This window comes from Phacochoerus africanus, chromosome 9 (genome assembly GCF_016906955.1).
Source record: "Phacochoerus africanus isolate WHEZ1 chromosome 9, ROS_Pafr_v1, whole genome shotgun sequence".
Classification (NCBI taxonomy): Eukaryota; Metazoa; Chordata; class Mammalia; order Artiodactyla; family Suidae; genus Phacochoerus; species Phacochoerus africanus.
In genome coordinates, this window is record NC_062552.1 from 82,227,101 (window position 1) to 82,299,189 (window position 72,089).

Genomic DNA, 72,089 nt, shown 5'->3' on the forward strand with positions numbered 1-72,089 from the left:
ATATTTAACACACTTTTATACCAAAGAAAAAATAAGAAACCTTCCGTCAAATCACCTAAATTTGTAAAACGTTCTCACAACAGGAACTGGATAAAAACTGGTCTGTTGGTTGCAGTCTGCCCTTAGTTACTCAGTGTTCCCCATTATCTCTGCAACATGTATCTAGCATCCCAGGCCTTGGCCACTCTCCCTCAGCCCAAGCTCTCTTTCCATGACCACTAAGTTAACCTCTTCTCTAGAGATAATAAACTGCATGTAGTTCCTGAGTACACTAGGTATTGTTAGCTTCTCTGCCTTTGTTTATGCTATTCCTCCTTTTAGCATGTGTTCCCGTAACTTGACCTTCAAATCTCAGATTCAACACTGCCTCTGAAAAGCTTTTGCTAACTCTGCAGGCACATTTGGACATGCCTTTTCCTAAGTCCCCATATTACCATATACAAACTTACATCCTGGCAATTAAGACACTGCATTGTCATCACCTGTATTTTTATTAGATACAATCTCCTTAAGGGTAGAGACTGAGTCTTAATATTTCTGTTTAGAGCAGAGTTCCTGATACATAAAAGGACCAAAATACATTTTCTGGATTATCTTTACTGAGAGAGATTAGGGTATCACCTGTTTGACAAAGGCAGAAAATTCTACTTATGATAATGTTATCCTCTCCAAAGACTAATGCTGAACTACTTCCATCAGAGGCCAGCCCTATCCTTCTACAATTAAAGGTACACTTGAAAGAATTATCATAGCTCCTCAATGTATAATGAAAGTGACAAAAGGTAGACTTCTACTGGAATGTGGTCAAAAGAACAAGAATCATGATGCAGAAAAAAGAAGAATAAATATAACATGCATTTAAATATTCCAGTTTGGTTTAAATCCTCATATAGGAATAATTTGCTGGAATACCAGTGTTCCCTGGTGATTCCATAAATGCTGTGTTTGTTGAGGTTAAACCATAAAGTTTGATGGCAAGAGTGGATTATGTCAAAGCTGGAGCTAGAGCTGAAAAAAAGTTTTAGGCATGGTGATGAAAAGGGCATACATTTTAAGTCTTTATTAAGGATCCCAAACTGCTGGGCTAATACGCATGAATGGAGTAGCCTGGTACAAGACAAAACAGAAAGACTTGCTCTGTAGCATTTTTCTGATCTGAAAACTTAGCAAAATAGCTTAGAATTCTGGCCCAATGCTAGATGACTTACACTTTTGGGTTTTTTTTTTGTTTGTTTGTTTGTTTGTTTTTGTTTTTAAGAAAATCCATCAGGCTGTATTTTCCTGTGAAATTTTCCACTAATGTATTATAATTATTTTGATTTCTTTATAAATCTTTGAGGGAAAATAGAACATGCTGGGTCTGTGGGCAGTTGTAGATGGTGGCCTATTGGCTTGCAAACTCTGCTTTAAGAATGATGAGAGAACTAGGTTAGAGAGGTTAATTAACTTGTCCCAAACTGCAAACCTACTAAGTGGTCTAGAGCTGAATTGAGATCAAGCAATCTGGATTTAACAATGATACAAGCCCTACGTCAGGAGTTCTCAGTCGTGTGTATGCGCGTGTGTCCACCTGTGTTCAAAATTATACTGAAATGTCATTATCAAAATGTGTTATGAGGACACAGTTTGGAATTTAATTGGTTCCTCAGGAATGAGCTCTACCACCAGAAATACCCAAGCAGAACTAGATATATTTATCTTACAGCTTCAGGGATACTTTAGCCAGATGAAATGTCTGACTTGATGCTAAATTTTATAGTTCCAATTTTAACACTTTCCTGAATAGTATATTTCCACATAAACAATTCCCTTATGTATTCATAAAGCTGGAAAAGTCTTCCTATAGCTGAAACATTTCATGGTGTGCTATATATAAAGTAAATAGATAATTGTCATCATTCATTTCCCAGTTAGTATTTTTAATAAACCCAAGTATATAAGAATATAAACCATTTCACTACTATTTTTTGAATGGATAAAAGTTCAAGAGAGAGTGTAATAATATTTTATTGCTTCTTAATCATGAACACTCTATTTAAAAACAGTAATGCAACAGCACACTGACCTATTGAACAGTGTATATTCTTTTGCCCTTTCATGCAACCTTGGAATATATTTCAACTTAAAATAAGTAGGAAACCCCCACAATATAATACTTCTTTTGAAAAATACAGACATAAAAGGACAGTTTTAACTACAGAAATGCACCAAAGATTAATAATTGGCACAAATCCAATATTTTACCACTAGTTAATATTAGGTAAATTAATGCATCCTAATATAGTGTTAAAACCATACCCTTAAATTCAAGTAAGCACATCTATTTCCATTCCAGCAACCCTGAAATTGTATACATATATAACACAACAGCAACCATAACAATGTTATTAGTTAGTATTCATTGAAGCCTTCTTTTGCCAAACACTTCTAGTCATGATATGTGTTTTGGTTTAATTTTCACAACATCCCTAGTGGTTGAATACCATGGCCACAATTTATGGTGAAGAAACAGAGTCTTAGAAACATCAAAAATACTTGCTCAATGTTGCACAAGAACGTGGTGGGACTGGAATTCAACCTAGGTAGACATAGCCCATCCAATTGCTAAACGCATGTCCCTCAAAGACAGAGAAACAGATCTGGTACTTTAATGCATCTCCAGCACCCAGCAAGGGCCTTGAACAGAGTAGGTGCTCAATAAATACATATTGAATTGCAGATTAAAATTTTAGATGTGAAGTTAATATTTTAAATATGTTAATTTTATCTAAAGAATGGGTATGAGGCAAAAAGTACATTTCTACTTTTTTTCATTTGCCTGACTTTGAAGCAAGAAGGAAGAGTTCATGATTTGGTTCAAAATGAACAGTATTTCAAATTTAAAATGTGGCTTTATACTGAGCCCCAAAACTACAATCCTTCATAAACTTGTACACATTATTTAACCTCAGATATTAAATATCTGGCTTTGTTTGTGTCAAAGCATGTTGAAACCTTAAAAGTCCAAGATAAATGTAAAAAACTACTAATGCCATCTTTGTGTAGGTGAGGCAGGGGCTTGCCAAGAAAGAGATGGCATTAATAATGCTCTTCTCAGGGTACTCACAAACTGTTTTAAGACACAGTAACAGATTGTTTCCTGAACTCTTTTCATATACCTCAATCAATTCAAGGAGATACAGCCTATCAGGATATTGTTATTCAGAGGAATCTCAAAGTATCTGGCTGTCTAGTCTAAGCTGGCTTTTCCAGGTCCTCCCCCTTTTAGCAGTGGAAAACTAGAAAGTATTTTATTTGTTTTTCTGCCATGCTTCTTAACAAGCCACAGTCTTAGAAACATCCTAAAACTATCAAGTCTGTGTTTGGCAAATAGTGGTTAGACCTATGCAATTTTTATTCAAATACATACTACTTAAAAATAAGGCGGACTTTAAGTAAAAGTCTACATGGATGGGAAGGGAAAAGGAAATGACATTTTTAGAATCCATTCTGTCTGCTTTCCACAAACAGTCAGAACAAGCAATTAATATACTTTTTAACAATTAATTTACTTTTATCATCCTTATATTATAGATTAAAAAGGGATAGAGAGGTAAAATGAATCTTCCAGGATAACACAACTAGGAAAAGACAGATCCAAGATTTAATTCTAAGTTCCATGTATATTTAGAACAATGATCTTTGCCCCTTACAGTATCCAGACTTGAACTAGTTTTGTGAATTCTCTAAACTTTAGGTTCTTCAGCCATTAGGCAAAATGCTTGACCAGATGATTTTCAAAGACTGTCTTGTAATAAAAAATATATTTACCATAATCAGTAATAAACCAAATTAGGGAGAATTGTATAATACATTTTTTGAATTATTATCCTTTCTTTCCACAAACTACATTATTTTGTATACTCATATACCCCACACTAAGACTAATATTTTGGAATAATTTATTTGGATGATATAATTAGCTATTATATCATGAATATAATAGCTAATAATTTTCTAAAGGTTTAGTCTTGATATTAATGAATTCCTCAAATCTATGATATTCCACCAGATTTTGAAAGCCAATGAGATTTGAGTAAGTCTATTTTCTGTGTTTAAACTTTACAAGTTGCCACTTGATTATTTCCTATCAATTACTCAAGTATAATAGTATCCACATATCTATTTTAAAAAACTGTATTGTTAAATCTCAGTCCTCTGAACTGTTCTCTTTCATTCAGTGTTGACTCAGAACCCAAACAATTGGACCTGCTGAATCAAGATTATTCAACAATATTCAAAAGAACCTCTTTACAATATCAGTTTTCCATGAAAATATTCTAATTATATGAAAAAACCTGTCATGCCCAACATAATTAATATAACTTAATTAAGTTCTACACTTCTAATTTAAGTTTTAATTTAAGAAGAGCACAAGGTTATGCATTTGAGTGAGAAGGTTCTGTGTTAGAAGACTAAAGAACAATCTTTATCTCAGGCTTCTCTAAGTAGTCTTAACCTGATACATGTTTACAGAATTTGGGAGTCTCTGAAGCCTGAATTTATATTCACAATTCTGATTATCCGTACATTTTTCAATAAAAATAGCCTATTAATTTCAACAGATTTTCAAATGGATCCATAATTGCAAAAAGCTTGCAAACACTCCACTAACTTCTAGGCAAAACATTTCACATCTCTCAGCCCTATCTTCTTATTTTCATGAATTTAAACTAAATGACTTAAAAGATTCCAACTTTACTTTTCTGTTGTTCTGAGAGCAAAACTGTTGCTATTAAATATCAGACCAAGAGATCTATGTTCATTGCACAGAATACATTGGGGTGGTTTTTCCAATATTTAAATATTGGTTACTTAGTTTCTTCTTCACAGCTGTCTTCACTTCCTGGTTTCTCAGAGTATAGATAAGTGGATTCAGAAAAGGGGTGAGAATGGTATAGAAAATAGTGTTTTGTCCATCAGGAAGTTTGTGAAAGGCCACACATAGATAAAGATGCAGGGCCCAAAGAACATTGACACAACTATGAAATGTGCAGTGCAGGTCGACAAAGCCTTAGATGATCCTGAAGAGGAGTGGTCCTTTATAGTGACAAGAACAGTAATGTAGGACGTGAGCAAAAGCAGAAAACTGATAAGAGCAATCACGCCACTGGTTGAAATCATGAAGATTCCAAGAATATATGTATACACGCCAACTGGATGACCAAAGGAAGGTCACAGAAGAAACTGTCTACAACATTGGGCCCACAGAACAGTAAATACAGAGTAAAAGCTAACTGGGTCATTGTATGCAGAAAGCCCACTGTCCAGGAAGCTACCACAAGCCCCACACACATGCTTTGGCTCATAACTGATGAATAATGGAGTGGTTTGCATATGGCAATGTACCTGTCAAAAGACATGGAGATGAGCAGCACAATCTCAGTCCCAGTGAAGAGGTGCAAAAAGAAGATCTGAGAAATGCAGCCCTCAAAGGAGATCGTCTTGTGCTGATCATCTTTGGAGTGGTGAAGGAGGACAGGCACATGTCAATGAGAGACAGGTTGCTGAGCAGGAAGTACATGGGGGAGTGAAGGTGTGGGCTGAACAGAACTGTAAGCAAAATCAGGCAGTTGCCCAACATGGACATCAGGTAGAAAAGGGAAAACATCACAAAAAAGAAAATCTGGAGCTCAGGAGAATCAGTAAGTCCAAGTAATACAAATTCAGACACCCTGGAATGGTTGGCCCCCTCCATTGATCTGCAGGCTCTGCTCTATAATGACAAAATGGAACAAAATGACAAAGCTAGAAAATATGATACTTCTGCAATTATATATGAGGCAGTTATGATATCAGTTAATAATTCACCAGAACATTGACTACCTAAAATCCAACAGATACCTATCTCAGCCAAGATTTTTCTTTTTGGAACCACTTAACAATTGCTCTCAGATATCACTACTCATGGACAACTTTTTGATTTTGTTCAGCATCAAGTACATACTGGGTTATACTCATCACATATCCATATAATAATATTGTTTTCTGAATATCGACTAAGGAGTTAATATTACTCATAGTCACAGAGGATGTTTATACTAAGTGAAAGTGCTCTACTTCATAAATCAGGTAAATAAAAATTTAAATGAGGTTTAAACTCTCAAAGCTTTCTGTTAAACCAAAAAAAAAAAAAATGCAGTTATGTTGACTCTACTGTTGTTGAACCTGGATTTAAAAGAGAGTTTAACATAATGATTTCAGAAGACCCATTTAGTATGTTATGAGGGTGATAAGTGAGTTTTTCCTTAAGTGACCTCCTGTTTTCTCAGCTACAAAAAATCCAGTTACTTTCACACTTCATTTGCATATTTTCAAATTGTTTCATCAGTATTGATAAGGGCTATTTTAACTATTAATATATAAATGGTAAATTAATTTCTTAATATAATAAAATTACTGAAGACCAAAAGGCATATCTGTAACATATGAGTTATTTTCAACTTTATGAAATAAAGTTGAATAACATATGAGAGTTATTTCATGATCTCACAGAAATATTTTTTTTAAAGAGGGAGAAAATTGCTTCTTAGTTTCTCCTCATGTTCCAAACAAAATTTTTGAGATTAGAAGAAAGATTCTAGGACAAAACCAAGGCAATATACAAGATGCATGTCATTTGGGACCTTTTCTAGTACCAGCCTGTAAGATGCTAGAAACAAAACAAATCAAATAAAGAAACTCACATTGATGATGGTATGTCAAAATGATGCCAGAGTCAATTGAAAGAGAAAAAAAAAAGGCTTACTTTAAGAACTCAGACTCACTTTTCAAAATTGAGTTTTCAACTTACAGCAGATTTTAAGTTCTGCAAATACCTTCTATAATGATTTTAATTTAAATGACCTGTTTTCCCTTGTGGAGAAAAATCTGGCTTCATCCTCATTTACATGCACTATTCAAATTGTTCTTTCAATCTTTATTATCATTTTTAAGACTTGTCAGAGAACAATATCCCAGAAATGTTAAAACTGAACTGTGGCACAGTGGTTAAGAGGGTTTCATTCTTGACCTGCTGTGTGACCTTGATCGCACTTCAGTAGCCTCTCTCAGATTTGGCCTCTTTACCTGAAAGAATTAAATTAGATGGTCTATTTAAAGCATATTTCCTGGAAACATTCAAGAATTCTCTAGGTTTCATGGAGTTCCCATCATGGCACAGCAGAAACAAATCCAACTAGGAACCATGAGGTTGCAGATTCAATCCCTAGCCTCATTCAATGCGTTAAGGATCTGGCATTGCCATGAGCTGTGGTGTAGGTCACAGATGCGGCTCGGATCTGGCGTTGCTGTGGCTCTGGCGTAGGCCGGTGGCTGTAGCTCTGATTAGACTCCTAGCCTGGGAACCTCCATATGCCATGGGTGCAGCCCTGAAAAGACAAAAGACAAAAAAAAAGAATCCTCTCGGTTTCAGAATCCAAATTTCAGAATATTGTTCATAATACTTGTTTTATTTAATTAATAATATTTACAATAAAACTATTCTAATCTAGTTTCAAGTCAGCAATTTAGAAAAAGATGAAAGCTCATGTTCCCAAAATCATTTCATCCTTTTTGAAGTTAAATTACTTCTTTTCTTATAAAAATAGTATGAGTATCTTAATATATTAAAGGTGCTAAAAATTCTCAACCTTGGATACTTGAATATTTCTTTTATTTTCCTGACTTTATAATGTAAGTAGTAATAACACAAACTATTATTATACCTAATTTAAATTTACATGCATATTATTAATATGCTATGTATTTATTGTAAGTGAATAAATAGTTGTCAAGTTTTATCTTCAGAGAAGCATTTCTAATACTTATTTAATTAAATCATCCATCATTATGTCTTCAAATTACATATTTTTTCTTTACTACTTCTCTTATTTTTTAATCTGTACAGTTATTAAATGAAAATCATTCACCTAAAAACACAGACTACAACTGCTTCTCAAGATCCTTAATATTATTTCCAGCTTTTAACCAGCCAGCTAAGGATGAGAAATCAAAAACACCATATCCTTCAAGATTCACAAACCTATTGAAATCACCATAGTCCTTGGTAAACATCAGAAGCCTAGAGTATGGATATATGTGTTCTCTGTTCTTGCTATAAAAGCCACTAGAAAGCAGGAACATTGGGAAGATCAAGAATTAGACACTACAGTCTGCTTGCAGTGGAAGTTATTAAAATGTTGAGCCCACTTTTCCCAAAGTTGCAGCAAAAGCTGTGGAGTGTGCTTTGCTATTTAAAGTGAGGATGACCCAGAATCGCCAAAGCAATCCTGAGAAACAAAAACCAAGCAAGAAGCATAACTCTCCCAGACTTCAAGAAATACTACAAAGCCAGAGTCATCAAAACAGTGTGGTACTGGTATCAAAACAGACAGACAGACCAATGGAACAGAACAGGGAACCCGGAAATCAACCCTGACACCTATGGTCAATTAATCTTTGACAAGGGAGGCAAGAACATCAAATGGGAAAAAGAAAGTCTATTCTCCAAGCATTGCTGGGAAACCTGGACAGCTGCATGCAAATCAATGAAACTAGAACACACCCTCACACCATGCACCAAAATAAACTCCAAATGGCTGAAAGACTTAAATGTACGACAGGACACCATCCAACTCCTAGAAGAAAACATAGGCAAAACACTCTCTGACATCAACATCATGAATATTTTCTCAGGTCAGTCTCCCAAAGCAATAGAAATTAGAGCAAAAATAAACCCATGGGACCTCATCAAACCAAAAAGCTTTTGCACAGCAAAGGAAACCCAAACGAAAACAGAAAGACAACTTACAGAATGGGAGAAAATACTTTCAAATGGTGCAACCGACAAGGGCTTAATCTCTAGAATATATAAACAACTTATACAACCCAGCAGCAAAAAAGCCAATCAATCAATGGAAAAATGGGCAAAAGACCTGAATAGGCTGTTCTCCAAAGAAGATATACAGATGGCCAACAAACACATGAAAAAATGCTCAACATCGCTGGTTATAAGAGAAATGCCAATCAAAACTACCATGAGATACCACCTCACACCAGTCAGAATGGCCATCATTAATAAATCCACAAATAAGTGCTGGAGGGGGTGTGGAGAAAAGGGAACCCTCCTGCACTGTTGGTGGGAATGTCAGCTGGTACAGCCACTCTGGAGAACAGTTTGGAGATACCTTAGAAACCTATACATAGAACTTCCATATGACCCCACAATCCCACTCTTGGGCATCTATCCGGACAAAACTCTACTTAAAAGAGACACATGCACCCGCATGTTCACTGCAGCACTATTCACAATAGCCAGAACATGGAAACAACCCAAATGTCCATCAACAGAGGATTGGATTCAGAAGATGTGGTATATATACACAATGGAATACTACTCAGCCATGAAAAAGAAGAAACTAATGCCATTTGCAGCAACATGGATGGAGCTAGAGAATCTCATCCTGAGTGAAATGAGCCAGAAAGACAAAGACAAATACCATATGATATCACTTATAACGGGACTCTAATATCCAGCACAAATGAACATCTCCTCAGAAAAGAAAATCATGGACTTGGAGAAGAGACTTGTGGCTGCCTGATGGGAGGGGGAGGGAGTGGGAGGGATCGGGAGCTTGGGCTCATCAGACACAACTTAGAATAGATTTACAAGGAGATCCTGCTGAATAGCATTGAGAACTTTGTCTAGATACTCATGTTGCAACAGAAGAAATGCTGGGGGGAAAAATGTAATTGTAATGTATACATGTAAGGATAACCTGACCCCCTTGCTGTACAGTGGGAAAATAAAAAATATTATTAAAGTGAGGATGTGCATTCATGATGAACAATATTCATTAGAGAAAAAGCACCACTGGGGCTGCCCTTGTGGAGACCTTTGAGCAGTTGTTTAAGGAGTGTTTAAAAAGCAAAACATTGTTCCTTTGATTAAGGAAACATCCCCACTTTTATGCCCAGTGTTCAATGTCCCAAAGTTGGAAAAGTTATTCCTTTGGGCTAAAGCAATTTGTCACCTGAAAACCCTTGATTACTTGAAGAATCATGTAAAGAAAGAATCTCTGCAGTAAAGTTTCAGACAGGACATTAAAAATTACTACAGGCTAGTAGTATGCTGATAGCTGCTGCCAGGTAGGTGAACTTTGGGGAAGGAGAAGTTGAAAAGCTTAAAGTAGCTGAAAGAAGTAAAGACAGGTACACGACAAATAGCCTAGAACAAGGGTCTAAGCATTAAATTATACAAATAAAAGCACAGCATTCAGCACAATGCCTGGCAAAGAGAAAATGCTGAATAAAATATAGTAAAAGGAATAGCTGAGGTGATTATAATTATTAATGTAATTTTTTGAAATACTCAGGACACAGTTCAGGAAGATACTAGGTGTGAAATCTCAATGCTAACCCATAAGTGAGAGTCTTGAAGACTTGAGGGTCAATTATCCGTCTGTGACTTGCCCTCCAAACACAGCTTTCTCCTCAAATACCTCAGTGATGTGAACTCTTTACAGCTACCACAGTTATCCTACTTTCCTCATAAGACCAGCAATAAAGCCCACAGAAATCTTCCTTAACTGGCCACATTCCTTGCAGGCTTTGAAATAAGTAAAACAGCAACTTTGTTTTTAAGATATTTTTGTTTTATTTCTCTTCTGAAAAGAGAAAGGAAATAACTAAAACAAAAAAGACCAACCAACACCACAACAGTTGCAAAGATTCAGTAAATCTGAAATAGTTGCCCTTGTTTAAAATTAAAGATAAGTGTATATGATTATTACTAGAATTATCCTGGAAAAGGCAAGAGGATGAACAGAAAAGTAATAACAATAAAAGATAATTCAGAAAGAGCATGGAGTTCAGAGGCACATGTTCAGTGTCTTGAAATCTGCTGTTTTGTGGATTTTGTCAGTTTTTTTGGAGGGTATTCTATTATGCTACTTCATCTTGCTTAGGAGCACAAACACTAGTTTTATTTTTCAGAAGTGCTTAAAATGTTTAAGCATAAATGGCAGAGATCATTTCTTTTATGTATCAGTAGGTGATATAAGGCAAATGGATAAAATGGACATGCCTATTTTTAAAAGAAATTCAAATGAAAATGGAACACATGAAAAAATTCATTTAATCACTTTGTAGTGTACACAAATATCAAATTACTACATTATACATTGCAACTAATATAGTCTCATATACTAATTTTCCCTCAATTTTTAAAAATAAAAAATGCCTGTTAGGAAAAAATGTATTTGATCAACAGATATTACTTACAATAATTAAAATCAAAACCTATAATAAGTATAGTCATTTGATCATTTCCAGTGGCAAATCTTTGAAAGAAAGAAAATACTACTCTTAGAAATAGCAAAGACAGATAATCCCATATATTTGTTAGTGGAAAATGAAATCAACATAATTTTACTATATATCAAAGTTTATACCTTGTGACCTATCAATTGTAGTTTTAAAAATTTATTCCCAGAAACTACTAAAATACGAGTGAAAAGTAGTATTTAAAACATTTTTAATATAAACTTAGCTTATAGTAGCAAAATTGTAAATATACAAATGCAGGGGATTATTTAAATCAATAGTAAATGATAAATGAATAATTCATTTGAGTATTATGATCTATATTTACTTATTTAAAGCATGCCTTTAATAGTAAAAGGATAAATTACAAACCATATGTAATATGACTCAGTTTTTATAAAAATAATAATACATGTATACATGTAAAACTGACAAAATTTTAATATTAGATATGTCTGAATGGTGGAATTGGATGTAATTTTCACATTATTCTTTAATTTGCTTATTTAATATTTACAAGCACCTTCTTTGTGCCAGGAAGTAGTCAAAAGAAACAATTTCTGCTTTCATGGATGTTATATACTATGGTGGAAAAAGGCAGAAAAAATAAGCATGTGCAACATGTGTCCTGTTAAAAGGGGATAAGTGCTTTGGACAAAAACAGTGCAGGGAAGCAGGGAGGTACAATATTCAATAAGGGTGGTCAGGGAAGGTTTCACATGAAAGGTGACATCTGAGGACAGGTCAAATTTGAGGAAATTATAAATGAATCATGCCAATATCTTGGGAAAGCATATTCTAGACAGAGGAAACAGCAAGTCAGATTTTCTGGGGCAGGGACGGGGGCGGGTCAGAGGGCCAACCTGTCCTATCCAAGGATCAGGAGGCCTGTAGGCTGAATAGAATGGATGAGATGGAATGTAGTAAGATAAGAGGTCAGAGAGTAGAAAGGGGTAGGAGTTGGAGCATATCCACAGGGTCATATGGACCTTTATAGATCACAAGAAAAGACTTTGTCTCTTTAAGTAAGAGGGAAGTCATTGAGAGTTTGGAAAAACAGATATGATGTGACTGTATTTTAACAAGATCATTCTGGATCCCCAGCTGAGAAAGAACTAAAATGAGACAAGAACAGAAGACCAGTAAAGAGGCTGCAGCACTAACAGAGGCAAAAGATGATGGTGGTTGGGGCCAAGGTGATAGAATCTAAGGGAGAAATGATCTAATTTGGCAATTTCAGGATGGTATAGCTAATCTAGACTTGTTAACAGATTGGATGTGGAATACGAGATAAAATATTTTAAAAATAGTACAAATCCAAGTTTTTGGACCAGAGACTAGAAAAATGGAAGTACAGTTAACTGAAATCAGGTTGTGGGGTGAGGAGAGGGGTGTGGTGGAAGTCAGGAGTCAGGGAGTTCCCTTCATAGTTCAGTGGTTAATGAACCCAACTAGGATCCATGAGGATGGATCCATGAAGGTTTGATCTCTGGCCTGGCCCAGTGGGTTAAGGGTCTGGCATTGCCGTGAGTGGTGGTGTAGGTTGTAGATATGGCTTGGATCCCGTGTTGCTGTGGCTGTGGTGTAGGCCAGCAGCTGCAGCTCCAATTCAATCCTTAGCCTGGGAACCTCCATATGCCATGGGTGCAGTCCTAAAAAGCAAAAAATAAAAATAAATAAAAATTAAAAATTAAAAAATCAGGTGTCAGTTTGGGATGTTATGCATGCAGAGATACATTAAAGTCCACCTACAGCAGGGGCATAGGCTTCTGTGGAGAGGAGAGAAAGTTATGCAGAGAGCTTGTCCATATTTAGATATAGGACTTAAAGCCAGGAAAGCTGGGCTGCTAAAGAGAAACTCTCAAAGAAGGATGAAGGAACAGCTGGTTAGACAGAGAGGGGAAGATGATGGTGGAGAGTCCTGGGAAGGCATTGTGTCCAGTGTCATTCAGAAGTCACATATGATGAGACTGAATAAGGATCATTGATGTCATTGGTGGTCACGAGAAGAACTATTTTATCAGCATGATTGGGTGAATTGAAAGGAAAGACACTAAAAGCAGAGGGTATAAACATGCCAGCCTGAAAAGATTAAGACTAAGCACTGTGTGATACCAACTACATGACAGTCTATAAAAGGTAAACTAAAGAATTAGCTAAAAATCATTGGTTGTTGGGGCTTGAGGAGAGAAGAGAGGAAGAGCTGAATAGGTGGAACACAGTAATTTTAGGGCAGAAAAAAACTCTGCCTGATACTGTAATGATGGATAGGTAACATGCCTTCATCAAAATCCATAGAACTGTATGGAAAATGGGAATTCTAATGTAAATTTTGGATGTTATTTTAATATAAGGTATCAATATTTGTTCATCAATCATTACAAATACACCACACTTAAGCAAGATATTAATAAGGAAAAAAAATATATATGTAGTGGTGGGCAGAAAGTATATAGAAATTCTGTATTTTCTGCTCAACTTTTCTATAAATTTAAAATTGCTCTTTAAAAGTCTATTCATGTTTAGGAGTTCCTATCATGGCGCAGCAGAAACTAATATGACTAGTAACCCTAAGCTTGCAAGTTCAATCCCTGGCCTCGCTCAGAGGGTTAAGGATCCGACGTTGCTGTGAGCTGTGGTGTAGGTCACAGACACGGCTCAGATCTGGCATTGCTGTGGCAGTGGCGTAGGCTGGCAGCTGAACCTCCGATTTGACTCCTAGCCTGGGAACCTCCATATGCCATGGGTGGGGCCCTAAAAAGACAAAAAACAAATGAACAAAAAAGTCTTTTAATGTTTAAAGTCTAGATTACTTATTAAGCTTTGCTGTAAAGGGAAGCTGTGGAAGGAGAAAGTTGACAAAAAAAGGTTTTTATTTAATATAAAAGAAAAGTGGTTATATGCTAAGGGGAAAAAAATCCAATATGGAGGAAAAAGTTAACAGTGCAGAGGAGAGAAAGGAGAATTACCAGGGTGATGGCCCTTAGTAGGAAAGAGGGGGTGTATTCTCATGCACAGATGGAAGAATGAGCTTTTGTAGGAGCAGCATCAGGTAACCCAGTCTCAGGAAAGAGGCAGGTGTGTGGGAAGACAGAGGGGTAGAAGCTTGAGGAATTAATTTCTTCTCCTTTCTCAGTGAAATAGGAAGCTACAAGATAAGCTGAGAGAGAAGATGGGGAGGAGGTATTTGAGAAAAGAGAAAACTCTTTATGTAACCTGAATATTTTTACCATGCACATGGTTTATATTCATAGCCATTTTAATTTTGATTATTTGAAAATAAAATATAAAAAATTTAATCCAAGATTTCCCATCGTGGTGCAGCGGAAATGAATCTGACTAGCAATCATGAGGTTCCTGTTCAACCCCTGGACTCTCTTCAGTGGGTTAAGGATCCAGCATTGCCGTGAGCTGTGGTGTTAGGTTGCAGACACAGCTTGGATCCTGTGTTTCTGTGGCTGTGGTATAGGCCGGCGCTACAGCTCCAATTAAACCCCTAGCCTAGGAATATCCATATCTTGCGGGTGCAGCCCTGAAAAGATAAAAAAGACAAAAAAAAAAGGCATTTAATCCCCAGCATTTTGGGTTCCAGATTTGTTTTGAATATTGCCCATTCAGTATATTCAGAAGAAACTTAAATTTGGTTAAGTCAATTAGGCAGAGAGGCAGTAGCAATAGAGGCTTCTCTTTGTCTAGGGGAGACCTGATAGGTGCACAGTAGCTCTGGATCATCATCTTGTCCCTAGTCTGTGGCTAACATGATGGCATTTTTCAGACAAAACTGCAAAGATTGTAGCAAAAGCAGCCACCTCAACAGCTTCTGTGCCCTGTGTTATTCTGGGAGACATCTCTGGATGCCTAGCTTTAGTCTGTTCTTCTGGACTTTGTAACTGTTTCCTAAGCATGTAGTTCTCTATGTTAAATCATATTTTTTTACATAGCTAGATTGCAATGGATTCCTGACTGGTCCACCAAAGAATCACCATTAGTACACTCAGTGTGAAATTAATACACTCAGTTGGGGATGAGATCAGCAAACAGCTAGGAATCAAAAAAGTCCACTAAGACTAATAATGAAGTTATAGAGAAAAAAAGTGAAATGTTTCCATGGCCTTTCCACATGAAAATGACAACTTTTATTTGCCTTCCTCTAAATAATTATGGAAGAAAATTTTACAGTTTAATTCCTTTTAAAACATAAGCATGGAATTTCCTGTTTAATGATTATTTTTCAACTCTGATGTCATCATAGAATCTTGAGTTTACAGCCCTAAGTCATTTATGAAACCATATGAGAGAATTTATTATTTTGCTTAAACCCTTAGGATAGCCTTTTATTATACTTATATAAAAAAGCAAACTCATTCACTTCATAGACCCATATATAGTTGGAAACTATAAGGATGTCCAACACAAACTCTAATCTTTTACCCATTCATTTATTATATCCCAGTCAATTTGGACCTTTGCTGTGATCCTCAAATACACCAAGTTCATTCTTGTCTTCACATTTTTTACTACCTGTCCCACCTGCCTGCAAAGTTCTGCCCATTGATGTTTGCATGGTTGGCATATCCCATTTATCTAGATATCAGCCCAAACTTCACTTCTGTATAAAGGCCCTGCTTCAAGACTAAATATAAACTTATTACCCCACTTCTCACTTGCTGTTTAATATTTTGCTTTTCTTTCTAGTGTGTTCAGGATATCTCTTCTTGAATCCATGCTGTTTATTTTCTACATGATTGGCTGTCTATTGCTACTAGATTTTTAACTTCAAAGAGCAGTGATTTTACTTCTCCCACTAATAGCTTTTTCCCAATGCCTAGAACAGTCCTGACAAATGGGAGGTGATCTATAAATGTCATGTTTGGAAAATAAATAAATTGATTTCAGCTGAAATTCTCCCATCTTGATTTTCTTACTCATATTTCCCACTTTTGATCAGGCTAATTGTTGATTAACAACTTTTTCAGTGAGGTTTTTACTTCCTGGTTGCGAAGGGTATAAATCACAGGGTTCAACAGAGGAAAGATCACTGTGTGGAAGAGAGAAACCACCTTGTCCGCTGGAAAGGCTCTGAAGGGGCGGGTGTAGATGAAGATAGCAGGCCCAAACATGAGAAATATAACAATGATATGGGTGGTGCATGTGGACATGGCTTTGGTCTTCCCCTCAGAGGAGGAACCACGGACACGACAGAGGATGACAGCATAAGAGGCCAGAAGCCCCAGAAAACATATGAGGGTGAGCAGGCCACTGTTGAAGACCATCAGGAGCTCCACCACAAAGGTGTCAGTGCAGGCCAGCTTGATGACCTGTGGCACATCACAGAAGAAGTTGTCTAGTCGGTTTGGACCACAGAAGGGCAAGTGGAGGATGAGGGCCACCTGGATGATGGAGTGGACAAAGCCTCCAAGCCACTGAGCCAAGGACAAGGCATAGCAGGCTCTAGGGTTCATGACAGTAGAGTAGTGTAAAGGATGACAGATGGCAATGTAGCGGTCCAAGGCCATCACCACCAGGAGTAACATCTCCCCTCCTCCAAGGAAGTGCAAGAAAAAGAGCTGAGTGATGCAGCCTCTGTAGGAGATCACCTTCTTCTCAGAGAGGAAGTCCACCAGCATCCTGGGAGCCACGATGAAGGAGTAGGATGCATCCAGGAAGGCCAAGTTGCCCAGAAAGAAGTAGAGTGGAGCCGTGAGGCCCGGGTCTGACCTGATGGTGAGGATGATGAGGAAGTTTCCAGGGAGGATGATGAGATAGAAAATGAAAACTAGCACAAAGACCAGGAGCTGGATATTTCGAGACTGGGTCAGACCAACAAAGATAAATTCAGTCACCACAGTACTGTTCTCACTCTCCATCTCCCCAGCCTGTAGTACATCAAGAAGCAGAGTTTATTGTTATTACTCTGTCTTACATCTAGACCCTAGTGGTTCTCTAGCTAAAACTATTTGACATATCCATCACTTCGTCTGAAAACAACTCATCTCAGCCCTCTCTAATATCCTGGGTAAACTCCAAACATTTCTTCTTTCAATGTAAACAAGCAAACAAGCAAGCAAACACACCATTTCCAAAGCCACACTCTTATTCCCATTCAGCCATGTACTTATTCCCACACAGCACAGCTCTCCACTCAGAGTCTAGCATCCTGCACCTTCTCAGGATTCCTGCCTCCTAGAGTCACAGGAAAAGTCACCCGATTGGGAAACACATGACTCTCATTATCAAGATATTTGCATTTGGGGGTTTGTGTTGTGTTTGAGGCTTAGCAGTTTTCTTGGAATTACATGCCTTTTTCCCTCATCCACTAACTCAAAGCTTTTATTGAATATTCACTTTCTTCAGTGCCCATGGACTTCCCAGATCCTGTCTCTACCTCTCTGCCTTGCTCTCTGTTTTCTCTTATTGCCCCCCTCTGACCTGCCGTCCTTGTATCCCCTGACTCCAGCTGGTCACCAGATTCCCAACAATAACTCCACTTTTCCCATGACTTAGATGTAGCCTCCTAGCTGTGTCCCTTGTTAAGCACCACTTGCATAGATAGCCATGTCACACCTTGTCCATGCAGCTTAATTAACACTATCTGAATCTCAATTATTCATTATACTCTCCTAATCGTCTTCTTTTCCTGATACCAGTATGATGCCCACAGAAGAGCCTTTCAACAAACAACATGCCACAATACCAAATTTGCTAGAATAAATTTTTGTATTTAATTATTTCAACACATAAAACCATAGCATGGAAGAAGGGGAAGTAACGATAAATGTCCTCATCTAATCTGTTCCTTTCAGAGACAAGGAAATGAAAGCTACTGTGGTTATAATCCCAAACTTTAGAATGAGTTTTATTTATTGTTCCGATTGACAAGTAGTAGGAGAATGTAGGTGTGTACAACTCAGTTTAATCACATGAAGACACTATTTGCACAGATTTAATCAATGAATGCTCTTTTGTGTACTTTAATAACTAAAAATAATATACTAGCCTAAAATCACTCCTTTACAGACCTTAGAGTTACAAATTTAACCCTATATATTTAAAAGAACACTACTTTGGATGAGGGAGCCATCCCGACTTAAGGCTCAGTGTGTTTAGTGGTATGGGCTTATTCTAGAAAAGGTATGTGATGATTTGCTGAAGGGCAAAAAAGAAATAGGATTAAACATTTATTACATGTATATAATTGTATGTGTCACTGCCTCTTATTTTTTAATGCTACTTTTAATATGTATAATATATTAATATAATGGTATATTAATTTATAATTAAATGTGAATATACTTAGGGCACATGTTCAAAAATATTTTGTTATGGCAATGAATTTTGTAAACTTTGAAAATTACTACTCTACAGAAAAATACAATGTAATCCGTACTATTTAACTAAATAGCACTATTGTCTTAAGTTCTGTGGAACATGGGGCACAAAGAGGAGGAAACAGTTTGAGAGAAAATGCTAATGATTCAGTACTTGGAAAAGAAAGAAAGAGATAAATGTGAGGGAAATAAAAGAAATTTAAAAATGAAACAAAACAAAACAAAACAAACACCCCCAAAACAGTATGTTTATACAGTGAATCATTAGAGTTTGTATTTAAGAAACATTAAAAATATCCCTTTAGGTATCTTCAGAGCTTAATAAAATGGATGATATACAGATTTATATATTTTACTACTGTAAGGCCCAGATGGAATTTATGAAAGTCATGTTTTAACATTATGCATATATATACACACACACACATATACGAATACCACACACAGGCACCCACACATAAAAACATACAATCTCTCTCTCACACAAACACACACACACACCACATATTCCCTTAGGCAAAGTGAGACCTAACAGAATTTTAATAGAAAAAAATATTTTCTGGCTCTGCAATTAGCTTCTTTTCTCCCTTTTCTCTACTTAAGCAGCCATTTCTCTCATTATTCACTGCATCATCTGCCTATATAAATATACCCAGGAAATCCAGGAATGGAAATGAAGGGCCCCTTCTACTTACTCTTAGGTTTTGGTCTTCCCACAAGCTCACTCAGAGTTGGTTATTTCATGATGTATCCATGTTTGATGATGTCTCTAGGACATCTCAGGATTTCTGAGGTTTCTGTGATGGAGGGTTATAGGTTCGTCCTCTCTGACTACTTCCTATCATTCATCTCTGCATTCTCACTATTACCCAACAGACAGGATTCCACCCTACCTGACCTATTTGATCCATTTTCTTCCCGTGTCCTGTCCTCATCTATGTACCCTCTGGACCTGCGATTCTGAAATGGTGGTTGGCATAGATCCAGAGACTGTGTCTCAGATGAGCATTTCTCTAGGTAAAATAAAATACAATTCGGGAAAAAAATTCTACAAAATATGGCTCTCTTCAGAAAAAATACTCCATGTTAGCCAAACTAGTGGGAAAAGTGTTGTCCGAAGGGAAATCTACATGGTCACCACTCTATCTCTAACCTTCATTGCCACTTCAGATAACTAAGAGACTCATTTGAGTCTGGCAGGAAAGAGACAGTAGAGGAATAGGGAAGGCCAGGGAGCCAGGCTTCCTGATTCTGAGGGTGGAGACACAAACCTCATCAGACAACACTGTGCCTGCCTGGAGCTCACTCCAGTCAGACCACTGCTGCAGCCAGGTTTAGAGACCAATGGGCTTGCTTCTTTCCTTGTTGTTCCTCTTTTCCTTCTGTTCATTCTCAACAAGCCTTTGCTTTCCTAATTTATCTTTGTATGTTTGATTGTAGTTTCTGGGCCACTGTTGATTACTTGTCTTTCATTTCCCCCCAAGTTTTCATTCCCTTTTTTCTTGTTTTCTTAAAGCTCACTCTTTTTATCCCTTTCATTTGTTTAGACTCTTTCATCTGAAATATTTTTGCTCTCTCCATTTTTCCTTTTGTTCATTGCTACTTCATTTTATCACAACCCTGTCTTGCCATTACATATATATATATTTTTTTCTTTTTAATGTCATTGTTATTTCCTTACAACCAAGAATGAGCAACGTGTATGCTTCCCAATATCTACCATTTCAAACATCTGGTCTACAAATAAAACTGTATAATTCACTCTGTAGTGCTAAACATTTTCTCCTCAACTGAATTCTTTTTGCAATTTACCAAATGTATATCACTCATTAATTACTTCCCACTTCCTCTTATAATTTTTCTGCACATAAGTGAACCTGATGTAATGAGAACAGTTAAATTTTTTAAAAAAGAATATTTCATAATATAATGCTAGTGAAATGAATACATTTGACAAAGTTGCCATAATTTCATTGCAGAGTCTGTCAGCATATTGATTGACAATTACAATTTGCTTAAGTGCAAATTAACAAGTTGACATTTTCTGAAAAATGTGGATCAAGCTGAAACATGATCACATAGTTCATGGATACTGATGCTGATGATGTTCAACACACAAAACAAATGGATGGGTGTTCAGCAAGGAAATTATCTCATTAATAAAATGGGATGGCTAGATTAAAGTAACCCTAAATTTCCTTCAAATGCTACCTTTTTCGGCAGTGTTAGAACTCTCCTTGGTTTGAATCATTTTATCTGATTCTGATGTCTTGGCTCAGAAATTCGCTAACTCTGTGGCCCTGGGCACATTGCTTAGCTATCAGAACTCTGAGTTTTTATTCAAGAAATAGAATGATGGGTTGACTCTTTCTAACCGACAAGGGTGATCTGAAGATCACGTTGTGGTGATGATGGTAATATCAACTCCCTCCAGGAAGTTCAAACCAAAGCTAACCCTGAAAGCATTAGAGGTTAAAAGGTATGTCTAATGAATGAACACATCGCCATGACAGCCTTTGTCAGCATCTTAAAGATGAACCCTGGGTGATGGTAGCTACATACTCCTGAGTGATTAATAGACAGAAGACACCATGGAGGTGAAAAGGCCCTCATGTAAGGGTGCCAGTGCAGCCAGATGGTTCTATTTCCAGCTTTGCTCAGTTTCACAACTTTCTCTCTAATAGCCATCAAAGCCCTGTGTGAATGAATGATAGAACCATAGGCAACAGAAGAAACTCTCAAAAGTATTGCGTATGGAAATTAAGAGATCTGGGTTAAGCTTCTGCAAAATCATAAAATCTGTGAAGCTTTTCTCTAGAACCCTTAGCCTACCCTTTTTGCATCTTCTTCCCTTTCCTTTGTACTTTACAAGGAACATAAAATGTGTCAGCCACTGTATGCTCCTGGGTTCTAAACCAGATGTCAACTCTCTGAAAGCTATTGATAAGTTCACTTAATTAGGGTAATAGAATGAAAGTTTCTGTCCATCATTAAAGTAACTCTAAGCATCAGGAGCAGCTGACAATCCCTTGGGGAGAGGGTAGAAAATGCCACACTGAGGAATTCAGACCTAAGGCTCTGGCTATTCTGCTGAAACTCTGGCCTCTATGCCATTGCACTCCAAGGCAGAAGATGAAACAGTAGAGTCCTTGTAATGGGTTTTCTATTGTTCTCTCCTGCCCATTTCTTGTAAATAGGAATAGTCCCCCATCCCCAGAAACTGGAGTCTCCAGGTTTGATGTAATTCTCACAATGTAGCCCTCCTCCCCATCCTGATAGAAACATTCACTGACCATGCTTGTCATTGTTCAGAAGTATCTGTTCTCATGTAGGGAACCTCAGTTTTTGAAATCTCCTCTAATCTTTTATGATGCAATGGAGAAAGTGCTTTGGAGAATTGAGACTGCCGTGACCCTGCTGAACATTTCCAAAGGGAGTGATTAGAAAGTCAGCTGAATTGGGCAAAGAAAAATACCAGAGCTCTGTAAAAGACTAACATTTTAAAATATGTCACATAATGCCATCCTGGGTTAATCCTGAATTCTAACACCAACATCGTCCCAGTTGGTGAGAAAATAGAACCAAATTTCAAGCACATTAGCTAGGCCAACATAAATAGAAAGCTAAAAATTTTCACTTATGTTTTATAATAAAATCAAAGAGAGAAAAAGTCAATAAATTTTGACAGATTATTGCCATATATATATATATACATGTATATGTATATATACATATATATGTATATATATATGTATATATATATATACACACCAAGGAAGAAAGCAGGGTCAGGATGAGGATGAGGCAAGTGACATACTTGCCTCAGGCACTAAATTTACCATGTAACTGGGTCACCATGCTGGAACGTATATAAAAAAATTGTATTAGGGAAATAATTCAAAAAATAATATTTCATTAAAAAATAAAAGAAAATAAAAAAATTACCATCAAACCAAAACCTGATAATGATAAATAAGATTTTAATGCCATAGCTTAAGAATCTATGTTAATGTAAAAGTTATGAACAGATTATCAACTTTTCTAATAAAAGATCTGAACACTACAGATTTTTCCTTTTGCCTCAGCTTCTAATATAGCTCCTCATAATATTACCTATCCTGAAATCATTTAAATTTTAGCATTTATTTTGTAATTAATTAATTTTGATTTTTTTCAAATAATGATTAGACCTAGAGAATATTGTGCTTATGAAATGTCAGACCACAAAAGAAAAATGCTGTATGTTATCACTTATACGTGAAATCTGAAAAGTAACAGAAATGACTGTGTATGTGAAACAGAAACAAACTCACAGAAATAGAACACAAACTAGTGGTTACAAAAGGGAAGAAAGAGGGAGTTCCCATCATGGCTCAGCAGTAAGAAACCCAACTAGTATCCATGAGGAGGTGGGTTCGATACCTGGCTTTGTTTGGTAGGCTAAGGGTCTGGTGTTACGTGAGCTGTGGGGTAGGTGGCAGATGTGGCTCAGATCTGGTGTTGAAGTGGTGTGGGTGTAGGCAGGCAGCTACAGCTTGGATTTGACCCCTAGCTTGGGAACATCCTATGCTGAGGGTGCTGCTCTATAAAGACAAAAAAAAAAAAAAAAAAGGAAGGAAGCGGGAAAATGAGACAGGCAAATTTGCCTTCTCAGATTCTAATATGTCCATATCTCATGGGTCATTAGAAGAGCATCTTGCTTTTTCTCATCCCTTCAAAATATCTCATTTTATTGTAAATCACACCTTCATCTGCCCATATCCAGACTAGGTATTTGCCCACAGGTGTGGAGCTGTCATAGCTCTCTGCTTGTCTATATAGGCCCTCCTCCTCTTTGGAGCTCAATACAAAGACTTCTTTGCTTCATCCACTCTTTCATGACCTTACAGAAAAGTACAGTTTTCATTTTGTAGTGTTTTTGTTGTTGATAATACATGAGTAGCATTCTTCTACAAGATAACAAGAACCAGTGGTCTTTATTCTCATTGGTTTGCTTTTGAGAATAACATTATTATTATGTTTATAAACCTTTCCATGTTTTCCATTGTTAATTGACTATTTGTTTCAGTTGCTTGTATTTCTTTCTGGGTATATATCAATTTCATATTCATGTATTCATTTCTCTGTATTAGGTGAATTAAACTCATCATTTATTTTAGTTTGATCTTTATGGATTAATACTCCCTTATACCATCCCAGGTTACAGAAGAAACAATTCAATTTCCATGTAAACTTCTATAGTTATGCACAAACTAACCTGCACATCTTCATGTGGGGGGCAGATTTTCATCACTCTTTCACTTTTGGCCACACAGATATTTTTAATATGTCAAATATCACATTTCATTTTCATTTTCTATTTTTATGTCATACTTCACCAGCCTTCTCACCTCCAAAATTATAAAACTATTATCCTATGCCTTCCCACCATTTTTTGCATTGCTTTGTTTTGTTTTCCCAAAGAAATTGTGAACATATAAACGGGCTCTTCAATGATTACTTCATTTAGATTTCCAAATTCTGCCTATGAAATGTATTCATGTATCACTTGATTTGAGAGAAAAATTAATTAATTGGCAAAAGAAGAAAATAAACTTAAAAGTGTTCTGTATCATTCTCCTGATTCCAGACTATGGTTAATTAGTGTGTTTTTTCAGTCTGTCCCTGGCAACATGGCTTCTGTTATCCCATTTGCGCATTATTGCAGTTTCCTCATAATCACATGGAAAATTAGCTTCAAAGTGTTCTTCTGGCCACCATTTCTGGATGCCCAGCATGGAAAATGGTCCCCTACTTCTTTAAAGACTTTATCAGTACTACTTCCCCACATTAAACCCCATTGTGATTAACAACATTTATTTGTGTAATCTCCAACAGCAGCTACAGATTCTAAAAATAAATGTGAGAAAGAAAGTATTTCTAATATCCTCTATAATTTCTACTGGGACACATGCAGTAGTTTAGAAGGATGTGACAACTTGCAAATATTTATGGTAAATATGTTGTCTGTTGCTTCTAACCCAACTTCATTGTAGTCAGAGCATATAATCTCTATGAAATATAGTGAGACTTTTTTTTTTTTAATTTTCCCACTCTACAGCAAGGGGGTCAGGTTATCCTTACAGGTATACATTACAATTACATTTTTCCCCCAGCCCTTCTTCTGTTGCAACATGAGTATCTAGACAAAGTTCTCAATGCTATTCAGCAGGATCTCCTTCTAAATCTATTCTAAGTTGCGTCTGATGAGCCCAAGCTCCCGATCCCTCCCACTCCCTCCCCCTCCCATCAGGCAGCCACAAGTCTCTTCTCCAAGTCCATGATTTTCTTTTCTGAGGAGATGTTCCTTTGTGCTGGATATTAGATTCCAGTTATAAGTGATATCATATGGTATTTGTCTTTGTCTTTCTGGCTCATTTCACTCAGTATGAGGTTCTCTAGCTCCATCCATGTTGCTGCAAATGGCATTATGTCATTCTTTTTTATGGCTGAGTAGGATTCCATTGTATATATATACCACATCTTCCGAATCCAATCCTCTGTCAATGGACATTTGGGTTGTTTCCATGTCCTGGCTATGGTGAATAGTGCTGCAGTGAACATGCGGGTGTATGGGTCTCTTTTAAGTAGCGTTTTCTCCGGATAGATGCCCAAGAGTGGGATTGAAGGGACATATGGAAGTTCTATGTATAGGTTTCTAAGGTATCTCCAAACTGTTCTCCATAGTGGCTGTACCAGTTTACATTCCCACTAACAGTGCAGGAGGGTTCCCTTTTCTCCACACCCCCTCCAGCACTTGTTATTTGTGGATTTATTAATGATGGCCATTCTGACTGGTGTGAGGTGGTAACTCATGGTCGGTTTGATTTGCATTTCTCTTATAACCAGCGATGTTGAGCATTTTTTCATGTGTTTGTTGGCCATCTGTATATCTTCTTTGGAGAACAGCCTATTCAGGTCTTTTGCCCATTTTTCCATTGATTGATTGGCTTTTTTGCTGCTGGGTTGTATAAGTTGTTTATATATTCTAGAGATTAAGCCCTTGTCGGTTGCACCATTTGAAAGTATTTTCTCCCATTCTGTCAGTTGTCTTTTTGTTTCCTTTTTGGTTTCCTTTGCTGTGCAAAAGCTTTTCAGTTTGATGAGGTCCCATGGGTTTATTTTTGCTCTAATTTCTATTGCTTTGGGAGACGGACCTGAGAAAATATTCATGAGGCTGATGTCAGAGAGTGTTTTGCCTATGTTTTCTTCTAGGAGTTTGATGGTGTCCTGTCGTATTTTTAAGTCTTTCAGCCATTTGGAGTGTACTTTTGTGCATGGTGTGAGGGTGTGTTCTCGTTTCATTGCTTTGCACGCAGCTGTCCAGGTTTCCCAGCAATGCTTGCTGAGTAGACTTTCTTTTTCCCATTTTATGTTCTTGCCTCCCTTGTCAAAGATTAATTGACCATAGGTGTCAGGGTTGATTTCCGGGTTCCCTGTTCTGTTCCATTGGTCTCTCTGTCTGTTTTGTTGCCAGTACCACACTGTTTGGATGACTGTGGCTTTGTAGTATTTCTTGAAGTCTGGGAGAGTGATGCCTCCTGCTTGGTTTTTGTTTCTCGGGATTGCTTTGGCGATTCTGGGTCTTTTGTGGTTCCATATAAATGTTTGGATTGTTTGTTCTAGTTCTGTGAAAAATGTTATGGGTCATTTGATAGGGATTGCATTGAGTCTGTAGATTGCTTTGGGTAGTATGGCCATTTTTACAATATTGATTTTCCCAATCCAGGAACATGGAATATCTTTCCCTTTCTTTCCATCTTCTTTGATTGCTTTGATGAAAGTTTTATAGTTCTCGGCATATAGGTCCTTTACCTCCTTGGTCAGGTGTATTCCAAGGTATTTGATTTTGTGAGGTGCAATTTTAAAAGATATCGTATTTTTGTATTCCTTTTCTAATATTTCATTGCCGGTATACAGAAATGCAACTGACTTCTGAATGTTCATCTTACAGCCTGCTACTTTGCTGAATTTATGAATCAGTTCAAGTAGTTTTGGGGTTGAGTCCTTAGGGTTTTCTATGTATAGTATCATGTCATCTGCATACAGTGACAGTTTTCTCTCTTCTCTTCCTATATGGATGCCTTTTATTTCTTTGGTTTGTCTAATTGCTGTGGCTAGGACTTCCAAAACGATGTTGAAGAGCAGTGGTGAGAGTGGGCATCCCTGTCTTGTTCCAGATTGGAGTGAGAAGGCTTTCAGTTTTTCCCCATTGGGGATTATATTTGCTGTGGGTTTATCATAAATGGCTTGGATCATATTCAGGAATGTTCCCTGTATACCCACTTTGGCGAGGGTGTTGATCATGAATGGATGTTGGACTTTGTCAAATGCTTTTCCTGCATCTATTGAGATGATCATATGATTTTTGACTTTTCTTTTGTTAATGTGGTGTATGATGCTGATTGATTTGCGCATGTTGAACCATCCTTGTAAACCTGGGATGAACCCAACCTGGTCATGGGGTATAATTTTTTTGATATGTTGTTGGATTCGGTTGGCTAAGATTTTGTTGAGAATTTTTGCATCTATATTCATCAATGATATTGGGCGATAGGTTTCTTTTTTGGTGGTATCTCTGTCTGGTTTTGGAATGAGGGTGATGGTGGCATCCTAGAATGTCTTTGGGAGTATTCCTTCTTCTTCAGCCTTTTGAAAGAGTTTAAGGAGGATGGGCACCAATTCCTCTTTTTAGGTTTGATAGAATTCACCTGTGAAGCCATCTGGTCCTGGACTTTTATTTGTAGGGAGTGATTTTATGACCTCTTCAATTTCATTTCTAGTGATCGGTCTGTTCAGTTGGTCTGTTTCTTCTTGATTCAGTTTTGGCAGGCTATAAGATTCTAGAAAATTGTCCATTTCTTCCAGATTGTCAAACTTGTTGCCATATAGTTGTTCATAGTATTCTCTTATGGTTTTTTGTATTTCTTCTGTATCCGTTGTGATTTCTCCTTTTTCATTTATAATTTTGGCTATTTGGGTTCTTTCTCTCCTCTTTTTAGTGAGTCTGGCCAGGGGGTTGTCAATTTTGTTCACCTTTTCAAAGAACCAGCTCTTGGTTTTATTAATTTTCTCTGCTGTTTTTTGAGTCTCTATTTTATTGATTTCTTCTTTGATCTTTATAATTTCCTTCCTTCTGCTGACTTTAGGTCTTTTTTGTTCTTCTTTTTCTAATTCATTTAGGTGGAAGGTTAAGTTGTCAATTTGGGATCTTTCTTCTTTTTTGAGAAAGGCTTGTGTTGCTATAAATTTCCCTCTGAGCACTGCTTTTGCAGCATCCCGTAGATTTTGAGAGGTTGTGTCTTCATTATCATTTGTTTCAAGGTAGTTTTTAATTTCCTTCTTGATTTCCTCATTGACCCATTGGTTTTTTAGTAGCATGCTCTTTAGTCTCCATGCAGTAGGTTTTTTCTCTTTCCTTTTCCCATGGTTGGTTTCTAATTTCATGGCATTGTGGTCGGAGAATATACTTGAGATAATTTCTATGCTCCTAAATTTATTGAGATTAGCTTTGTGTCCCAAGATGTGGTCGATTCTTTAGAATGTTCCATGAGCATTTGAGAAGAATGTGTATTCTGCTTTTTTTGGATGTAGTGTCCTGAAGATATCAATGAAGTCTAACTTTTCTCTTGTTTCCTTTAGGATCTCTGTTGCTTTATTGGTTGTCTGTCTAGAGGATCTGTCCATTGATGTGAGGGGGGTATTAAGGTCTCCTGCTATGATTGTATTCTCATCAATATCTCCCTTTATGTCTGTTAATATTTGTTGTATGTATCTGAGTGCTCCTGTATTTCAGGTATATATGTTGACAATAGTAACATCCTCTCCTTGGATGGATCCCTTAATCATTAAGTAGTGTCCTTCTTTGTCTTTCTTTATATCTTTTGTTTTAAAGTCTATTTTGTCTGATATGAGCGTTGCGGCTCCTGCTTTTCTGTCATGTCTACTGGCGTGAAATATTTTTCGCACCCTTTCACTTTCAATCTATATGTATCTTTTGTCCTAAGGTGAGTTTCTTGTAGGCAGCATATTGAAGGTTTTTGCCTTTTTATCCACTCAGCCACTCTGTGTCTTTTGATTGGGGCGTTCAGCCCATTAACATTTAAGGTGATAATTGATAGGTGATTATTTTATTGCCATTTGAACCTCGTGTTCCAGTTCATTCTATGGTTCTCCATTCTTCCTTTCTTTTTTTTTTTTTTTTTTTGCTTGGATGATCTCCTGTTATTATCTGCTTGAGTGTATTTTTTTTTCATTTTTTGCAGATGCAATATTTGGTTTTGGCTTGTGGTTGCCCTGTTTTTTAAGTATGCTAACCCCTCCCCATAATTGTGTGTTTTCGCCTGACGGTCCTGTAAGTTCAAAGCCTTCATTACTATATTAAAATTAAGAAGAGAAACATACAAACAAACAAAAAGGGTTATTTACTTCCTAACATCCCTTGTCCACATTTTATGGTTTTGATGACTCTTTTTCATTTTTTTCTTTTTTACTTTGTTTGAGGCCTGTTCATGATTAAATCTGTATGCTGGCTTATTTGAGTGACTGCTCTCTGATTGCGGTTTCCTCAGTCCTAGTTCTTCCTCTTCTCTTTTTTTTCTTTTCTTATTTCTTCCCTTTCCTTCCTTTCTTTTTGATTTAGAGAAGTCCTTTCAATATTTCCTTTACCCTGAGTTTTGTGTTGCAGTATTCTTTAAGTTTTTGTTTGTTGGAAAAAAATTTTTATTTCCCCTTCTATTTGAAATGATATTCTTGCTGGATAGAGTATTCTAGGTTGCATATTTTTTCCTTTTAGCACTTTAAATATCTCTTGCCATTCCCTCCTGGCCTGTAGTGTTTCTGTAGAGAAATCAGCTGATAATCTTATGGGGGTCCCTTGTAGGTAACATTCTGTTTTTCTCTTGCTGCCTTTAGGATCCTCTCTTTATCACTAATTTTTGCCATTTTTATTATGATGTGTCTTGCTGTGGGTCTATTTGGGTTCAGTTTGTTTGGGGCCCTCTGTGCTTCTTGTATCTTGAACCCAGTATCCTTTAGATTTGGGAAGTTTCCATCAATAATTTCTTCAAATATATTTTCCATCCCCTTATCTTTTTCTACTCCTTCTGGAATTCCTATTATGTGTATATTGGCCTGCTTTATATTATCCCATAGGTCTCTTATATTGCTTTCCAGTTTTTTCATTTGGTTTTCTGTCTGCTGACCGGATTGAGTGATTTCCATTATTCTATCTTCCATATCACTGATTCGTTCTTCTGCACTATTCACTCCGGTTTTTACTGCCCTTATTTCAGTTTGCATCTCTGCAAATGAACGTTCTAATTTTTCTTGGCTCCTCCTTATATTTTCTAGTTCCTTTCTGAGGGTATCTGCATTACTGTTCCTATCTTCTCTTAATTCCTTCAGTATTTTCACTATTTCTCTTTTGAACTCCAGGTCTGTCAGACTGCAGAGATCTGTTTCATTGTTGACTGCTTTAGGTGAGTTCTCCTGTTGGTTTGACTGAGGGTGGTTTCTCTGCTTCTTCATCTTGCCTGTTGTTTTCTTTCTCCTGAGGGAGTTGTACTCTCCGTTATCAGGCAGTGTTTGCCTTGTCACTGCCGTGGACTATTTCCTGAGGGCTGGCGTTGTTGGTCAATCTTTTTTGAGGCAGTGTGGCTTTTCTGGAGTTTTGATGGGGCTAACCGTGTTTGTTTGAAGCAAAGGATGACTTCCTGAGGGCAGACAGGACTGGGAGGTCCACACCACGATGGTAGCAGATGTCACTTGGTCATGAAGAGCTTGCTCTGGTGTTTTTAGGCTGTTGGGTTCTTGCAGGGAGTTGGCGGTGTTGGGCAGCTGTTCCTCAGGAGTGCAGCACCCCCTGGGGCCTGGAGCAGCTATCTGGGTCACTGAGAACCTAAGAGGCTCTTCCCTAGGGCAGCCCAACTCAGAAGGATGGCCTGAGAATGTAGGCAGATCTTTTCCCAGTCTGGCCAAGCTTGTTGCAGCTTTTCTGGGCTGCAGGGGATCTTCTAGGGGGCTGGTGGTGCTGAGAAGCTATTCTGTGAGTGGGGCATCCCCTAGGGGCTTGGGTGGTAGCAGGGCCACTGGAAACCCAAGAGGCTCCTCCCCAGGGCAGCCCAACTCAGAAAGACTGTCTGAGATCTTTTCCTGGCTTGTCCAGGCTTGTTGCAGCTTTTCTGGGCTGCAGGGGGTCCTGCCTGGAGCTGGCAGTCCTATGCAGCCGATCCACTAAGGCACCCCCTGGGGGCTAGGGCGGGTAGCAGTTTTGTTGGAAATCGAAGAGGCTCCTCCCCAGGGCAGCCTGACTCAGAAAAACCGTCTGAGTTCTTTTCCTGACTCGGCCAGGCTTGTTGCAGCTTTTCTGGGCTGTAGGGGGTCCTGCCTGGAGCTGGCAGTCCTATACAGCTGATCCACTAAGGCACCCTCTGGGGGTTTGGGCGGGTAGCAGGGCCGCTGGAAACCGAAGAGACTCCTCCCCAGGGCAGCCCGACTCAGACAAACCGTCCAAGAATTAGGCAGATCTATTCACTGCCTGGCTAGGCTTGTTCTAGCTTTTCTGGGCTGCAGGCCTTTTCTCGGGGGCTGGTGGTGTTTGGTGCTGCTCTGCAGAGATGTAGCTCCTCCAAAGGGCAAGCAGGCCTAGGCAGGGACAGCCCCTGCGGTGGTAGGCTTCAGGCAATTGTTGAGGCCAGCCCTCCCAGACGGCAGGCAGCCCCAGGTTGGGCGAGAGCGTAGGGGGTGGCGGGGGTGGGGGGAGGGGATGCACTGGGAAGCACAGCTTTCAGCTAGCTAGCAGGCCTGTAAGCTTGCTGTGGTGTTGGGGGTATTCTATGGGGACCCACCCCTTCTTCTCTCCCCTCCCCAGCACGGGCGCAGACCAGGCTCTTCTCCCAGGTTCCCTCTGATGTGGCTTTCCACTTCCCCACCCCTAGAGTATTGCTCCCTTCCTCTGCGACAGCTTTGTTTTCTAGTCTCCCAGGCAGTCTCTGCCCTGTCAAATGGTTTCTAGACCTCTCAAGCAGTTTCCACTCCGCCCCGCCCCCCCCAGCCCGGGGACTAACCTCTGGAGCCTAGGTCTCGGTGCCCAGCGCCCACCCAGGCGTCTCAATTTTTGGTGACTGTGCCCATAGTTCAGATGGTCCGTTCGGTTCTCGATCGGCTTTTCCGTACTCCAACTTACTGCTACACTCTTCTCTGCATCTGGAGATTCCTTCAGTTCATTTGATCTTTCCCCTGTGTAGGTGACTTTCCAGGGTGCGGGATCCCTTTCTCCTCCGCAGTTCCCTTTCGGGAGCGCCCCTCCCGCTCGGATTCACCTTCTCTCACTCTCTTCTTTTCTCTCGTTCTTCCCCGTAATGTAAGGAACTTCTTGCCATTATTGGAGTTTAGGTTCTTCTGCCAGCGATTGGTTGCTGTTCTGTGTGAGTCATTTATTCTGTAGATGTGCTTTTTTTGGTTGTGTTTGTGGGAAAGGGCGAGCGTGTCCCCCTACTCCTCCACCATCTTGTCCTCTCTCACTATAGTGAGACTTTTTAAGAACTATCATATGGTCTATCTTGCAGAATGACTCATGCACTTGAAAAGAATTTGGGCTCTTTATTGCTGAGTGTGTCACTCTATAAATAGCAACTAGGTCAAGTTTGCTGATAGTGCTGCTCAAATATTCCTTATCTCCAGAATGGCCACCATCCAAAAGTCTACAAACAATAAGTGCTGGAGAGGGTGTGGAGAAAAAGAACCCTAGTACACTGTTGGTGGGATTGTAAATTGGTGCAACCACTGTGGAAAGCAGTATGGAGATGCCTCAGAAAACTAAACATAGAACTACCATTTGATCCAGCAATCCCACTCCTTGGCATCTATCCAGAGAAAACCATGACTCGCAAAGACACATGTACTCCAATGTTCATTGCAGCACTATTTACAATAGCCAAGACATGGAACAACCTAAATGGTCCATCGACAGAAGAGTGGATGCAGAAAATGTGGTACATATACACAATGGACTATTAGCCATCAAAAAGAATGAAATACCAGCATTTTTAGCAACATGGATGGACCTAGAAACTATCATGCTGAGTGAAGTCAGCCATACAATGAGACACCAACATCCAATGCTTTCACTGACATGTGGAATCTGAAAAAAGGACAGACTGAACTTCTTTGCAGAACAGATGCTGACTCATAGACATTGAAAAACTTATGGTCTCCAGAGGAGACAGTTTGGGGGGGTGGGGGGATGTGTTTGGGCTGTAGGATGGAAATCCTGTGAAATCAGATTGTTATGATCATTATACAATTACAGATGTGATAAATTCATTTGATTAATGAAAAAAATGGAAAAAAAAAAAAACAAATATTCCTTATATCTACTGGTTTTGGTACACGTACTATAAGTTTTCAACACAAACTTTTAATCTCGATCCATGTTTTTAGGTTCTCTATGTCTTTATTTATGTCTGAATATCTATAGCCTGGCATATAGAATGGTCTCCTACTCCATAAACAATTTTATAATATCTAATTTCCCACATTAAACACTGTTTTATTTCAGATAACAGGAGTTATTTATGGAATCTCCAACATAATATATAGTACCAAATAACTATAATTCCATAATCAGATTGAAAGCAATTGAGGGACAGTTTTAACATCCTGGGAGGATCTGTAAAAATCACTTAGTAATAATCAGAACACACTACAAAACCATCAAGTGAAATACTTTCATGAATTTTTTTCCATAAAACCGTTTTCCTTTCTTATCAGTGTACAAACTTTGTGAGGGGAAAGAATATATTTATTTTAAGGAATTTTCAAGCATTTTAAATTGTTTAAATAAGTCTGCAGCATAACATTTGTTTTTAATGATGTTTTGCCACTTACAGCTCTCTGCCCAGAATCCTAATGATTTTCCTCTAAACCATGAAAGAGGTAATCACAGATAAGTCAACTCTATTAAAATATTAAGATAAATTCTTATTTCAGTTAGAACAAAATAAAACTTACCTTGGCCTAAGAGACTTTGGTGATTTGGCCCTTACAGTCACATATAACTCAACCCCTAAATCTCTCACATTCATTACTTAAAGTCCAAAAACTTTATGTACTTTAAATATATCAACTATTTTCACTTGTTATGTATAACTTTCCCCTATTAGTACAATAGTACATGAGAAACAAAAGGCACTCAGTGAAAAACAGTATTTGTTAAATTAATTATTTGGGGCCAGAATTTCCCCTTCATAGCTTATTATAAAATCCATTCAACAAACCACATCCTGGCTTAATATCCTCCTCATAGAAGATTTCACTTCCTGGTTGCAAAGGGTATAAATCACAGGGTTCATCAAAGACAACTGGGTGGAAAAAAGAAACCACCTTGTCAGCTGGTAAAGCTCTGAAAGGACGGGTGTAGATAAAGATGGCAGGTCCAAACATGAGAAGTATGATGATGATGTGAGTCGTGCATGTGGACAGAGCCTTGCTCTTCCCTTCAGAAGCAGGCCCACATACATGACAGAGAATAACAGCATAGGAGGCCAGAAGCCCCAGAAAACATATGAGGGTGAGCAGGCCACTGTTGAAGACCATCAGGAGCTCCACCACAAAGGTGTCAGTGCAGGCCAGCTTGATGACCTGTGGCACATCACAGAAGAAGTTGTCTTGTTGGTTTGGACCACAGAAGGGCAAGTGGAGGATGAGGGCCACCTGGATGATGGAGTGGACAAAGCCTCCAAGCCACTGAGCCAAGGACAAGGCATAGCAGGCTCTAGGGTTCATGACAGTAGAGTAGTGTAAAGGATGACAGATGGCAATGTAGCGGTCCAAGGCCATCACCACCAGGAGTAACATCTCCCCTCCTCCAAGGAAGTGCAAGAAAAAGAGCTGAGTGATGCAGCCTCTGTAGGAGATCACCTTCTTCTCAGAGAGGAAGTCCACCAGCATCCTGGGAGCCACGATGAAGGAGTAGGATGCATCCAGGAAGGCCAAGTTGCCCAGAAAGAAGTAGAGTGGAGCCGTGAGGCCCAGGTCTGACCTGATGGTGAGGATGATGAGGAAGTTTCCAGGGAGGATGATGAGATAGAAAATGAAAACTAGCACAAAGACCAGGAGCTGGATATTCCGAGACTGAGTCAGACCAACAAAGATAAATTCAGTCACCACAGTACTGTTCTCACTCTCCATCTCCTCTGCCTGCAGTACATCAAGGAATAGAGGATTTATTTCCATTCTTTCATCTAGGTTATAGTTCTTCTAGAACTAAAAGTTGTGTATTCTACATCTATGTTACACCATGACCCTCCCACAAAGTAAGAAATCTCTTCTACCCTTTAGTCTTCTATAAATCATAAGCACCAACTCCCTTGTCTTGAAGCTACTTGTCCCCTTTGTCCTGTGTTCCAATTTAATTGATCTCTTGTGCAGCACTCTGTCCTGACCTGGATTTGTTCATGTTTTTTGTGACATACATGAACATTTTTCTGACAGAGAAAGAACTTAAACACAGATATCAATTTCTTCAGTTTTATTTGAAATGGGAGGCGATTGCGATGAGGTAGGGATTGACAGCAAAGAGGAATGACAGATATTTTTAAGGTAACAGAAATGCTCCATATCTCAATTGTAATGGTTACAAATGTCTTTTATTTTCAAAATGTATTGAACTATTAAACTATACAGAAAATCGTACATTTACTATACAATAGTAATATAAGAATACTTACCTAAAAATTAAAAAAAACAAGTATGACTTGAAATGTTTTCTTTTTCTCTATAGAATATTAACCCATCATCCTGGTCTAAATAAAAAGAATCTTGGTCATTTGGAAGAAATTGAGATCTGAGGCTTATTTGTACAGTGGTCTGCAAATTGGCAATGTGCTCACCTTATGTACATAATAATTCATTGGTAGTGAAATTCGGGGACCTAGGGTAGGCCACCCCAAAATATGGCTTAATGGCATATTGATTATTTTGAATTAGTTACTTAAATGGCCAATGCAAAGGAAACACTCTGACCCTCCTTTCTCCCTTAAATCAGGAAGGAAATCTCTCCTGTGAAATGTACACTCCCTTCATCTGGAGGTACAAGGAGACTCTTATCACTGGAGATAGGGAATTGAGGCTGAGAAACCTGTATGAACAAATCTTGTTACTTCTTTATTTTTCTACTCCAAACCCCAACTCCATTAGATGCATCACTGATTGAGCACCTAAAACCTGTTTCTTTGTCCTATCAAGTCCTCACAAACTTATTGAGTTTTTCATCAAAAGAGCATAAAAAATTCTGCTTTGGACAGTTGTTTATGTCCCATTTCTATGAGGTCTCCATGGACATGATTAAAATTGGTTTCTTTTCCTCTGTTAACCTATCTTGTTTCCATTTCATTATTAGTCCAGCCACAAAATTTCAAGATGGGTAGAGGGGAGAATTTCCCCTTCTCAACAAAAACATCAATGATTATACCCCATTCTTTGAACTTCTACTTTTGAAAGTGTCATAGTATAATTTAATGTAAAAACACAAAAAAACCCTAAATGTATTGTTTTTATATGCTCAAAAATTGTTTATTGTTAGGATAAGAAAATGTAAAAACTTGAAGACTTTTGAACTAGAGCCTAATACTGCAGTGTGATATAGAACAATATTGCACATGCTTTCAGTTACAGGACACATTTGTTTTTAAGTAGAGTGGATAATGGAGTGTCGAGAGGATGGAAAGATGGGTGTACTATCTTTAACTATAAATGGTGATAGAATGAAAGAGAAGAGAAAGAGGGAAAAAAATCACATCCCAAATCAAGAAACCAAAGAACATATTTATAATGGCATATCTATTTAAAACATCAAAATAAGAGTTCCCATAATGGCTAAGTAGAAACGAATCTGACTTAGCATCCATGAGGACGTAGGTTCGATCCCTGGCCTTGCTCAGTGGGTTGGATGTGGAGTTGCCATGAGCTGTGGTATAGGTCACAGATGCAGCTCTGATCCCAAGTTGCTGTGGCTGTGGCATAGGCCAGTGGCTATAGCTCTGATTCAGCCTCTAGCCTGGGAATCTCCATATGCCACAGGTGGAACTCTAAAAAGATGAAACAACAAAAAAAATCAAAATGTCTGATTTTGTATGCCTAAACCCAGATAGATTCATTAATAGCAGATGTCAGTCAAAATTAGGAATTATTAAAGAGGTACATTACATCACTTAGGCACTCAACATGTGTGCACACACATACATATATGCCAAGCACACATGTTTTTTCCTAGGCAATACTGAAGCACAAACATTTACAGATGGCCTGATCCAAATTGCTTTGCTCTTCTCCACACCTTTCCTTCCTTTCTTTCTTTTCTTTCTTCTCCTTTTCCTTCTTTCCTCCCTCCTCTCTCCCTTCCTTTCTTCCTTGTTTTCTTAGCATTCATTAGCTTCAATATTTATCATTCCATCTTAGCATAAAACCAACTGTTTGAAAAGTAAGTCAAGAATTCCTCTGTGCTTATTCCTATACTGTGTGCGTCTGGCACTCTATAACACACTTGGTTATTTCACACTCTTTCAAACCCTGAGGCTGTCTTTAGTACATAAGAAAAATCTTTAACTATCTCTAAGTTTATGAGTTGTAGGCTTTTCCTCTCTGCTTTGTGTTTTATTTCCTATCATGCACTTATGTTCTTCTATTGACTTCTTAACAGATGGGATTTATTACTGCCTAACATCCCTCACTTCTTTCAGTTAATATACCCTATGTAAAGTTAAGACCAAATATTAACATCTTGAAGATAACTGGTATTTTAATAAAGGCTTTATATATCCCCAATAAAGTAATTCAAAATATCAGGATAAACTAGAGATATATTATTAAAAACAGATAAAATGTGCTACTGTATTATTGAATTCAGACTTCAAATATTAGTTTTTTCCAACTATAATTCTGACCATTGCATTCCAAGACAGCAGATGTCCCATCAGAAGAGTTGTGATGTTTCCATTTATTCCTTCTTTCTGTTCCTTGTAAATATGTAGAGTGACAAACAAATTTACCTCTCTAGCAATCCAGCATTGCTATCCCACAGCAGACACCACCTTCTAATGGAAGGTACAATAATTGATTATTCCTGCCTTTGTTCTTAAATATCTCTTCTCACAGAGCGGCCTCTTAATGTTTGGAAATAACAATCAATTTGTGATGCAACAGAGAATGTACCTTGGGAATTTGAAGACTAACAAAACTACAGAACACTTTAAAGGGAAATTTCCGAATGCCAGTAAGATATTATCAAAGAATTAGAGATTTGTTAGATACAAATATGCAAGTACATATTGGTTAAGGAGACACTGTGTCACTTATGGGTTCTGAAATCAATATTCCACCAGTGATGGAAATAGTGGAATGGCGAGTGTGTTTGTTGAGTCTGAGTGAGTAGAAATCCAAGGTATGTTTATATGTTACACTGCAATTCAAAAAGACAAAAATAGGAGTTCCCATCATGGCTTAGCGGAAAAGAATCTGACTAGCATTCATTAGCTTGAGGCTGCAGGTTCGATCCCTGGCCTTGCTCAGTGGGTTAAGGATCAAGCATTGCCATAAGCTGTGGTTTAGGTCACAGTCGTGGCTTGGATCCCACATTGCTGTGGCTGTGATGTAGGCCAGCGGCTGCAGCTCCAATTTGACCTCTACCTTGGGAACCTCCATATGCTGCAGGTACAGCCCTAAAAAAAAAAAAAAAAAAAAAGACAAAAACAAGAAAAAAAAGAGAGAGCGATAAATAGAATAACTGACAGGAAATCATTGCTATATCAAGAAAGGAAATGATATTGTTACATAGATGATAAGTAACTTAGATTCAGTGTATTTCCAATGACAAAGACATAGGCAAAGAGAAAATAAATGATACTTGCAAGGTCTCCTTTGAATAATTCTTTATTTAAAAGAACCTGCATGTTGTAGAACTGAAAATCCTCTAGAGGAGACATCCTCCTAAATAGACCCTATTGTGGTCTTGATATTTGCTGTTTTTCATTTTAGGAATATTTGTCTCCTATGCTCAGCTAAAGAAATGATGAGGAAGTATTTCTTTTTCAATTTAATGTTATTAAACAGAAAAAAATAATTAAGAATCATGTAGTAGAAAGCAACTTAGTTTAAATTTTAGTAGATGTGATTTTGCTTTAAAGATATTTTCTATTAAAAAAATTAAAATATTGTCCATACATGTTTAATAAAAAAACAATGCAGAACCAAACATATTTCATTCTACTTTATATCCAGTTCATAGGAAGAGAAGCAGGAGGAGTGAAAAATGGGAAAAATAGAGAAAGAAATAGATATACAAAATTAGGAAGATAAAAATGTAGAGAAAGAGAGAAGGAAAATTAAAGAATAGGGACAAATGCAAAGACAGTATTAGGAAAGTAAGAAATGAACATAAAAAGATAAAGAAGCATAGAAATGCATATTCTCTATAACCACATATAGAAATAGATTTAACAAATGAAAGAAAGTTATTCATTCAAAAAAGAGAAAGAAGGAAACAAACAAGAAAATATTTGGAGAAACACATGAGGAGAAAAGTCCTCATCTTGGAGTACATTGCAGTCTTTATTGCCACTGAAGATTTTTTAAAACGTGATTTTTTTAACTATAGACATAATCAGGTGCCTTGCTTCCTAATGTTTGCATAAAACTTAAATTAACCTGATGATCTAAACTAGTCCCCAGAAGGGAGACTTCTTACTCCTACTGGTAAAAATTGGTAATTTTAGACAATTTTAGAAACAAAGTCTTGAATCAGACTGTATTTCGGTGTTAGCAATATCTCACTGAACAAGACAAAAGGGTTCCTGCCCCTGGGGATTTTACATTGTAATGCACGGAGAGGACAGAAAACTCTAACATATCAGAGAGAAAATATCGGATGGTGGTGAGTGCTATGATGTACTATGATATAGTGACGTGCTGGGAAGAGACGGGAAAGAAATGGCTGCTCCAGGTGAGCTGGCCACAGAGAGCCTTGCTGAGGACATGGCTTTTCAACTGAGGTCTACAATAAGCCGACTATGAGAACATCTGAAAAAAGAGCTGATAAAAGGCCCTCACGCTGGAAGGGGGAGATGCAGTGAGAAGCAGAAAGGAGAAAGAAGCAGAAAGGCCAGTATGACAAGGTTAATAGTGGGTAAGTTGGAAAAAAAATTATAAGGCAAAATAGAGAGGAAGTATCAGATATAGACCAAAAGGCAATTGGTCATCATTCCATTTGAGACATTATAAGCAGAAGAGAACCATTATCTGACTTACATCTTTAAAGGATTATTCTGTTTACTAGTAAAGAACAGGTCATAGAGGGCAAAGAGTAGAAGCCAGGAGACTAGTCAGAGGGCATTTGCAGTACTACAGAGATGACAGGAGGGTAGGCTAGAACAGGAGATGGAAGGAATAATTTATACCAAATATATATATTGGAGAAATAGTCCAAGGGGCTTGTTGATGGACTGGAAGATAAGGAAGAAAGAATAACTCTTGATTTTGATCTTGATTTTTTTTAATTTGATTTTGATTTTGACCTCGATTTTGATCAGCATAAATGTGTGGGTGGTTGTGTAATTTTCAAATATGGGGATAACTGAAACAGGTAAAGGTTGAAAATTAGACATTCTGCTTTAAATATATTTGTTTTTTAAAGTAAACTTTTCAAAATGAATCATATATTCATGTTTCAGAAATAAAAGATTTAAAAATAATTTGTACAATAAGGAATCTCCTTCCCATCTGTCCTCCATATGTCCATTTCTCCTCATATCTGACAACAGAAAACTAAAAATAATTTGTTGTGTCCTTCAACAAATTACATGCATTTAGAAGCAAGCATGAAAACAAGTTCTTGGTTATTCTTTAAATATAATTTATATACATGAAAATGTACATATAAGTTTTGGAATTGATCATTTCTGTCAAATGTATGCACTCAAGGAACAAGTTGTAGAATGTTTCCATCATTCCAGAAAGCTGCTTTTTGACCCTCGTCATTCTTCCCTGCAACTACCACCATAGTGAGCAACCCCTTTTAAATGTCTAATGTAACAGGCTAGTTTTGCTTTTCTTTGGATTTTATAAAAGTAAAATCATGGTATGTGTTCTGTTTTATCTGACTTTTTAACTGCATTATGTTTTTAAGGTTCACGCATGTTTTGCCTTATCTGCAGCTATTCCTTTTAATTACTGAATAATGTTCCACCCAAAGTTTTTATCATTTTTATTATTTTATTGGCACTGGGGTTGTTTAAATCTTGGGGTATGAATAAAGTTTCCATGAACATTCTTTCTTTTTTTTTTGCTACTTCTAGGACCACTCCTGCAGCATATGGATGTTCCCAGGCTAGGGGTCTAAGAGCTGTAGCCACTGGCCTGCACCAGAGCCACAGCAATGTGGGATCTGAGCCACATATGCGACCTACACCACAGCTCATGGCAACGCTGGATCCTTAATCCACTGAGCAAGGCCAGGGATTGAACCTGCAACCTCATGGTTCCTCGGATTCATTAACCACTAAGCCATGACAGGAACTCCCCTGCTTATTAATTTCATAATGATGTAGTTCAATGAGCAGTATTTTTTAATTTTTTAATATTTAATGTATAAATTGTCTGAAATGCTTCTTTGTGCTATTAAGAAATCATTGCTTATCACCAAGGATGGAAAATATATAATCTCCATGTTTTCTTCTAGAAGCTTTATATTTCTAACTACTACATTAGTCTATGATCCAACTCAAATTAATGTTGTGTATGCAGTGAGATAGAGGTCCAAGTTCATTATTTTCCATTTGAGTATTCAGTTGCTCTAGCATCGCTTGTTTAAAACTTTCCTTTCCCAGAGAGTTGTATAGATATCTTTGACAAAAATCAAGGTACTGTTTGTATAAGTCTGCTTCTACCCACTGTTTTGGTCCATTGTTTTTCTCTTTCATCTGAAACTTTTCAGCCAGGATCACTTTCTTATTGTTCAAACATATCCTTTGAAATTTTTCTTAGTTGGTTATCTACTAGTAGCAAACTTTGTTTTGTTTTTCTGAGGATGTTTTTATTTTCACAGAGCTGATAATTAATGATTTTCTCTCCAAACACTAATTATAACTCTTCGTTGGTTTACATTTTTGCTATTAAAGACATCAGCTGACACCCTAACTCTCTCTTAAGAATAATCTCTGTTTTTCTAGTCAGATATGTTCAACATCTATTTAGTGGTCTTACTGATCTGCAGTTCTATTATGATCTGTTTTAAAGTGCATTTAAACAAATGCATTCTTTCCAGCTTTCATTCTTTCTATCCCATTTTGTCTCTGCCCTGCATTATTGATCATTTACTTAGCTCTATATTGTAGGTTACTTTTTCTCTGGATGTGTCTAATTTGTACTTAAATATATCTTTTGAATTTTTAACCTAAATCTGGAGTTCTCTGTATTTTTCTCATAATTCTCCTGTTTGTTTTTATACCATCTTTCTCTTTATTCATATTTCTAACCATTTTTTAATTTTTCCAAAAATATTAAATACATTTAATTTATATTCTGTGGTTCTTTTGTGGTTTTGATTGTCCTTTCTGTTGCTCATCTGGCTTTCACAAAGTCTTGCTTTAACTTGTGTTCACCGATGTTTGACTGTAAGCTCTTTTTTCTTCCAAGTTTATCAGTAAAATACTTTGAATCCTAGAACAAAGACAGGCATCTTCAAAGGATATTTGTATTTCTATCAGGAAGTATTATAACTCTGGAACCAAAAACACTGGAGGAAATTATCACCTAGCAGTGATTCAGACTACTCACTAGTATAAATTCAAACCCCCCCAAATATATATGAGCCCATTTATGCTTCATAATTCTTTTTTCTCTTTCTTGCCTTTTGGGATGATGAGGTTTAAAAAATCTATTTCACCACTACCCGGAGAACATATCCTTTGAGACCTGAGCATGTGGAACTGATCCTTAGGAGGATTTGGTGCCCTACCACCCACATTTGCGGCCTTGAAAACAGAACAGAAGTCCAAACAGCAAAACCTGGTATCTGTTTCCTCATTTATTTCTCTGGGTTCTCAACCTCATTTGATTTTTACACTCTCTATGTTCTACACCATCTTTTTTTTTTTTTGCCAGTTCTCAAAGTATTTTAAAAAGTGTTTATCCTACATGAGTATTTGTATTCGTTTTTAGTAAACCTATCTAATGTGCCACCAAAGGGGAATGAAGCAACTCTATAGTTTATGAATTGTCAAGGTATGCAGCTTTCATACTCTTTAGCCATGCAACTTCCCACATTATTTTCAGGCTTATAGTTTTGAACCTCTACCCCTCAGACTGGAACTCGAACCCACAGGCCAGGACACATAACCCTAGCTAAAGCCTAGACTGGACTTGAACCCACTGTTTTGTTGTTGTTGTTATTTAATTAAAATCACTCACCTGGTCCCAGGACTTACTGAAATTCAGGTTATTTTTTTTTAGTCTGTATTTTTAGGGCCACACCCATGACATATGGAGGTTTCCAGGCTAGGGGTCGAATCAGAGCTGAAGCTGCCAGCCTTTGCCACAGCAAATCAGGATCTGAGCCACAACTTGGGATCTGAGCCATGTTTGCAACCAACACCACAGTTTCTGGCAACACTGGATCCTTAACCCACTGAACAAGGCCAGGGATCAAACCCAGGTCCTCATGGATACTAGCTGGGTTTGTTAACCACTGAGCCAAAATGGGAACTCCTGAAGTTCAGGTTCTTTTATGTTGCAGCACAGAAGGAATTCAGCGAGAGACAAAATGTTAGGTAAGAAGATGGACAAAGTGTGGGCCATCTCAAATGGCGAGAGAGCAGCCCTGGGAGAAAGACACTCCACCAAGTGTGGGCCATCTCAGAAGGCAGGAGGGAAGAGTCCTCAAAATAGGGGGTGGTTAGTTTTTTATAGGTTGGGCAATATCATAGGCTAACAGGTGGGAGGATTATTCCGACTATTTCAGGGAAGGGGTAGGGATTTCCAGGAATTGGGCCACTGCCCACTTTTTGGCCTTTTATGGTCAGCCTTGGAACTGTCATGATGCCTGTGGGCATGTCATTCAGCTGCTAACTTATTACAATGAGGATATAATGAACTCAAGATCCAAGCTGCATCTGTGACCTACACCACAGCTCATGGCATTGCTGGATCCTTAACCTACTGAGCAAGGCCAGGGATTGAACTCACATCCTCATGGATCCTAGCTGAGTTTGTTTGTGCTGAGCTACAATGGGAACTCCTATAACTTTTAAATATCAGTTTTGTTAGATATAAAATCTAAGGTTTTTACTTACTTGTCTGAAGAATTTTGTAGCTTTCATTCCACCTCACCATTTACTAAATGATAGTTAATTATATTGTATAGCAATGCAAGATAGGCAAACTGGCTTAGTTCCAATGGAGCTAAGTGGGGAGACCTCACAGACTTTGCCAGAGGAAAGCCTCATTTCCTAGGGAAAGAGAGATTGCTAGGAATGCTTTTTTTTTTCTTTCCTTATATGTTCATGTATTTTTAATGTCAATAAACAGATTATTTTAGTAATTAAAAAACAGGAGAACTTATTTTGTTTGGCTATAAAGGTTTTTTGTTTCTGTTTTACCATATGGAATAGTAAGGTCCAGTTATTAACATTAAGATTTGCAAAAAGCTATGAGATGGGTGGAACTTAGGTTCTAAAATATCAGGCCAGATTTCCCTCATGGCTCAGTGGATTAAAGATCTGGTGCTGTCACTGCTCTGGCTTTGGTTACTACAGGTGCAATCCCTGACCAAAGAACTTCCATATGCCATGAGCACAGCCAAAAAAATAAATAAATAAAAAATAAAAATAAAATATCAGGCTAGTCAATGACTAACTCAAAGAGTAATCATTATCTGGACCTTAAGGTATTAATTGATTATTCAATTCAAATACTGCTAATATTAAGAATGGAAATACAATGGCAATTTTTGAAGGAAAGAGAAACAGACTGAAAGACACAAAAAAGACTCAAAGACATTTAAAAGTAATGTAGAGAAACAAGGAAGAGCTAAATGGGAACCACATAACTGAGGTTGTTGAATTTCTTAGAGGCAGAACTGTAGATGAAAAGATTATGTATGAGATTAATACCCATTTATTCTATACTAGCCTGTCTTATATCCCTGCTCATTGTCTAAGGCAAGATTCCCTCTCTTGGCACTACTGACATTTGGGGCCAGATAATTTGGGGGAGGGGGGCAATTAGCTCAAGTTTGCATCATCCCTGGTTTCTATATATTACATGGCAATCACACTCCCCAGGGGGGCAATTAGCTCAAGTTTGCATCATCCCTGGTTTCTATATATTACATGGCAATCACACTCCCCAATGTGACTGTCAAAAATGTCACCAGACATTTCCAAATGTCCCTTGGAGGCTGAAATTGCCCCAGTCTAGAATTACTAATTCATAATAATTCATAAGTCATAATACTAATCATGTTCTCCATGAGTCCAGCCAGGTCACTGCTTACTAGTGTGCCAAAAGTTCTCTGCTTCCCTTCTGTTAATTTTATATGTATTTCTAATTAAGCAATTCTTCATTACAATACCTTTGTGATGTGTGTTCTTCTCTTTGCTCTGTCAACTTAAAAAAAAATGCGCAACCTGAAAGTTGAGAGTTAAGTTTTATTTTGGGCAAAATTAGGACTTAGGCCTGGGAGACAGCATCTCAGGTAGCCCTGAGAAACTACTCTGAGGAGATGAGGGGGGAGCTAGGATATATATGAGTTTTTGCAACAAAGGGAAGGTAATAGGAACAAAAGATTTACAGAAAACTGGATACATCAAGTTAAGGGAATTCAGCCTGTTTCTAAGGGAACGGATTCTCTCCTTTGATATGCACCCCAGCTATCTGGGCCAGTATTCTTTGTTTCTTTCCTGAGTTCCCTCAGGGCTCACCAGCTGACCCTTGGAGTGGCTGCACTCAAGGATGACTGTGACATTCTTTGTTTTGTCCACTTAACTACAGGCCAGGAGGCAGTATTTCAGACACCTCTGAAATACCACCCCAAAGAGGAAAGGGGAAATCTCAGGGTATGTGATAAAGGTGAAGGGGGAGGTGCATGAAGCCATACACACATTCTATAAAAGTTTGCTGCTGGTCTCATGAAGGTTACTATGAGTCAGGAGGAACATACGTCACCATGAAGGATTTTAGTGTTTTCCTAGATATGAGGAGATGTAAGAATTGGGCATATAATATCTTCTCTTAAAAATATCTAACTATCTGACAACATGTTCTTCTAGTTTTTCCAGAGCACAGAGTACCTCACTGTTGGTCTCCACCCTGAGGTCCACTCAGGGGGTGCTACAGGTTGGCAGGGCTGCAGTGGCTCATGATTTAATCCACATAGAGAGTGATGGCAAGTTCCAAACTCCAGTACATAGCTAGCTTCAGTATTTTCAATAGTATCCTTCTGTAGTACACTATACTTACATTTGGAGAGAATCTTGAGTCAGCAATCTCTTTCTTAAGAACAGTAATCTTAGCTAAATGAAGAATAAATGACAAAATGAATAGAGGTCTGGCTGGTTCACGTAAGAGAAATAAAGTAATATAAAATCTAGAAACAACTCATCTTTTTTATTATGTATTCTTATATCTTTTATACATCAGATTTTTTTTCATTCTTTGTTGTAAAATATTAGAGAGTCTACTGTTTTATTTATTTCTAGGCAATAAGAAGTCAACTCAAAATTCAAGAATCATAATTTTTATCAGTGTCTTTGGGTTCTTAGAAGAAAAGTTACTGCAACATTGGAGTCATTGTGATATTTTGATTTGTAAAAAATGTATATATCTGGTCATTCAAATTGAAACCAAGCAGGGCCCTGTGTGTCTTCTGGGCACAAAAGACTTTCTGTGTCCCCCATTTCTTATTTTTAGGAAATAGGCTTCAGCCTCCATGACCTTCCCCAAGTTCCAAAGGGCAGGTTTAAATAGTTGTTAGTTAGAGAAGGGAGAGGATGCAGAGACAGGGAGGAACAGTCAGTACAAAATATTATAGCCCTGAGGCAGGGTCCAGGTTCAGCCTCAAGGGATACACATAACAGTATCTTTGAGCTCTTCTGCAGTACTAAACTCCTCCCTGCCCCAACAAGTGAAAGATGTTAAATGCCTGATGAAGCATTCTTCATTCCTGAAAGAAGGTTATAGTGCAATAATCTCAAGAACCACCAGAACTAGTCCCAGGACCACCCAACATCAGCTTTGAAGAAGAATGCAAGCTTGCATCTACCCTGGTCCTTATCTGTGGCCCTTTTTTCCACTTCCAAAACTATAAGACCATCTTTTATTCTCTCCCATAGGAGGGCACAGTCTTTAGAGCATTAACTGCTGTGGCCTCTTTTTCCTGACAAAGCAATAAAAGCTACTCCTTTCTCCTTTGCCCAAAACTCTGCCTCCATGTTTCTATTTGGCACCAGTGGACAGAGGCTGAGTTTTGGTGACAGTGATCAAAATATATTTTTGATATTTTTGGTCTTTATCCACAGTTTCTGGCTCTCAGCTCCCAAAACCCTTGGAATTTTCTGATCAATGCAATGGGGAGCATCTTTTGTTATACTATATGATCTTTTGTCCTCAGAGCCACAAAGGAGAAATGAATGTCTCATTATTCCTAATAAGCCCTTTCCATCACAATTAAGTTTATATTAATGAGGGTGACTTTTGAGTCCTACCCCAAGGTGGCTGCCAGGAGAACCATTCACATGATTAGAGGGTTGGAGCTTTCAGTCCCACCCCTGATTCTCAGGGAAGGGAGAGGAGTTTTAGGTTGAATAAATCATCATTGACCAATTATTTAACCAATTATAAGTATGTAATGAAGCCTCATTAAAAACCCAGAAGGACAGTTTTTTGGTCCATTTTGGAGAGCTTCCATATCCTGGAAACAGTACTGTGTGCTATCATGCCAGGTCTCAAGCTCCACAAGAACAGAAACTCCTTTGTTGAGAACCTCACCCTATGTATCTCTTTATCTGGCTATTGATTCATATGCTATGACATCCTTTGTAATAAGTTGGTAATCTAGTGAGTAAACAGGTTTCCCTGAGTTCTGTGAACTGTTCTAGCAAGTTAATCAAACCCAAGGAGGGTTTCTTAGAAACCTCTGATTTATAGCTAGTCAGTCAGAAGCACAGGTAACAATTGGCTGGTGGCTGGTATCTCAAGTGGAGGTTAGTCTGTGGGACTGAGCCCTTTACCTGTGGAATCTGAGTCTATCTCCAGGAAGACAGTGTCAAAATTGAGTTGAAGAGTCTATCTCCAGGAAAAAGAGTGTCAAAATTGAGTTGAAGAGTCTATCTCCAGGAAGATAGTGTCAAAATTGAGCTGACTTCTTGGACACCCTGCTGAAGTTCAAGATTGTGTATTGGAGTTCCCGTTGTGGCTTGGTGGTTAATGAACTTGACTAGTAACCATGAGGTTGCAGGTTTGATCCCTGGCCTTGCTCCGTGGGTTAAGGATCCAGTGTTGCTGTGAGCAGTGGTGTAGGTCACAGATGTGGCTCAGATCCCACATTGCTGTGGCTGTGGTGTAGGCTGGCAGCTACAGCTCTGATTTGACCCCTAGCCTGGGAACCTCCATATGCCATGAATGCAGCCCTCAAAAAAAAATAATAATAACAATTGCGTATTGGTGTGGAGAAACCTCCACCCAAACATGGGGGTCTGGGAACCCTATTTACTCATCAAAGGGAAAATTTTCCAAAGCAAGAAATAAACTTTATGTACCATCAGTCCATCCTATGTGCCTGAGGTACACTGGGTCTGGCACAATTTACCTTCTCAACTAATAAATAGAATATAGATCAAAAATAATCCTGGGAATGTTTTTATCAGTTATTCACATATATTCATTCTTGATGCTGACAGGAAACTATTTCCCTTGAAGTCTAGTCATAGTATGTTATCAAATAAAATACAAGACTAACACACTCAAAGCTCACAAAGTTCTCTTGCCTTTGGATTGACAGACTCCCTAGTTTTGAAATTGAAAGTTTAATTTAAATTTTTAAAATTTATATCAATTCAAATACTATATATTTTACATTGTTAAGCATGGTAAGTAGTCGAGTTCTTAGTAATTGATCATTAACAAATTGGTCAATAAACTGTAAATTGATTATTAACAGATAATTCATGGAGTTCCTGTTGTGGCTCATCAGGTTAAGAATACTACATAGGGTCCATGAGGATGCAGGTTCAATCTCTGGCTTTGCTCAGTGGGTTAAGTATCCAACATTGCCACAAGCTGCTGTGTAGATTGCAGATGCAGCCTGGATAACACATTGCTGTGGCTGTGACATAGGCCAGCAGCTGCATCTCAGATTCCACCCCTGGCATGGGAATTTCCATATGCTGTAGGTGTGGTCTTAAAAAGAAAAAGTAATAACAATTTTAAAAAGTAACTAGAGAATTATGGAAACCAGTACATCTAGATCTCTTCCATATGTACTAAGAAATGGTTTAGTAGGAAAGAAGTTCTTAATTATAGTGCTAATAAAAGCAGCACCCTACTAATTTAACTTTAATGTGAAAGGCAGAATTAGCAAATTCAGAAATCACAAAAATGGCAGAGGAGGCAATCTTTTAAAATCACACAGCTAGATGGCTATCAATTCCAATCAACCTAGAATCCCTTTCCTTCAAGTCTGCATTCACACCGGAGGCTGTAAGGAGACACTGCCTTTAAAAATCATTAGTTGACTGGAGACTTCCTCTGAAAGACAGGAGTCCTCACATAGTAACCGAACTACACTCAGCCATGAATTCATAAAAAGTGTTTCCAAGATGTGACAAAATCTTGGGTCCTGTCTCCAATACCGTTGAATGTCTACCACCTGGAGTGAGCTGAAATGGCTCCTATTAATGAATTCTCACTTTCTATTATTTATTCTGGAAAGAGGAAGAGATAAAAGACAAAAAATCTATTTTTCCAGTCCCAAAAAGATGGTTTGCCAAACACTATCCCACTAGGCCGAGATTGAAACACATCCATTTTTAATTTGGTCACTTGAAACTACTCATATTCATATGCTAGCCACTTACTTCCATACATTCATAATGGATATGTCTCCCAGGTCTTACTTATTTTGTTATTTCTCAACACACATCACATTCTCCTCATAGCCAAAGCCTTTCTAGTTAGTCACTCAATAAACAATTAGTGAAAATGTGTGTTTTAGCAGACCATTATTATATTTCAAATTCTAATAGTAATCTGCCAGAAATTTCAGGGAGGGTGTAAATAAATTTACTTACATTTTAACTTCTTTGTTTTTTCACCACATAGACGAAAAATCTAGAGGATTTTAAAAACTCAAACAAAAGGAGGTAGTGAAAGCAGCAATATTACTGCAAATGCTTCCTACTTTAGGACAGTGACCCTCAGAAGGACTACAGAATATAAGATTTATCTTTTACTTCTCTTTACATAAAATGTATCTGTTGATCAGCTTCCTCATGGCTGTCTTGACTTCCTTGTTTCGCAATGTGTAGATGATAGGATTAAGTAAAAGTAATATCACAGTATGGAACACAGACACCACTTTGTCTAGGGAAAATGAGTCAAAGGGGCGAGCATAAATGTAAGTGGACGGCCCAAACATTAGCACCACAATGGTTATGTGGGAGTAGCAGGTGGACGTGGCCCGGCTCGTACTCTCACCTGAGCCTGAGTGTTTCTTGAGCATGGCCAGGAGGAAGGCATAGGACATGAGAAGAGCAATGAAACACACCACAGAGATCAAGCCACTGCTAAAGATCATCACTAACTCCTCCAGGAAGGTGCTGACACAGGAAATCTGGACAACCTGCATTATGTCACAGAAGTAACTATCTAACTCATTGGGCCCACAGAAGGGAAGTCAAACAATGAGAGCCACCTGGATTATAGAGTGAATGAAGCCCCCCATCCAGGAGAAAGCCACCAGAATACAGCAGAGACGTCGGTTCATGATGGTAGCATAGTGGAGGGGGCGGCAGATAGCAGCATAGCGATCAAAGGCCATCACTGTGAACAGAAACATCTCTGAGGCCCCAACAAAATGCAGGAAGAAGAGCTGAGCAATGCACCCCCCAAAGGAAATGATCTTCCTTTCCACAAAGAAGTCTATGAGCATTTTAGGGTCTGTGATGGAGGAGTACCAAATGTCAAGGAAGGCCAGATTGGCCAACAGGAAATACATGGGTGAGGTCAGATGGGGGTCAAGCCTGATGGTGTAAATAATAAGAATATTTCCTGGAAGGATGAACAAATAGAAGGACAGAAATATAACAAACAGGACCAGTTGCACCTCTCGAGTTTGGGATAGGCCAGAGAGAACAAATTCTGACACCCTGGTGTAATTTGCTGGTTCCATTTCTTCACTTTCTTTCTTATTATAGCTATGAAAAAAATAAAGAAATTGTAATTACTCTAAATAGCGTTAAACCAGAGTTCTATCACTGCTTTAAAAATCATCATATGGTCACTGTCCTTAAGAAATTGCATTAGAATATGTTTATTGCCTCATTTTTTTGTTTCATAAACCAAGCTAGGGAAAGAGTAAGTGATGATGTGAAAATTAGCAACATCGAAATCATACGAAGTGTGTTGCATATCTGAAAACAAAATTTCAACCTGTTAGTGTCATTTCTGTTTTATGAAACTCAGAAATCCATTAATCCTTCCCTCAAACATCTACTTTAGTAAATATATGAATAAATATATGCTTCTACTTTTAAGCAATATAAAAGCTGCCACACCAAAGTATTTCTTGTGAGCAACAGCCAGTACTAAAGAATTGCTTCTGTTCTATTGGTATGCTACTTTATAGAATTGCCTTTCCTCAGGAAGGAAGCATAGTGAAAAAAAGGTTAGGGTTTTATGAGACCAAATGAATATGATAGTGTCCACCAAAGCTTATGCATAATATTGACTGAAGAAATCCAGTGTTTCCTCCTTGGCAATGACTGGCTCAACTTTTGCATAATTTTAACAAATACAGGCTTCCAAATCTAATAAGTTAGAAAAGTATTTTGTTATAAAGAAGGATGGCTCATTACAAGTAGAAACACCATGGGAAAAAAAAAACAGTGTTTGCCAGGAATTTGACGCAAGAGGCAGAAAAACAAAAACACTAAGAAAGTTCAGTATTGTGGAATTACTTAATTTTTAGCAAAAGGGAAATATTCCCACACCCAGGAATAGCCCAGTGAGTTAATCAATCATGTTTAGTAAGATAGGCATTTAAAATTCAGTTTAGAAAGATTTAGCCAAAAGAAAGATAATGAGGCTTTCTTTTCTGTTTTTTATTTTGCATTTTAGGGATGCACATGTGGTATATTGAAGTTGCCAGGCTAGGGGTTGAATCAGAGCTGCAGCTGCCAGTCTACACCACACCTCACAGAAACACCAGATCCTTAACCCACTGAGCAGGATCAGGGATTAAACCCACATCCTCATGGATACTAGTTGGATTCCTAACCCACTGAGCCAAAACAGGAACTCCATTAATGAGGGTTTCAATTCTCAACTTTCTTAAAAACATGGTTAATTGTGATGACATATTTCCCAGGATTCCATAGCCATAGTTTTCCTCTATTTACCTAGAAGGGGTGCCCCATAGCCTCGATAACTAAAAGCACAGAAAGTATATAATTGTAAATTCATAGCATACTACTCATCCACATTCTCTGATGAGTAAACTATGAGTTTCCAAAAATCAAAAGTATCTCTTACCAGAAGCATCTGGAACATTATGACTACTCAGTTCATTTGGATATTTTGCTATTATGTTATGTTGATTTTGAACAGATGGAAGTGATTAAGTTATTTGTTCTTAATTAAAATAATTGACCTCTTGTTACTAAAAGGAGATGAACATTTCAATTCCATAAATACTATTACAAGACCTTAAGCTTTTTGTTTTTAGTTTCCATGGTGGATACTGATATGATAATTGTGATTACTGTCACATAAGTCACCCTTACCTGCTCTGTCATACTCTGTACCCATCCCATCAAAGAGAAGAGAAAATGATACTAACCTAGAAAGAAAGAATCTAGGTGAATATGTGTTGGTGTTTTGGAAAGACAAACCCACTTCAGGTGTTATAAGGTAGAAAGGACTATTTTACCAGAAAAAGTGTCATAGAGATTTATTTTTGTACCTCAGTGTCCAAAATAAGACATACAATTCAAACTGAATAAGATATTCCTTATCAAGAACCATAACTTTCCCTTGGTAAATGCCTGTCTCCTCCATTCCTTACAACCATCAGGTTGAAACGAGACATTTTACTGAAGTCTCTCAATCCAACTGTCAGGCAGCCAAACTCTACACTCCCTAAGCAAGCACTCAGCAACTACTCATAACACACACACGTGGCACTAAACCTCAGTGCAGGACAAACCAACACACATATTCCCTACATGAACATGACCATGGCCTAAAATACCATAAAACCTACCACAATTCTGACCCTGGCATGCATTTGTGATTTAATGCATATCAAAACAAAACTTCACACATGCCATTGAAAACTCTATCTCAAAATATGTAGTTTCTAGTCATGTGAGATGGAACATGATGGAGGATAATGTGAGAAAAAGAATGTGTGTGTGTGTATATATATATATAACCAGGTCACTTTGCTTTGCTGTACAGTAGAAATCAACAGAACACTATAAATCAACTACGATGGAAAGATAAAAATCATAAAAAAACAATGCTATACAAATAAAATTATCTCAAATGTTTAAAAAAAAAATGTAGTTTCTGGGGAGTTCCCATTGTGGTGCAGTGGAAATGAGTCTGACTAGGAACCATAGGGTTGTCCTCAAAACCAATGAGGTACCACCTTACACACCAGCCAGAATGGGCAGCATCCAAAAGTCTACAAACAATAAGTGCTGGAGAGGGTGTGGAGAAAAAGAACCCTAGTACACTGTTGGTGGGATTGTAAATTGGTGCAACCACTGTGGAAAGCAGTATGGAGATGCCTCAGAAAACTAAACATAGAACTACCATTTGATCCAGCAATCCCACTCCTTGGCATCTATCCAGAGAAAACCATGACTCGCAAAGACACATGTACTCCAATGTTCATTGCAGCACTATTTACAATAGCCAAGACATGGAAACAACCTAAATGTCCATCGACAGAAGAGTGGATGCAGAAAATGTGGTACATATACACAATGGACTATTAGCCATCAAAAAGAATGAAATACCAGCATTTTTAGCAACATGGATGGACCTAGAAACTATCATGCTGAGTGAAGTCAGCCATACAATGAGACACCAACATCCAATGCTTTCACTGACATGTGGAATCTGAAAAAAGGACAGACTGAACTTCTTTGCAGAACAGATGCTGACTCATAGACATTGAAAAACTTATGGTCTCCAGAGGAGACAGTTTGGGGGGGTGGGGGGATGTGTTTGGGCTGTGGGATGGAAATCCTGTGAAATCAGATTGTTATGATCATTATACAATTACAGATGTGATAAATTAATTTGAGTAATAAAAAAAATGGAGAAAAAAAAAAAGACTGTCCTCCCCCATACACACCTCAGAGACCAGTGGAGTGTTGGTTATTACCTGTGCTTCTGACCAAAAGTTTCCCATGACCTTCTCCTTAGGTTCAATTAATTCACTAGAGCAGCTCATAGAACTCAAAAAAATTTTTTTACTTACTAGGTCACCAGTTTATAATTTATTATAAAAGGCCATATATAACTCAGGAAAAGCTGGATGGAAGAGATAAACATGGCAAGCTGGGAGGAAATGGCATGCTCCAGGTAGCCGCTTTCCCAGCATTTCCACACATTTACCAACCAAGAAGCTCTCTAAACCCAGTCCTTTTGTTTTTTTATGGAGGCTTCATTACATAGTCATGATTTATTAAATCATTGGCCATTGTCAATTGATTCAGCCCCCAGGTTGCTCCTGTCCTAGGAGGCTGAGAAGTGGGGAATGAAAGTTCTAGTGCTCTGATCATAATGTTTGTTTCTCCTGGAAACTATCCCCATCCTATCCTCGGGTGCTTTCCAAAAGTCAACTCATTAAACATTATGTCATCATATATAAATAACATAACAAAAAACAAGCTCCTGTAGTAACATCATCAAATCCTTAACCAACTGCACCATAGGAGAACAACACAAAGACACTTTTATGGCTCTTTTCACCAGGAAATTATGAGAGTTTTAAGGAGTTTTGTCCCAGAATTGAGGACAAAGACCAAATGTATATTTTTTTTACTTTATATATCACAATTTCACAGCTACCCAAATGTAATTCCCCTAGAATCCTGAAACTCTAATACTGATGATACAGCCCACCACTGGTAGTATCATCTAAGATTTTAAGTGCTAAATTCTTGTGTACAGTACAAAATAGCACCCTGGTTTCATCATTTTCAATGTGAATATCCAGTTTTCCCAGCATAATTTACTGAAGATAACTATTATTTCTCCATTATATATTCTTGGTGCTTTATAAAAATCAATTAATCATAAATGCCTGGGTTTATTTCTGTGCTTTCTATTCTGTTCTATTGATTTGTGTGTCTGTTTTTATACCAATACCATACCGTTTTGACTAGTACAGCTTTGTGATATAGCTTGAAATTAGGAATTGTGATGCCTCCAGTTTCTTCTTTGTAGAGATTGTTTTGGTTATTTGCTGTCTCTCGAGGTTCCAAAAGAATTTTAGGCCTGTTTTTTTCTATTAAAAAAAAAAAAAAAGAATTTTGATGGGAATTGCATTGACTCTGTAGATCACTTTAGGTAGTATGGACACTTTAACAATAGTAATTTTTCTGATCTTGTGAACATGAAATAGCTTTCCACTTAATTATATCTTTAATTTCTTTCACCAATATTTTATATTTTTCAGTGAACAAGGTTTTTCATGGAGAAATTTATTCCTAAACATTGTTGGTGGGGGGTGGATTTCCCCCTCTATCTGTCTTGAGTTCTTATAACAGGAATAACAATAAAATTGACACAAGAGAGATTAACAGAGAAAAAGAAATTTTAATTCATGCACATAGAGGTTTCATTGAAATGGGCTCTAAAGAAGTGGCCAAGGCAGGCAGCTTTTATACTTTTTAAGCAAAGAAACAATAAATTCATGAAGAATTGACAGGACAAAGAAACTTAGGCTTCGAGTGCCTAATCAGTGAAGACCATAAACTAAGTTTGAGCTTAGGGTAGCAAATTAAAGAAGTAACAAGATTTGTTTGCACAACTGTCTCACCTGAATTTCCTATCCCTGGTAATAAAAGTATCTTCATTTCTCCAGATGCAGGAAGGAAATCTTCCACATGGGGGATTTATTTCCTGTTTTCAGGGGGACACAGGAGGGTCAGAGTTTTCTTCTTGTGTCAGCAGCTTCTCAAGTAACTTAAAAAAACTCAATATGTCATTGTGGCCTCTAGCGGGGGCCAGAGGGTGAGGCTTCCCTGAGCTCTGACAGCATTTTATTGTTTTTGATGCTATTGTAAATGAGGTTTTCTTAGTTCCTCACTCTAGCTTGGCATTAGTGTGTAGAACCACAACTGATTTTTGTGTGTTGATTTTGTATCCTGTAATTTTACTTCATTTGTTTATTAGCTCTTTTGAGCTGAAATAAATAGACTACCAGTTATTTCTCCGGTAAAGATGGGTTTATTTAGGATCAACAGAGAATTGCAATTTGTGGTCTACAACCATGGCAAGCCATGTGTCAGTCTCAGCAGAGTGAAGAAAATAGAATGCTTTTATAAAGAGGAAAAGGAAATTGGAAGGACTATAGTAAACAAAGAGTCCATGGATTTTCATTGGCTGAGTCCTTGCCAAGAAAGAAGTAGTCTTTTGTCTTCCTTTGGGTTCTGCTGTTGTTTTAGAGAATGAGAACTCCTCTTTTTTGTCTTCCAACTCCATTTAATTGAAGTTTCTGTTTACAAATTTACAGATCTAATAGTTTTCTGTTGGAGTCTTTGAAGATTTCTATATACAGTATCATCATTAACAAAAAAAGACAGTTTTACTTGTCAACTCAAAATAGATTAAAAACTTAAATATGAGAGCTGAAACCATAAAATTCATATAATATAGAGAAAAAGTTACTTGACATTGATCTTGGCAAAATATTGTTTTGGATTTTACACCAAAATATTGTTTTGGATTTTACAAAATAAAAAAGCAACCTTTGGAATACCAGAATATATTTTCAAATCTTATCTGATAAAGGGTTGATATCCAAAATATACAAGAAACTCATACAAATCAATAACAAAAATAATCTCATTAAAAACTCAGAGAATATGAATAGACATATCCAAAGAAAGTATAGAAATGACCAATAGGTGCTCAACACTGTTAATCATACAGGAAATGCAAATCAAAACCCCAGTGAGATATTACCTCACAAAGGTTAGGATGGCTATTATCAAAAAGACAAGAGACAGCAAATGTGACAAGGATGTGGAAAAGGGAAACTTGTACACTTTTGATAGGAATGTAACCTGGTAAAAAGCATAGACTTTCTGTTACAAGATTAGGTCTAAAGATCCAGGGAAAATGTTCCTCCATTTTACCCATTAATCTGCAATATGGAAATGAGATAACCTAGGATGCTTAATAATTGACAAATGATATTGCTATTTTTTGACATATCCTGGTGGGATTTTATTTATTTATTTGCTTTTAACTTTTTTAATTATTATGTTTAATAAGTTATTTCCCCAATACAATTTTTTTTTCTATTGTACAGCATGGTGACCCAGTTACACATATATGTACACATTCTATTTTCTCACATTATCATGCTCCATCATAAGTGGCTAGACATAGTTCCCAGTGCTACACAGAAGGATCTCATTGATATTGATATTGAACACAAATTCATGTGCCCAGCACACACTTGAGGCCATACAAACCAAAACATTGGATTTGGGAGCAGAGCAAAGTTTATTGCAAGGGTCATGAAGAACAGGCAGCTCATACTGAAAAGACCCTTGTGTGTCATCAGTTTTCTGTTAGATTCTTTTTTTTTTTTTTTTGTCTTTTTAGGGCAGCACCCACGGCATATGGAGGTTCACAGGCTAGGGGTACAATCAGAGCTATAGCCACTGGCCTAAGCCACAGCCACAGCAATGTGGAATCTGGGCTGTGTCTGTGACCTCCAACATAGCTCACGGCAACACCAGATCCCTAACCTATTGATCAAGAACAGGGATCGAACCCACATCCTCATGAATGCTAGTCAGGTTTGTTAACCACTGAGCTACGACGGGAGCTTGAGTTTTCTGTTAGATTCCAAATGACACAGATATTTTTCTATACATATATCCTTAAACACATTCACTTGTTTCATCCTACTTACTACACCCTTAAAACTAAGACACTCCAACATCATCTTAGATAATATAAATTCTCACTCTCTTCTGTTTTCTGAACCTCTTCCTGGGGTTCTATCTTTCATCCATGTCTGCTGCACAGCGGTCCTTTTAAAGTTCTGTTGCTCACCCCCTGTACTGAATGCTTGATGCTATCTCTTTTTTTTTTCTTTTTTCCTTTTTGTTTTAGTTAGGGAGACACCTTCCCATACTTGCAAAGAAAGGGTAAGTGTAAAGTAAACTTTATGAGCCTTTTCATGACTGAAAATGTTTTATTCTACTGTCATACCCAAATGATGGTTTTGTTCTAGATAGAATTCTAGGCTGAAAATTGGGTCCAGGCATTTTTCATTATATTGTAGTGTCCAGTGCTACTCTTGAGCACTCTAGTGCCTTTCGGATTTTGCTTACTTATTTTTGACCTATGTTTTTTCTCTCTCTTAATAATGTTATAATCTCAATCTCTAGGGTAGTAAAGTTTCATAATAACACTATTGTTTTCTCGTCCTTATGGTGGACACTCAGTTAATTTTTGTATCTGGAGACTAAACCCTTCTGCTCTGAGTTTTCTTTTCATTGTTTCTTTTAAATGATTCCCATCTGTCTTCTCTGTTCTGCTGGAAAAAAATATGAATTGAATGTTGGACCTCCTGGTATGAATCTTTATATTTCTTGGTTTTAGGCTTTCCTATTTTCCATTTCATTGATATTTTTAAATTATACTTTCATGAAGACTTTCTTTTTTTCAATTATTTTATTTTTTTTTAATTTCCCACTGTACAGCAAAGGGGATCAAGTTATCCTTACATGTATACATTACAATTACATTTTTCCCCACCCTTTGTTCTGTTGCAACATTTGTATCTAGACAAAGTTCTCAATGCTACTCAGCAGGATCTCCTTGTAAATCTATTCTAAGTTGTGTCTGATAAGCCCAAGCTCCCGATCCCTCCCACTCCCTCCCCCTCCCATCAGGCAGCCACAAGTCTCTTCTCCAAGTCCATGATTTTCTTTTCTGAGGAGATGCTCATTTGTGCTGGATATTAGATTCCAGTTATAAGTGATATCATATGGTATTTGTCTTTGTCTTTCTGGGCTCATTTCACTCAGTATGAGAGTCTCTAGCTCCATCCATGTTGCTGCAAATGGCATTATGTCATTCTTTTTGATGGCTGAGTAGTATTCCATTGTGTATATATACCACATCTTCCGAATCCAATCCTCTGTCGATGGACATTTGGGTTGTTTCCATGTCCTGGCTATTGTGAATAGTGCTGCAGTGAACATGCGGGTGCATGGGTCTCTTTTAAGTAGAGTTTTGTCCGGATACATGCCCAAGAGTGGGATTGCGGGGTCATATGGAAGTTCTACGTATAGGTTTCTAAGGTATCTCCAAACTGTTCTCCATAGTGGCTGTACCAGTTGACATTCCCACTAACAGTGCAGGAGGGTTCCCTTTTCTCCACAGCCCCTCCAGCACTTGTTATTTGTGGATTTATTAATGATGGCCATTCTGACTGGTGTGAGGTGGTATCTCATGGTAGTTTTGATTGGCATTTCTCTTATAATCAATGATGTTGAGCATTTTCTCATGTGTCTGCTGGCTATCTGTATATCTTCTTTGGAGAAATGTCTATTCAGGACTTGTGCCCATTTTTCCATTGATTGATTGGCTTTTTTGCTGTTGGGTTGTATAAGTTGCTTATGTATTCCAGAGATTAAGCCCTTGTCGGTTGCATCATTTGAAAGTATTTTCTCCCATCCTGTCAGTTGTCTTTCTGTTTTCTTTTGGGTTTCCTTTGCTGTGCAAAAGCTTTTCAGTTTGATGAGGTCCCATGGGTTTATTTTTGCTCTGATTTCTATTGCTTTGGGAGACGGACCTGAGAAAATATTCCTGATGCTGATGTCAGAGAGTGTTTTGCCTATGTTTTCTTCTAGGAGTTGGATGGTGTCCTGTCGTATATTTAAGTCTTTCAGCCATTTGGAGTTTAATTTTGTGCATGGTGTGAGGGTGTGTTCTAATTTCATTGCTTTGCATGCAGCTGTCCAGGTTTCCCAGCAATGCTTGGAGAATAGACTTTCTTTTTCCCATTTGATGTTCTTGCCTCCCTTGTCCAAGATTAATTGGCCATAGGTGTCAGGGATTATTTCCGGGTTCCCTCTTCTGTTCCATTGGTCGGTCTGTCTGTTTTGATATTTCTGTATACCAGCAATGAAATATTAGAAAAGGAATACAAAAATATGATACCTTTTAAAATTGCACCTCACAAAATCAAATACTTCGGAATACACCTGACCAAGGAGGTAAAGGACTTATATGCCGAGAACTATAAAACTTTAATCAAAGAAATCAAAGAAGATGTAAAGAAATGGAAAGATGTTCCATGTTCCTGGATTGGAAAATTGAAGACTTTCTTATGTGATTCTATCTTTCAACCTCTGTTGACTGCTTTAGTTTTTTATTATTCTTTTTACTATATTTAGTTTCCAAAAGTAATTTTTATCGTTTTGTTAAAATTATCATATTCTGGAGTTCCCGTCATGGTGCAGTGGTTAACGAATCTGACTAGGAACCATGAGGTTGCGGGTTTCGGTCCCTGCCCTTGCTCAGTGGGTTAACTGATCCGGCGTTGCCATGGGCTGTGGTGTAGGTCGCAGACACGGCTCGGATCCTGCGTTGCTGTGGCTCTGGCATAGGCCGGTGGCTACAGCTCCGATTCAACCCCTAGCCTAGGAACCTCCATATGCCGCAGGAGCAGCCCAAGAAATAGCAACAACAAAAACAACAACAAAAGACAAAAAAGACAAAAAAAATTATCATATTCTTATTTCAGGATTACAAATATTTCTCTCTTCAGTGAGAAGCCATGAATGGTATTTTAAAGTGTATTTTTTTCCTGTGTTATACATATTTCCACCAGATTGCTTTTGGCCTTCCTTAATACTCTTTTTTTTTTCTTCAAATATCAAATGTATATTAAAGAATTAGGTAGCAAAAATTTGACCGATTTTTGCATCAATAGAGCAGTGCTTACTAATTGGTAGGCTTCTGGTCAAGTGTTCAGATTGAAAGACAGACATTCTATTTGTATCTCCAAAGACAGAATGCAAAAGACTTTTTAAAAATATCATTCAGTTTCTTAATGCAAAGATGGCAATATTCCATCTGAATAGCTTATGCCTGTTTGAGCATGTAGGAGTGAGGGGTGGGGTGGAAATAGGCAATGGGAGATTGAACTATTCCTTTCTCTTAATCTCTTTCTTACCAGCCCTGCACCCCACCATCTCCCTTACCTGGTGTCCTGGCATCTGAATAAGAGATTCTGGAAGATAAGTCTGTGTATTTCTTCTCAGTATTCCTGTCAGTTGGTACTTTAGAGTTAGCCTTTACTTTGCTAAATCAGTTACTAAGCCTTTGTCTTCTCTTTTCCAAATATTGTTGGACTCTTTTCTCTGCATCTAATTTCTGTCCCTGTATCTTTGTGAGTCTAAACTTCTTCCTCTTTGTTGTTATTGTTACTATCACTATTATCATTATTTTATTTAGATCTTAGGAAGAAAAAGGAAAATTAATGTAGCTTGCCATTTAAATTTAATTTCAGTTTATATATAATTTTTTAACTAGGTGTTTATAATTAGAATAGAATGATATTTTTTGCAGGGGAAAGTTAATACGAAAAATAACTATAGGGAAATGCAACAAAATGTTAATGGTGATTATGTATGAAAGGACTGAAGTGCAGAGAAACCATTTTAAAAAGTTTTTAAAAGTCCTAATCTCAAGCTACTGTTATATGTCCACCCCAGCAGCAAAGGAGAAACTGGTAAATGCAATATGTTAGCAGTGTCACCATAATGTTAAGTCTCTTCCTCAGGAAAAGAAGGAATGATGGACATTGGGATAACAATCAGCATATACTGTCACAGGTATCATGTATATCTAGCTCTGTGCTATATATGAGGAGCAGAAAAGAAATAAGAACATTATTTACAGTCTTAATAAATTGTGGAAATCCATTAAAAAACAAAAACCAGAAAAAAAATGTGTCCAATACAGGAGTGCTTAAAACATACAGAAAATAAATGTTGGATGGAAATAATCAGAGCAGATGTCTCGAAAGATTTGGGTCGTGAAACAAAATCTAAAAAATTTCCTCAGAATAAAAATGCCTTTTTTGAAGTATTGAGAATGTCCAGCTATTCTCCAGCTTTACTGAGGACATAACAAAAAAGAAATGTACTTAATCTATTTGGTCAAAATTGAAACCAATTTAAACTAAAATTTCATAACAGAAATATATCTCCTTGACTTAGTCACTTCAGTAATTCAGTTGTTTTAATTAACCTATTCTGTTTATTGCAAAAAGATTTATTTCAGTAAAAATAATAAATTACTTGAGTGATAGAGTATTAAAATTCTCCAATGCAATCTTTTGGAAAGTTGCTCCACACAAAAATATGTGAAATATTCTTTTTTTTTTCCCCTGTATGGAAACCATCGTTGGGAAGCTAGTCAGTTTATATTAGCATCTTCATTATATGCAGTATATATTTCTATGTCTGCATTTTCTGCATTTGTTATACTGTAGTATAATTTTCTTTTTGTGAATCTATTTCATGTTCCAGATTATGCAATATTTGTGGGAAAAGACTAGAAAAGGAAGAGAAGAAAGGAAGGATCAAAGAGAGAGAGAGAGCAAGGAAGAAAAATGGCTGTGAGGAAGAGAGGGAGAAAGAGAGAAAGAAGGCAGCTCCTAGGAAGTTATACTTCTTTTTTAGGAGAAATTATCTGATTCCTTGGAAACATCTTTCTCTTGCAATGCTGTTCTAAACCACTGAATTACAGATTAAGAGAGTTAGATTTGAATTGAAGGGATCTAAAGCAGTTAAATGAGACAGGAGAGGGAGTGTTTACTCTCCTACTCTAGAAGTAAAAGAGGATAAACCTTGCTAGTATAGAAAGGTTTAAGTTTAGCCCATGGAAAGGCAGAAAAATGAAGTCGCCTCAAAGTATTCCCTTTTAAATGAAAAGTATGACACAGTTGAATTTTGGAGATTATTCCTTAAAAGTATTAACAAGAACCATCAAAGGTATCAATTAATTCTCTGATTTTGCAATTCCAACAAACTATCCCTTCTGCTTTTCCTTCAAGGAGACTTGGCGACTCCATAGCCAGCTCATGGCATTCTTTACATCCTCATTACTCAAAAGTATAGATCAGTGGGTTTAGCATTGTGGTGATGGTGGTACAGAACACAGACACAGCTTTATCCAGTGGGAAAGTTGTGGATGGGCGGAGGTAAATAAAGATACAAGGGATAAAGAAGAAAGTTACTACGGTGAAATGAGACCCGCAAGTAGAGAGAACCTTGTGCCGGCTCTCAGCAGACCGCTTCTGAAGACTAAATAAAATGATTGTGTAGGAGGCCAGGAGGATGAGGAAACACCCCAGAGAAATGAGACCACTATTGGCAATCACCAGCGTATTTACCAGGGTTGTGTCAGCACAGGCAAGTTTTAGAACTGGGTGGACAAAAGTAGTGGTCAATGACCTGAGCATTGCAGAAGGGCAGCTGGAAGGTTAGAAGCGTCTGAACAAAGAGTGAACCAGGGCTCCTAACCAGGACAGTGATGCCAGCACAATGCACGCATTGGCATTCATGATGGTGGTATAATGGAGAGGTTGGCAGATGGCGGCATAATGGTCAAAAGCCGTGACAGTCAACACAAAAATCTCAGCACAGCCAAAAAAGTGGAAGGTAAATATCTGGGTTACACAGCCCCAGTAGGAAATAACCTTTTTCTCATACACAAAGTCTGCAATCATCTTGGGTGCTGTGGCTGAGGAGTAGGCAATGTCCACAAAGGATAGGTTACTAAGGAAGTACATGGGTGTTTGAAGCTGGGGATCAGAAAAGACCATAAGCAAAATAAGCAGGTTTCCCACCATGATCACCATGTAGAAGAAAAGGAATAGAGGAAAAAACATCAGCTGCATTCCAGGATCTTGGGAAAGTCCTAGAAATATAAATTCAGTAACATTGTTGACCACTTCCATGGGGACCCAAGCAGAATTGGTGGAGTAGCTTTGATTCTCTGCAAAATAAATGTTATAAAAAAGTTAAGATACATGGCAAAGCAGATTAAGGATCCAGCTTTGTCACTGTAGTGGCTTGGGTCATTGCTGTGGCACTGGTTTGATCCCTAGCCTGGAAACTTTCACATGTGGGTACTGCCAAAAAAAAATTTTTTTTAAGAAGTTCCCCTTGTGGCTCAGCAGTAATGGATCCAACTAATATCCATGAGGACTCAGGTTCTATCCTTGGCCCCACTCAGTGGGTTAAGGATCCAATGTTGCTGTGAGCTGCATTGTAGGTCTCAGATGCAGCTTAGATCTGGTGTTGCTGTGGCTGTGGCATAGGTTAATTGCAGCTCCATTTCAACCCCTACCTAGCCTGGGAAATTTAAAATTCAGTGGATGCATCCCTGAAAAGACCAAACAAACAAACAAAAAACAACAAAAAAAACCCTTTAAGTGATGCTAAATATATCAGAGAAAATTATTTATATTTCCTGACTATACTTCATGGACTTTTTTCATCATTAATTTTTTTTACCACATTATTTATTCACAGCTGATTTTCTGTTATGCAGAGACCTATAATTCCTTTCTCCAAAATGTTTTTTTCTTCATAATCATTTTTCTCTCTCCCTCTCTTTCATTCTATCTCTCTGCCCTCACCCCCTCCCCATTAGAAATTCTATTTGGGATGAAAACATTTTAATTGTTAAATAGAGAACTTAATTTTTGAGGCCAGAGATATAAGCAAGAAGTCTGAAACTGAGATCTGGTGGCTAAAATTCCTAGATGAATCTTTTTAATATAATTTATACAGATCAACTTTAGAGGAATAATGTTCTACTTAATCAAGTGAGAAAGACCAAGTTTCTAGTTTCTAAATTAGATTCGAAGTTTCAATACAATAAAAAATTAAGTCATTTTTAGTGACTGAAAATAGCATATATAGTGGCCCTCTGCTTACCAGTAGCCTATGCTTATAAATCAGCATTGGAGTAATTTGAGTCCAAATCCGTGACCTCCATGTGAAAATTCAACTTTGCTTGCTAATAAGGAATCCAGAAGACATGGTCAAACTATAAAGAGGAATACTTTGCCCTATGTTGTTCCAAGGAGCTGAAAAGTTTAAATATTATTAAAGTCTCTATCGTCCTCTATCTTTTCACCTTGAAGAAGCCCCAGATAACTCTCTGCCCTTGTAATTATAGGTAATAATTGGGAATAAAAGTTCCCATACAGATAACGCCAAAAATGATAATTGAAAAGTGTCTTTTACAATTATACACAATTGTTTTATAGATTATATTCAGGAGTGCTTTAGGCATACAGAAAAATAATTGGATAAAAACAGTCAAGGAAAGGAGCTCACTTATGGTTCAGTGGGTTAAGGATCTGGCAGTTATCACTGCTGTAGCTCTGGTTACAGCAGTGGCAGCAGTTGGTTCCTTGGCCCGGGAACTTCAACATGCTGTGCATGAATCCAAAAAGAAAAATCAGGGAAGAAATCTTCAAAGAGAGGAATTATGAGATAAATCTAAAGATTCTAAGAATAAAATTGGCATTTCAGAATCATGCAAATTACTAGCTATTTTCCATCCTTAATAAGAGCACCTCATTTTTTCATGGATAGTAGAAAGGATACTGCCCAGAGCTAAGTGAAATGATTTAAATTTGGGCACTTTCCAGGGATAGGGGGAATGAGCTGGGGATTTGGGATGGAAATGCTATAAAATTGGGTTGGGATGATCATTGTTCAACTATAAATGTAATAAATTCTTTGAGTAAATAAATAAGTAAATTTATGTACTAACTGATTAGTAAATTTATGTACTCTCTGATTACTTATCTTCTCTAAATCTTGATTTTCTCATCTATAAAAGATGGATGACAAAGTTATTTACCTCACAAAGCTATTAAAGGAATAAAAGAGATCTATGTAACATTTTTGAATTTATGAAGTTTTTACATAATTTAATTCTATGAAGTGAGATCTCTCTAGTAAGTAGAATTTGTAATTTGATCTAGTTAGCTATTATATAAAATGTACGTAAATAACTAGAAAATATTAAAGTCATACATAACTTTATTACTGAGATAATAAACTATAACATCTGCTCATTTTCATTGTAGAGATACTGTCAATAGTTACTAATATTTATTAAGCACTTTTCTATATGTTGAGGATTGTATACTAAATCTTATCGTATGTTACCTCATTCTGTCCTCACAACAGCATTATAATTTTTGTCATCATTTTACAGAGCACCTAACTTTGAAGAGTTTAGGTAAGCTTTCCAATATAACAGTCAGTGAAGAGGCTGATATTTGCATTGTGGTATTTCTGATTCTAGAACTCACAAAAAACACACACTCATAAATAAATGATGAAAGACAGAATGAACAATAGAAAGACATATTGATAGTTGGCCAATAATGATGATGATGACACAGATTATTAATAGATAAACTTCTCATGAAAAAGCATTGCATTTAAATAAGCAATTGCTCTTATGGTACTAAGTCCCCTTTAATAAGAAAGTATGCTTGGAGGGAGGAGACAAGATGGTGGAAGAGTAGGGGGACATGCTCGCCCTCTCCCACAAACACAACAAAAAAAGCACATCTACAGGATAAATGACACAGAACAACAACCAATCACTGGCAGAAGAACCTAAATTCCAATAATGACAATAAATTCATGGCATTACTAGGTAAAACAAGAGAAAAGAGGAGAGTGAGAGAAGGTGAATCAGAGCTGGACGGGTGCTACCAAAAGGGAACGGAGGAGGAGAAAGGGATCCCACAACCTGGAAAGTCACCTACTCAGGGGAAAGATCAAATGAACCAAAGGAATCTCCAGATGCAAAGAAGAGTGTAGCAGTAAGTTGGAGTACTGAAAAGCAGATGGAGAACCGAATGGACCATCTGAACTACGGGCACAGTCACCAAAAATTGAGATGCCTGGGTGGGGGCTGGGCACCAAGACCTTGGCTCCAGAGGTTAGTCACCAGGATAGGGCTGTGGGGGGTGGGGTGGAGCAGAGATTGTCTGGGAGGTCTAGAAACCAGTCTGTCAAGTTTGACAGGGCAGAGACTGCCTGGGAGACTAGAAAACAAAGCTGTCACAGAGGAAGGGAGCAATATTTAGGGGTAGGGAAGTGGAAAGCCACATCAGAGGGAACCTGGGAGAAGAGCCTGGTCTGCGCCCGTGCTGGGGAGGGGAGAGAAGAAGGGGTGGGTCCCCATAGAATATTCCCCATGCCACAGCAAGCTTACAGGCCCGCTATCTAGCTGAAAGCTGTGCTTCCCAGTGCATCACCTCCCCACACCCCCACCACCCCCTCGCACTTGCAGACCTGGGCTGCCTGCCATCTGGGAGGGCTAGCCTCAACAATTGCCTGAAGCCTACCACCGCAGGGGCTGTCCCTGCATAGGACTGCTTGCCCTCTGGAGGGGCTACACTTCCACAGAGCAGCATCAAACACCACCAGCCCCCTAGAAAAGGCCTGCAGCCCAGAAATAGTGAAAATACTGAAGGAATTAAGAGAAGATAGGAACAGTAATGCAGATACCCTCAGAAAGGAACTAGAAAATATAAGGAGGAGCCAAGAAAAACTAGAACATTCATTTGCAGAGATGCAAACGGAACTAAGGGCAGTAAAAACCGGAATGAATAATGCAGAAGAACAAATCAGTGATATGGAAAATAGAATAATGGAAAGCACCCAATCAGGTCAGCAGACAGAAAACCAAATCAAAAAACTGGAAAGCAATATAAGAGACCTATGGGATAATATAAAGCGGGCCAATCTACGCATAATAAGAATTCCAGAAGGAGTAGAAAAAGAAAAGGGGATTGAAAATATATTTGAAGAAATTATTGCTGGAAACTTCCCAAATCTAAAGGATACTGAGTTCAAGATACAGAAGCACAGAGGGCCCCAAACAAACTGAACCCAAATAGACCCACACCAAGACACATCATAATAAAAATGGCAAAAGTTAGTGGTAAAGAGAGGATCCTAAAGGCAGCAGACAAAAGCAGAATGTTATGTACAAGGGAACCCCCATAAGGTTATCAGCTGACTTCTCTACAGAAACACTACTGGCCAGGAGGGAATGGCAAGAGATATTTAAAGTGCTAAAAGGAAAAAATATGCAACCTAGAATACTCTATCCAGCAAGAATATCATTTTAAATAGACGGAGAAATAAAATTTTCTTCCAAAAAACAAAAGCTAAAAGAATACAGCAACATAAGCCCCAGGTTAAAAGAAATACTGAAAGGGCTTCTCTAAACCAAAAACAAGGAAAGGGAAGAAAAAAAGAAAAGAAAAAAACAAAAAGAAGAAGAGGAAGATCTAGGATTGAGAAAACCGAAATCAGAGAGCAGTCACTCAAATAAGCCAGCATACAGATTTAATCATGAACATGCTTCAAACAAAATAAAATTAAAAAGGAAAAAATTAAAAAGAATCATCGAAATCACAGTGGGCAAGGAATGTTAGGAAATAAATAACCCTTTTTGTTTGTTTGTTTGTATGTTTCTCTTCTTAATTTTAATATAGTAATGAAGGGTTTGAACTTACAGGACCATCAGGCTAAAACACACAATTATAGGAAGGGGTTAGCATACTTAAAAAATAGGGCAAACACAAGCCCAAACCAAATATTGCATTTGCAAAAAATGAAAAAAAAAAAGAAGAAAGGAACAATGGAGAACCATAGAATCAACTGGAACACGAGGTTCAAAATGGCAATAAATAATTATCTATCAATTATCACCTTAAATGTCAATGGACTGAATGCCCCAATCAAAAGACACAGAGTGGCTGAGTGGATAAAAAGGCAAAAACCATCAATATGCTGCTTACAAGAAACTCACCTTAGGACAAAGAATACATATAGATTGAAAGTGAAAGGGTGGGGAAAAATATTTCACGCCAATAGACATGACAGAAAAGCAGGAGTCGCAAAGCTCATATCAGACAAAATAGACTTTTAAACAAAAGACATAAAGAAAGACAAAGAAGGACACTACTTAATGATTAAGGGATCCATCCAAGGAGAGGATGTTACTATCGTCAACATATATATGCGCCAAATATAGGAGCACTGAGATACATACAACAAATATTAACAGACACAAAGGGAGATATTGATAAGAAGACAATAATAGTAGGAGACCTTAATACCCCCTCACATCAATGGACAGATCCTCTAGACAGACAATCAATAAAGCAACAGAGATCCTAAAGGAAACAATAGAAAAGTTAGACTTCATTGATATCTTCAGGACACTACATCCAAAAAAAGCAGAATTCACATTCTTCTCAAATGCTCATGGAACATTCTCAAGCATCGACCACATCTTGGGACACAAAGCTAATCTCAATAAATTTAGGAGCATAGAAATTATCTCAAGTATCTTCTGCGACCACAATGCCATGAAATTAGAAATCAAAGATGGGAAAAGGAAAGAGAAAAAACCTACTGCATGGAGATGAAACAACATGCTACTAAAAAACCAATGGGTCACTGAGGAAATCAAGAAGGAAATTAAAAACTACCTTGAAACAAATGATAATGAAGACACAACCTCTCAAAATCTATGGGATGCTGCAAAAAGCAGTGCTCAGAGGGAAATTTATAGCAATACAGGCCTTTCTCAAAAAAGAAGAAAGATCCCAAATTGACAACTTAAACCTCCACCTAAATGAATTAGAAAAAGAAGAACAAAAAAGACCTAAAGTCAGCAGAAGGAAGGAAATTATAAAGATCAAAGAAGAAATCAATAAAATACAGACTCAAAAAACAACAGAGAAAATTAATAAAACCAAGAGCTGGTTCTTTGAAAAGGTAAGCAAAATTGACAAACCCCTGGCCAGACTCACTAAGAAGAGGAGAGAAAGAACCCAAATAACCAAAATTATAAATGAAAAAGGAGAAATCACAACGGATACAGAAGAAATACAAAAAACCATAAGAGAATACTATGAACAACTATACAGCAACAAGTTTGACAATCTGGAAGAAATGGACAATTTTCTAGAATCTTACAGCCTGCCAAAACTGAATCAAGAAGAAACAGACCAACTGAACAGACCCATCACTAGAAATGAAATTGAAGAGGTCATAAAATCACTCTCTACAAATAAAAGTCCAGGACCAGATGGCTTCACAGGTGAATTCTATCAAACATATAAAGAGGAAGTGGTGCCCATCCTCCTTTCAAAAGGTTGAAGAAGAAGGAATACTCCCAAAGACATTCTAGGATGCCACCATCACCCTCATTCCAAAACCAGACAGAGATACCACCAAAAAAGAAAACTATCGCCCAATATCATTGATGAATATAGATGCAAAAATTCTCAACAAAATCTTAGCCAACCGAATCCAACAACATATCAAAAAAATTATACACAATGACCAGGTTGGGTTCATCCCAGGTTCACAAGGATGGTTCAACATACGCAAATCAATCAGCATCATACACCACATTAACAAAAGAAAAGTCAAAAATCATATGATCATCTCAATAGATGCAGAAAAAGCATTTGACAAAGTCCAACATCCATTCATGATCAAGACCCTCGCCAAAGTGGGTATAGAGGGAACATTCCTGAACATAATCAAAGCCATTTATGAGAAACCCACAGCAAATATAATCCTCAATGGGGAAAAACTGAAAGCCTTCTCACTCAAATCTGGAACAAGACAGGGATGCCCACTCTCACCACTGCTCTTCAACATCGTTTTGGAAGTCCTAGCCACAGCAATTAGACAAACCAAAGAAATAAAAGGCATCCATATAGGAAGAGAAGAGAGAAAACTGTCACTGTATGCAGATGACATGATACTATACATAGAAAACCCTAAGGACTCAACCCGAAAATTACTTGAACTGATTCATAAATTCAGCAAAGTAGCAGGCTATAAGATGAACATTCAGAAGTCAGTTGCATTTCTGTATACCAGCAATGAAATATTATAAAAGGAACACAAAAATACGATACCTTTTAAAATTGCACCTCACAAAATCAAATACCTCGGAATACACCTGACCGAGGAGGTAAAGGACCTACATGCCCAGAACTATAAAACTTTAATCAAAGAAATCAAAGAAGATGGAAAGAAATGGAAAGATATTCCATGTTCCTGGATTGGGAAAATCAATATTGTAAAAATGGCCATACTACCCAAAGCAATCTACAGATTCCATGCAATCCCTATCAAATGACCCATGACATTTTTCACAGAACTAGAACAAACAATCCAAACATTTATAGGGAACCACAAAAGACCCAGAATCGCCAAAGCAATCCTGAGAAACAAAAACCAAGCAGGAGGCATCACTCTCCCAGACTTCAAGAAATATTACAAAGCCACAGTCATCAAAACAGTGTGGTACTGGTATCAAAACAGACAGACCGACCAATGGAACAGAAGAGGGAACCCAGAAATAATCCCTGACACCTATGGCCAATTAATCTTTGACAAGGGAGGCAAGAACATAAAATGGGAAAAAGAAAGTCTACTCGGCAAGCATTGCTGGGAAACCTGGACAGCTGCATGCAAAGCAATGAAACTGGAACACACCCTCACACCATGCACAAAATTAAACTCCAAATGGCTGAAAGACTTAAATATACGACAGGACACCATCCAACTCCTAGAAGAAAACATAGGCAAAACACTCTCTGACATCAACATCAGGAATATTTTCTCAGGTCCGTCTCCCAAAGCAATAGAAATCAGAGCAAAAATAAACCCATGGGACCTCATCAAACTGAAAAGCTTTTGCACAGCAAAGGAAACCCAAAAGAAAACAAAAAGACAACTGACAGGATGGGAG

At 37.7% G+C, this 72,089-nt stretch overlaps 1 protein-coding gene and 4 pseudogenes across 1 annotated transcript; all 5 read right to left on the reverse strand.

Annotated features, from left to right (window-relative positions):
• Window positions 1-4,801: 4,801 nt before the first annotated feature.
• LOC125134885 (olfactory receptor 4K2-like) lies at window positions 4,802-5,737 on the reverse strand (annotated as a pseudogene).
• A 10,543-nt stretch (window positions 5,738-16,280) lies between these two features.
• LOC125136258 (olfactory receptor 4N2-like) lies at window positions 16,281-17,222 on the reverse strand. The gene has a single exon (XM_047796957.1). It carries the CDS (start codon window positions 17,208-17,210, stop codon window positions 16,293-16,295), a length of 918 nt encoding a protein of 305 aa, XP_047652913.1. The 5' UTR covers window positions 17,211-17,222; the 3' UTR covers window positions 16,281-16,292.
• Window positions 17,223-33,979: 16,757 nt separating this feature from the next.
• On the reverse strand, window positions 33,980-34,901 carry LOC125136861 (olfactory receptor 4N5-like; annotated as a pseudogene).
• Window positions 34,902-50,205: 15,304 nt separating this feature from the next.
• LOC125136857 (olfactory receptor 4M1-like) lies at window positions 50,206-51,156 on the reverse strand (annotated as a pseudogene).
• Window positions 51,157-63,284: 12,128 nt separating this feature from the next.
• On the reverse strand, window positions 63,285-64,221 carry LOC125135241 (olfactory receptor 4S2-like; annotated as a pseudogene).
• Between the last annotated feature and the right edge of the window lie 7,868 nt (window positions 64,222-72,089).

Coding starts and splice junctions, on each gene's coding strand:
- LOC125136258 (XM_047796957.1), bottom strand. CDS start 17,210: ATGGAGAGTGAGAACAGTACTGTGGTGACTGAATTTATCTTTGTTGGT.